This window comes from Heptranchias perlo, unplaced genomic scaffold, assembly GCF_035084215.1.
Source record: "Heptranchias perlo isolate sHepPer1 unplaced genomic scaffold, sHepPer1.hap1 HAP1_SCAFFOLD_64, whole genome shotgun sequence".
Taxonomy (NCBI): Eukaryota; Metazoa; Chordata; class Chondrichthyes; order Hexanchiformes; family Hexanchidae; genus Heptranchias; species Heptranchias perlo.
Genome location: NW_027139666.1, coordinates 730498 through 791445, shown reverse-complemented (window position 1 = coordinate 791445; position 60948 = coordinate 730498). Strand labels below are relative to the sequence as shown.

Genomic DNA, 60948 nt, shown 5'->3' with positions numbered 1-60948 from the left:
TATCTTGTTATGATCACTGCTTCCCAAGGGATCGTTTACTTTGGGATCATTAATTATTCCTGTTTCGTTACCGATTACCAGATCCAAAGTAGCCTGTTCCCTGGTTGGTTCCCTGACGTATTGGTCTAAGAAACAGTCCCTAATACACTCTATGTACTCTTCCACAGAGCTGTTTTTGCCAATTTGATTTGTCCAATCTATGTGAAAGTTAAATCGCCCATGATTATTGCATTACCTTTTTTACAAGCCCCACTTATTTCCTGATTAATATTTAGCCCTACATTTAGGTAGCTACTGTTGGGGGACCTATATACTACTCCCACCATTGATTTCCATCCCTCCACCCAAATTGATTCGACATCTTGATCTTCTGAGTGAAGATCATTTCTCACTATTATACCAATTTCATCCTTCATTAATAGAGTTACCACACCAGCTTTAACTTTTTTCCTATCCTTCCGAAATGTTAAATAACTCTGAATATTTAGCTCCCAACCTTGGTCACCTTGCAACCATGTCTCCGTGATGGCCACGAGATCATACCCATTTGTTTCTATTTGTGCCGTCAATTCATCTACCTCATCACGAATGCTGCACGCATTCAGATAAAGAACCTTTAATTTTATCTTTTTACCATTCTTTCCTACCCCAGCTCCATTTGCTTGTGCACCCTTACGTTTGTACGCTCTGTCCCTTCCTGGTGCCCTCGTTCCCAGTAAGCCAAATATTTTCTCTCATCCGGGACCCTTGTACGGGCCTCATCTCCACTCCCGTAAGTCCAAGGGACACAGACTTGAACGTTTATGACCGACAACTGGTTGAGTCATTCATCACCAGACCTGTCTGAGCTGCATAAAACACAACCTTGACTCATCTAAACTTGTATAATAACACCCCATCTCCAACCTCCCGTTCCTCTCCAAAGTCCTTGAACGTGTTGTCACATTCCGAATCTGTGCCTATCTTTCCCGCGACTCCATTTTTGAACTATTCCAATCAGGTGACCGCTCCTGCCGCAGCACTGAAACGCCCCTAATTGAAGTCAGAAATTGCATCCTCGATGAATGTGACCGTGGTAAACTATCCCTCCTCATCCTTCTCAACCAGCCTGCAGCCATTTACACGGTTGACCACACCATCCTCCTCCAACAAAATAGAAAAAAATGGCTTAAGATAAATACACAAAATGCTGCAAATACTCAGCAAGTGTGGCAGCATCTGGAGAAAAAAATCGGAGAATGCTCGAATCATAGAAAGGTTACAGTGCGGAAGGAGGCCATTCGGCCCATCGAGTCTGCGCCGGCTCTTTTTACAGAACAATCCAGCTCGTCCCACTCCCCCGCCACAACCACGTAGCACTGCATTTTCTTTCCTTTCAAGTATTATCCTGTTCCCTTTTTGAAGGCCATGAGTGAATCTGCCTCCACCACCCCTTCGGGCACTGCATTCCAGATCCTAACCACTTGCTGTGTAAACAAGTTTTTTCTCTGGTCATCTTTGGTTGTTTTGCCAATCACCTTACATCTATGTCCTCTGGTTCTTGACGCTTCCGCCAAAGGGAACAGTTTCTCTCTATCTACTAGGTCTCGACCCTTCATGATTTCACCTCTATCAATTCTTCTGGCATTTGTCTATGTTCCATGGAGAACAACCCCAGCTTCTCCAATCTATCCACTTAACTGAAGTGTCCCATCCCTGGAATCATTCCAGTAAATCTCTAAGGCCTTCACTTCCTTCCTAAAGTATGGTGCCCAGAACACAACACAATGCATCAGTTGTGGCCGAATCATTGTTTTATAAAGGTTCATCATGCCTTCCCTACTTTTGTACTCTATGTCTCTATTTATAAAGCCCAGGATCCCGTATGCTTTTTTAACCGCTTTCTCAACCTACCCTGCCATCTTCAAAGATTTGTGCACATTTACCCCCACATCTCTCTGTTCCTCTACCCCTTTTAGAGTTGTGCCCTCTAGTTCATATTGCCTCTTCTCGTTCTTCCTACCGAAATGTATCACTTCGCATTTTTATGTATTAAATTTAATCTGCCATGTGTCCGCCCATGCCACCAGCCTGTCTATGTCCTCTTGACGTCCATCACTATCCTCCTCACTGTTTACTACCCTTCCAAGTTTTGTGTCATCTGCAAATTTTGAAATTGTGCCCTGTACATCGAAGTCCAAGTCATTAATATATATCAAGAAAAGCAATAGCCCCAGCACCGACCCCTGGCGAACACAATTGTACACCTCCCTCCAGTCCGAAAAATAAACGTTCACCACTATGCTCTGTGTCATGTCAATTAGCCAATTCTGTATCCATGTTGTTACTGCCGCTCTTATTCCATGAGCCGCAATCATGATGACAAGCCTACCATGAAATGGAGATACAGAAGTCGAGGAAGGGAGGGGAAGAGTCGGAGATGGACCATGCGAAGGCGAGGGATGGGTGGAAATTGGAAGCAAAGTTGATGAAATTTTACAGTTCGGGGCGAGAACAGGAAATGGCACCGATACAGTCATCAATATACCGGAAAAAGAGGTGAGGAAGGGGACCTGAGTAGAACAGGAATAAGGAATGTTCCACGTATCCCACAAAAAGACACGCATATCTAGAATCCATACTGGTTCCCATAGCGACACATTTTATTTGCAGGAAGTGAGTGAAGTCAAAGGAGAAGTTGTTCAACGAAAGAACAAGTTCCACCCCACCAGCCTCCACATTCAATCATATCATCCCCCGCCACTCTCCCCTTAATCTCATGAGCTTTAATTCTGCTAACAAGTCTATTATGTGGCACTTTATTAAATACCTTTGGAAAGTCCATATGCACAACATCAAACGCACTACCCTCATCAAGCCTCTGTATTAATTTATCAAATAACTCAATCAAGTTATCAAGCAGGATTTACCTTGAACAAATCAATGTTATCTTTTATTTAGCCCAGACCTTGCCAAATGCCATTTAATTTTATCCCGGATTATTGTCTCTAAAAGATTCCCACACCAACGTTGGCTGGCCTGTAATTTCCGGATACATCACTCTCTCCATCTTTGAACACAGGTGTAACATTTGCAATCCTTCAGTCTTCTGGCACCATCCCCGTATCGAAGGAGGAATGGAAGATTGAGGCCAGGGCCACCATCATTTCCACCTTTACTTCCCTCAGTAACATATGATGCATCCCATCTGGACCAAATGACTTGTCTACTTTGAGAACTGCCAATCTATTAAGTATCTCCTCTTTATCGATTTAATCATATCCTACATCGCTACTTCTTCCTCCTTTACTGCTACAATGGCAGCATCTACTTCTCCAGTGAAGACGGATGCAAAATATTCATTTCGCCTGCCAGCCATGCCCCCTGCCTCCACACAAAGATCTCCTCTTTTCTCTAATCGGTCCCACCCTTCCTTTGATTACTCATTTCCGATTTAAATGTTTCTGAAAGACTTTTATGTTCCCTTTTATAATAGTCGCTCAGGTATCCGCATGGTCTTTACTTGCCTCTCTTATTTCCATTTTTAGATCTTCTCTGTACTTTCTGCATTCAGCTTGGTTGCCAACTGTATTATGAACTGTACATTTGTCATAAGTCTCCATTTTCTGTTGCATTTTATTCTCTATATCTTCAGTCATCTAGGGAGCTCTAAGTTTGGATGTACTTCGTTTCCCCCCCTTGGAAATGTTTCTACACTGTACCCGAACCATCTCTTCCTGGAAGGCCTGCCATTGTTCAGTTGTCCACCTAATATTCTTTCCATTCATCTTACCAAGGTCCACTATATCTTGTACAATCGACTGGGATGTAATTAGAAGGAGAAACGGTCACCATAACCTGCACCGGGACCGGAAAATATCGCTGTCATATCTACTTTTATAGAGATAATGAACTGCTAACGTCTCGTCAACTCTTCACAAAAGACAACGTGGAAACTTTCAACGGTACTGGTACAAACCAAGGAGAGTGGTACCAATGTAAGTATGGAACCTACACCAAAACAAGATGGTTAGAATCTCAGCGCAGCGAGGCTGTGACGTTAACTACAGGTGGTGAGTGAAGGGGAATAGAGATTGTTATATCTGTGAAAGCTCTTGGTATTTTGAAAATCCACGCTTTGTTCACTGTAACAATATGAAACATTTAATATTAGGAAGGAGGAATATAACCGAATACTTTTGGTCTAATTGAACAACTTTTGACAGGATCCCTGTATCAATGGGTTCTAAATTCACCCGCTGTGCATCCACTGTCTGCAAGAGCATTAATAGAGAAAACGGTGTGAAAATCATCTTGATCAGTAACGGAAAACGAGAGATAGCAAATCGGCCGCACGTTTTACACCTCGCACGATTTTCGTATCCATTGAAATCATATAAATATATATTTGTGATATAGGAAGGAAAGGAATTACATTCTGAAAATGCATTTTACTTTCTCGGGATGTGCTGAAATATTCAACAACCAATGACTGAATTTAGAAATGTAACTTCTGTTGTTGTGTAGGCAAAGGTGGGAACCAGTTTGTATAAAGAGCAACCAAGAAATGACCATTTCATCTACTCTTGATGGGGCTCTTTGAAAGTATTGGGGGAAAGTGCAGGATCCTTCACGGCCATGTACCAGAGCAGGCAGTGCCTTGGTTTAGCGTCTCATCCCAAGCTACAGCATTCGCTCCCAGCTGAAGTGTTAACAGAGCATATGGTCTCAAATCTTGGAGTGAGGCTTGAACCCACGGTCTTAGAACTGAGTGGTGGAAGAGCTGCCAATGACCCCCTCACTCCGACTAATAATGAACTTGTTAATGACGAGACCAATGCATGTCCCGACAGCAGGTCGTATCCGGGCACTTTGGTTACTTCTCATAAATCAATGTCCTGGCTGAGCACCTCGAACGCTGTTGGGGGACAATATTTGTCATCCGTAGCATTTCTAACAGTCAACGAGTGACTGCAACCTGTCAGCGTGATGGCATTGAACTGGCTATCAGGTGAGATGTATAACAGGCGGTAAATGCGAATTCCCACCCCACGGTGTGAGTTCAATGGTTTCATGGATCTCCGTTATTCCCGCTGATTTATATTCATGTTTACTTCGGGTGCAGACCAAATTTGGTACGAAACTTGAGCGTAATTCAACTGGCAGAATGGGTGCAGCAATGCACTGAATTTCCGTGTCACTTTCGGGTTATGCCCCCGCAGGAAATTCCAGGTGGTATATGATAATTCCAAGGTGGTGTATGATAATTCCAGGTGATGTATAATTCCAGGTGGTGTATAATAATTGCAGGTGGTGTCTGATAATTGCAGGTGGAGTATGATAATTGCAGGTAGAGTATGATAATTGCAGGTGGAGTATGATAATTGCAGGTGGTGTGTGATAATTCCAGGTGTTGTTTGACAATTCCATGTGGTGTATGATAATTGCAGGTGGTGTATGATAATTGCAGGTGGTGTATGATAATTCCCGGTGATGTATAATTCCAGGTGGTGTATGATAATTCCGAGGTGAGTGGAACAAGTAATCTCAACACTGAGAAAGCAAGAATTTCAAACTGCCATCAACAGTAGGAGATATTGGACCATCTTTTTCTTTCTATAATCTCCACACACAAATTAACCAGTGAATGAAAGTTTTCTTTTTGACAATCGTCCAATCTCCAAACCCACTACTCCCCGTTATTGGTCGACTGAATAATGTCTGAGATGACTGCCTGGTTGCTCAGATCCTGAATATGAGCAAACCCAAGTGCTTAAAAGTTGGTTAAACTCATCCATTAATTGTTCCCTTGCAGCAATGAACAGAATTCGGTGGTATTGGTCGGGACAGTTGAACTCAGTGTGTTACAGTTTCGCTCACAAAAATAGGACTGTATGACGATCGTCAATTCTTGTTCCTTCTGAATTACAGGTCTGCCCAAACCAAATATATTAGTGGATTCTAGTCTTGCGTTGCAGGGTGAAAAAGTCCCCGTTAGATGTGCAACCCCAGGGATATTCCTGGCTTCAAGTTTTACTTATAAATTCATGGACTTACACGAATATCTAGCCTGCTGTTGCTCGGAACAATTCTGTCCCCTTCACCCACAAGAGTACAAATCACGCCAATAAAGGAAATTCCATCAATCTGACCAAAGCGAATGTGAGTGTCGGGGTGGGGGTGGTAACGTCCGCTCAGAGTGACTCAGGTCTACTGTTAATGGAGCTGTTCATCCAGATCAACACCAGGAGTACGGTAAACGGGACTGTTTTCCAGCTCAACGCCTGGGCTATTCTTAATGAGGCGGTTCATCCAGATCAACATCAGACGTACTGGACATGAGGTTGTTCACCCAGATCAACACCAGGATTACTTTAAATGCGGCGGTTCGCCCACTTGAAAACCAGAGTTATAGTAAATGAAGCTGTTAATCCAGATCAACACCAGGGTTTCGATAAATGAAACTGTTAATCCAGATCAACACCAAGGTTTCTATAAATGAGGCTGTTCATCCAGATCAACACCAGGGTTTCTATAAATGAAACTGTTCATCCAGATCAACACCATGGTTTCGATAAATGAAACTGTTCATCCAGATCAACACCAGGGTTTCTATAAATGAAACTGTTCATCCAGATCAACACCAGAGTTTCTATAAATGAAACTGTTCATCCAGATCAACACCAGGGTTTCTATAAATGAAACTGTTCATCCAGATCAACACCAGAGTTTCTATAAATGAAACTGTTCATCCAGATCAACACCAGAGTTTCTATAAACTAGACTGTTCATCCAGATCAACACCAGGGTTTCTATAAATCAGACTGTTCATCCAGATCAACACCAGGGTTTCTATAAATGAGACCGTTCATCCAGATCAACACCAGGGTTTCTATAAATGAGACCGTTCATCCAGATCAACACCAGGGTTTCTATAAATGAGACCGTTCATCCAGATCAACACCAGGGTTTCTATAAATGAGGCTGTTCATCCAGATCAACACCAGAGTTTCTATAAATGAGACTGTTCATCCAGATAAACACCAGGGTTTCTATAAACTAGACTGTTCATCCAGATAAACACCATGGTTTCGATAAATGATGCTGTTCATCCAGATCAACACCAGGGTTTCAATAAATGAGGCTGTTCATCCAGATCAACACCAGGGTTTCTATAAATGAGGCTGTTTATCCAGGTCAACACCAGGGTTTCTATAAACCAAACTGTTCATCCAGATCAACACCAGGATTTCTATAAACGAGACTGTTCATCCAGATCAACACCAGGGTTTCTCTAAATGAGACTGTTCACCCAGATCAACACCAGGGCTTCTCTAAACTAGACCATTCGTCCAGATCAACAGCAGGGTTTCTGTAAATGCGACTGTTCATCCATATCAACACCAGGTTTTCTATAAACGAGATTGTTGACCCAGATCAACACCATGGTTTCTATAAATGAGGCTGTTCATCCAGATCAACACTAGGGCATCTATAAACGAGACTGTCCGTCCAGATCAACGCCAGGATTTCTATAAATGAGACTGTTGATCCAAATCAACACCAGGGCATCTATAAATGAGACTGTTCATCCAGATCAACACCAGAGTTTCTATAAATGAGGCTGTTCATCCAGACCAACACCAGGGTTTCTATAAATGAGGCTGTTCATCCAGATCAATACCAGGGTTTCTATAAATGAAACTGTTCACCCAGATCAACACCAGGGTTTCTGTAAATGAGTCTGTTCATCCAGATCAACACCAGGTTTACTATAAATTAGTCTGTTTATCCAGATCAACAACAGGGCGTCTATAAATGAGATTCCTCACCCAGATCAACACCAGGGTTTCTATAAATGAGAAAGTTCTTCCAGATCAACACCAGGGTTTCTATAAATGAGGCTGTTCATCCAGATCAACACCAGGGTTTCTGTAAATGAGACTGTTCATCCAAATGAACGCCAGCGTTACTGTAAATGAGACTGTTCGTCCAGATCAACACCAGGGTTTCTATAAATGAAACTGTTCACCCAGATCAACACCAGGGTTTCTGTCAATGAGACTGTTCACCCAGATCAACACCAGGGTTTCTGTCAATGAGACTGTTCACCCAGATCAACACCAGGGTTTCTATAAATGAAACTGTTCACCCAGATCAACAACAGGGTTTCTGTCAATGAGACTGTTCACCCAGATCAACACCAGGGTTTCTATAAATGAAACTGTTCATCCAGATCAACACCAGGGTTTCTATAAATGAAACTCTTCATCCAGATCAACACCGGGGTTTCTATAAATGAAACTGTTCATCCAGATCAACACCAGGGTTTCTATAAATGAAACTGTTCATCCAGATCAACACCAGGGTTTCTATAAATGAAACTGTTCATCCAGATCAACACCAGGGTTTCTATAAATGAAACTCTTCATCCAGATCAACACCAGAGTTACTGAAAATGAGGCTGTTCATCCAGATCAACACCACGGTTTCTAAAAATGAGACCGTTCATCCAGATCAACAACAGGGTTTCTATAAATGAAACTGTTCATCCAGATCAACACCAGAGTTTCTATAAATGAAACTGTTCATCCAGATCAACACCAGAGTTACTGAAAATGAGGCTGTTCATCCAGATCAACACCACGGTTTCTATAAATGAGGCTGTTCATCCAGATCAACACCAGGGTTATTGTAAATGAGGCTGTTCATCCAGATCAACACCAGAGTTTCTATAAATTAGACTGTTTATCCAGATCAACACCAGGGTTACTGTAAATGAGGCTGTTCATCCAGATCAACACCAGAGTTTCTATAAATTAGACTGTTTATCCAGATCAACACCAGGGCGTCTATAAATGAGATTCCTCACCCAGATCAACACAAGGGTTTCTATGAAAGATACTGTTCATCCAGATCAACACCAGGGTTTCTATACATGAGACTGTTCATGTCGATCAACACCAGGGTTTCTATAAATGAGACTGTTCATCCAGATCAACACAAGGGTTTCAATAAATGAGACTGTTCATCCAGATCAACACAAGGGTTTCTCTAAATGAAACTGTTCATCCAGATCAACACCAGGGTTTCTAGAAACGCGACTGTTCATCCAGATCAACATCAGGGTTACTGTAAATTAGACTGTCCATCCAGATTAACACCAGGGCTTTTATAAATGAGACTGTTCGTCCAGATCAACACTGTGGTTAGAAAAGATAAGAGCAGTAAGGGCGGGAGAACATCTGGGCAATAACGATTATAGCATAATAAGGTTTAAGATAAATATTGAGAAAGTCATAAGTAATTCAAAGACCAAAGCAATAAATTTGGATAAAGTTGATTTTCAGGGGATAAGAATGGAACCAGAGAAAATAAACTGGAAATAATTAGTGACAAACAAAGAAATAGAACAGCAGTGGGAATCATTTAAAACGATGATCAATAGAATCCAGGAGATATATATCCCACTGAAAAACAAGAACAAAGTATCCAGCAATGACACATCATGGATGAATAAAGAAATAATGGCAAAATTGAAACGATAGAAAAGGGAATATATTAAGCACGTAGCCAACAAAGGAGAGGATGGCAAAAGGGAATATGAAAAGGTTAGGAAAGAATTTTAAAAAAACATTTTGAGGGCAAAAAGAAACCACGAAATTAAATTATCCAGGAATATTATAAAAAATAGTAAAGTATTCTACAGACACATAAATAACAAAAGAAATGTCTTGATAGGGTTCGGGCCACTAAACGATACACACGATAAAATAACAGGTAATGACAGGAAAATGGCAGCAATATTAAATAATGACTTTGCTTCAACATTTACCATTTAACATGGTGGGCATGACATTAGAAGAAGAGATTTAAAAAGATGTAAAGGTATTTAAGATAGAAAAGGGAGAGTTAATTGATAAACTAATCAAACTTAGAGAGGATAAAACCCAAGACTGGACAGATTGCATCCGAGCACACTAAAAGAAGTTCGGGAAGAGATAGCAGAGGCACTATTACATATGTATGTAAATTCATTGGAAGAGGGAACAGTGCCAGAGGACTGGGGGACAGCGAATGTGATCCCTATATTTGAAAAGGGAGATAGAACAAATCCAGGGAACTGTCGACCAAATAGTTTAACGTCGGTAGTAGGAAGGATAATGGAATCCTTACTCAAAGACATAATAGAGAAAAATCTGGAAACCGAAAATATAATAAATAATAGTCAGCGCGGATTTCAAAAGGGAAGGTCATGCTTGACCAACTTTATTGAATTCCTCGAATACGTAACAGAAAGTGTAACAAGGGTAATGTAGTAGATGTAATATATTTGGATTTTCAAAAGGCCTTCCATAAGGTACGGTGTCGTAGATTCATGACCAAGATCAGAGCATGTGGAGTCAGGGGACAGGCAGCAGAACGGCTACCAAACAGAAAACAGAGAGTCGGTGTTAAAGGTAATTAGTCAAACTGGCAAAAGGTGGGAAGTGGTGTTCCACAAGGATTGGCGGTGGGACCACTGTTGTTCACCATATGCATAAATGATTTAGACTCGGGAATCGGAAGTACTACTTCAGAATTTGCACAAGACACCAAATTGTGGGTGGGGGGTGGTTGTATAGTTAATACTGAGGAGGACTGCGACAAAGTGCGGGAAGACATTAATAAACTTGCATAATGAGCGGGTAAATGGCAAATGAATTTAACTATAGATAAGTGTGAGGTAATATATTTTGTAGGGATAATAGGGAACAATACACTCCTTGGAAAATAAGAGTGTAAACGGGGTAGACGGGCAGAGGGATTTAATGGTACAGATACGCACATACTAAAAGCAGCGATGCAGGTTAATAAGACCATAAAAAAGCAAACTTAGCACTGGGGTTCATTTCTAGGCAAATAAAATTGAAAAGCAGGGAAGTTATGCTGAACTTGTACAGAACATTGGTGAGAACAAACTTGAAGTGTTGCGAACAGTTCTGGTCTTCCCACACTATAAAACGTAGATAGAGGCGCGGGAGAAGGTGCAAAATCGATTTCCTGGGATTAAACCAGAAATGAGAGGTTATGCCTATCAGGAAAAATTGAGCAGGTGGCGGCTCTTTTATCTCGAAAAGAGAAGACTGAGAGGTGACCTGATAGAGGTCTTTAAGATTATGAAAGGGTTTGATAGGGTAGATGTAGTGAAAATGTTTCCACTTGTTGGGGAGTCCAGAACTAAGGGCCATAAATATAAAATAGTCACTAATAAATCCAATAAGGATTTCCGGAGAAACTTCTTCACCCAGAGAGTGGTGAGAATGTGGGACACAGAAACACATGAAGAAGTTGAGGCGACTAACACAGATGTCTTTAAGGCGAAGTTAGATGAAAACATGAGGGAGAAAGGAATCATAGAATGGCTACAGTATAGAAGGAGGCCACTCGGCCCACCTTGCGCATGCCGGCTCTATGTAAGAGCAATCCAGTTAGTCCCACTCCCCCGCTCTTTCCCTGTAGCCCTGCAAATATTTTCCTTTCAAGTATTTATCCAATTCCTTTTTGAAAGCCAAGATTGAATCTGCATCTACCACCCTTCGGGCAGCGCATTCTGGATCATTAATATTCGCTGTGTAAAAACGTTTTTCCTTGTGCTGCCCTTGGTTCTTTTGCCAATCACCTTAAATCTGTGAACTCTGGTTCTCGGTTCTTCCTCCATTGGAAACAATTCCTCTTTATTTACTTCATCTAAACCCTTCATGATTTTGAACACTTCTATCAAATCACCCCTTAACCTTCTCTGTTCTAAGGAGATCAACCCCAGCTTCCCCAGTCTGTCCACGAAACTAAAGTCCCTCATCCCTGGAGCCATTCTAGTAAATCCTTTCACCGCCCTCCCAAAGGCCTTCATGTCCTTCCTAAAGTTTGGTGCCCAGGTTTGGACACAATATTCCAGCTGTGGGCGAGCCAGTGTTTTATAAACCTTCAACATAACTGCCTTGCTTTTGTACCCTATTCCTCTATTTATTCAGCCCAAGATCCCGTATGCTTTTTGAACCGCTTTCTCAACCTGTCCTGCCACATTCAAAATTGTGTGCACATATACTCCCAGGTCTCTCTGTTCCTGCACCCACTTTAGAATTGTACCACTCAGTTTATTTTGCCTCTTCTCGTTCTTCCTGCCAAAATGTATTACTTTGTACTTTTCTGCGTTAAATCCCATCTGCCATCGAGGGATATGTTGATAGGGTTGGATGAAGAAGGATGGAAGGAGGCTCACTTGGAGCATAAAAGCCGGCATCGACCTGTTCGGCCAAATGGCCTGTTTCTGTGCTGAACATTGTTTGCAAGTCTTTGTAAATGGGGCTGTTTATCTGTCTCAAAATCGGGGCTGCTACAAAGGAAAGTGTTCATCCATGTCTTCACCAGAGTTACTGTAAATGAAGCTGTTCATCCGGAACAACACCAGGTCTACTGTAAATGGGTCTTTTAAATAATCTCAACACTTGCGCTCGTGTAAATGAGACTGTTCATCCAGCTCAACAGTTGGATTATAGGAAACAAACTTTGCAATTCTCCATTTGAGGAAATTTCAAAGAAATATAAAAGTATTTTTTTATCATATCCTCTAAATCACAACCTATTACACAATCATCACTGGAGCAAAGGCGGTTCATTAAATCTGTTTGTTCAGTGTAATGTAACTAATATCCCTGATCACACTCCCCAGGTGACTGTCTCCAAGGAGGTTCCTCTCGCGTATAAATAAAGATTCATCTGAATATGTCTCTACATTCGCACAGTCAGAGCCCTGTGCTTGTCAGAACAGACATTGGTGCTTTACATATGAAATGGGATACGCAGTAATTTTCCTGATAGAGTTCATTTACTATCCGATTCTTGCAGCCGTCGCTGTTCCCGGTAAGACGATGAAACGAGACAGTAATTGTTGACAATCAATGTCTAACTGTTCATGTGAATCTTTGCCTGTTCATTGGCATCAGTTCAGTGTAACGTGATTGTCTTGTTTTCTTGATGTGATTTCTTAATTGAAATGATAACCTTTCTGGAATTTTCACCAAAGGCAACGTTGAAGCAATAAACCCCTTCGATGTTTCCAGTAGAAACTCCTCCCGAGAGGATGCACTGACATCAGATCAGCAATAAGTTTGTGGTTTTGCCTGATGTTGTTAAGTGGGTTAAGTGAGTAACGCGGGCATTTGTAACATCATTTACTGTTTACATTTGGCTTCACAGGGGAATCTCTCTTGTTTGGTTGGCCTTTAATCCAGCTCCGATTATAGTTGTGGTTAGTTTAAATGGAAGGGAGAATCTGGCGGTTTCTGTTACCGGCGTGTGATCCAACCCGCCAGAATTTCCTTTCTGCACTTTGCACAAGGGGTGTTTAACACCCAGGCGGTAAGGCCAAACCCTTCCCCATTGTTAACAAACCACGTATGCAGATGCAACGCTCACTACTCTGCGAAACGTTCGATTTAGTTGCATCTAATGACTGAATTATCAAGCGGAAATCTCCAGGTACCTTTGCCATCACCGGCCCTTTGTACACATGCCGTTGATGGAAAGATAGCGGGGTAAATTTCGACTTTATGCGATGGTGCGAACTCAATGACAATCCATAACTGGACAGGACGAGAGTGCGTAGTCCGTGTTATACGACCATAATCCGTGTTGCACAAAGAAACCAACAGGGCGAGAATACGCGAGAGTACGCACTCCGTGTTGGACAAATCATAAACCAGCAGGGCGAGAGTGCGCACTCCGTGTTGTGCAGAGAATAAAACAACAGTGTGAGAGTGCACACTCCGTGTTGTGCAGAGAATAAACCAGCAGGGCGAGAGTGCACACTCCGTGTTGTGCAGAGTATAAACCAACAGGGCGAGAGTGCACACTCCGTGTTGTGCAGAGAATAAACCAACAGGGCGAGAGTGCACACTCCGTGTTGTGCAGAGAATAAACCAACAGGACGAGAGTGCACACTCCGTATTGTGAAGAGAATAAACCAACAGTGTGAGAGTGCACACTCCGTGTTGTGCAGAGAATAAACCAACAGGACGAGAGTGCACACTCCGTATTGTGCAGAGAATAAACCAACAGGACGAGAGTGCACACTCCGTATTGTGCAGAGAATAAACCAACAGGACGAGAGTGCACACTCCGTATTGTGCAGAGAATAAACCAACAGTGTGAGAGTGCACACTCCGTGTTGTGCAGAGAATAAACCAACAGGGCGAGAGTGCACACTCCGTGTTGTGCAGAGAATAAACCAACAGGGCGAGAGTGCACACTCCGTGTTGTGCAGAGAATAAACCAACAGGGCGAGAGTGCACACTCCGTGTTGTGCAGAGAATAAACCAACAGGGCGAGAGTGCACACTCCGTGTTGTGCAGAGAATAAACCAACAGGACGAGAGTGCACACTCCGTATTGTGCAGAGAATAAACCAACAGTGTGAGAGTGCACACTCCGTGTTGTGCAGAGAATAAACCAACAGGACGAGAGTGCACACTCCGTATTGTGCAGAGAATAAACCAACAGGACGAGAGTGCACACTCCGTATTGTGCAGAGAATAAACCAACAGGACGAGAGTGCACACTCCGTATTGTGCAGAGAATAAACCAACAGTGTGAGAGTGCACACTCCGTGTTGTGCAGAGAATAAACCAACAGGGCGAGAGTGCACACTCCGTGTTGTGCAGAGAATAAACCAACAGGGCGAGAGTGCACACTCCGTGTTGTGCAGAGAATAAACCAACAGGACGAGAGTGCACACTCCGTATTGTGCAGAGAATAAACCAACAGTGTGAGAGTGCACACTCCGTGTTGTGCAGAGAATAAACCAACAGTGTGAGAGTGCACACTCCGTGTTGTGCAGAGAATAAACCAACAGTGTGAGAGTGCACACTCCGTGTTGTGCAGAGAATAAACCAACAGGTGGAAGCTGATTTGCAGGTAGTTTGATTTGATGACCATGGAACAAGGTAAACTGGCCTCTGTGTGCATCAGACACCCGCAGCCGTCAGAAATACGCCAGCCTTTTTTACCTCAGCACCTTAGTCTCTAACATATCCCAATAACTTTCTGTGAATTTTAATTCATGCTGTATCTTCGGTTCCTCCATCGGTCACAGATGTCCCTTTCCCTCCAATAAATAGCTCTTTAAATGACCAATTGCATTTCGTTTGGAACCAGGAAACTGATTTTTTTTAGTACTTTCTCAATTGACCTCTTTGTTAAAATATGTTTTGGGAGAGCCCTGAGCTAAATTCTACTTTTCCCATTTCTTACAGTTAATTTGGTGGCGATTGTGATCCTGTCCCGAGGAAAGTGCGGTCTCTCCAAATGTATCACTCGTTACCTGGTGGCCATGGCAGCGGCCGATCTAATGGTGGTGATCATCGATGTGTTATTACATCGGATTAATAGCATGTATTTTCTAGTTAGTTTCCTGCTTCTGACTCCGGTGTGTACTCTAAACCTTGTCGTGTACATTGTAGCTGTGGACTGTTCTGTCTGGTTTACTGTCGCCTTTACTTTTGATCGCTTTATAGTCATTTGCTGTCAGAAGTTAGAACCAAAATATTGCACCGAGAAAACAGCGACGGTGGTTATCGCCACCATGTTTGTGGTGAGCTGTGTGAGGAGCGTTCCCTTTTACTATTTAATGGAACCTTTATTTACAATTGACAACGTCCCATGGCATTGTATTCCGACAGCTGAATATTTCACCTCGCCCTTATGGAAAGCATACGAGTGGATCGACAGTTTTATAACACCTGTATTACCAATCCTTTTCATTTTGTTGTTCAATGCACTGACCGTCAGACATATTATATCGGCAAATAGAGTCCGCAGGGGCCTCCGGAGTAATAGTGAGAATCAGAATGATCCAGAAGTGAAGAATCGGAGAAAATCCATGATTTTGCTTTTCACGATTTCCGCCAATTTCGTACTATTGTGGATAACCTATCTGGTGCATTCGGTAAACTGGCCAGTGATAAACTTTTATTACACAGACAAATATTTAAGTAACCCGATATATATCACACAACAAGTTGGATTTATGCTGCAGCTTCTCAGCTCCTGCACCAACACGTGTATCTATGGACTGACACAGAGGAAATTCAGAGAGGAGCTGAAGACTGGGGTGAAATATCTGTTCACACTGAATGGGAAATTATGTCAAACACAAACAGTTGGTATGGATCTGGAGCGGGCTTTGTAGCTTTACAAATTACTTCCTTTTATATTCTTTAAACCTTTGTGGGCAGGTAAAGGACAAAAAGGAGATTAACAATCTTCAAAGATATTTTGGCCAATTGTGTATAATGGCCGAAATATTGAAGGAGCATTTTAATGTGGGTAAATTAAAAATAAAACATTTAGTAACAAATAGCTTGTGTATAACATGCAATTTTCTGATATTAATTTGGCTACTGGATTTGTGGAGTTGGAGCAACCGCACACTACCGTAATATATACAATTAACTCGCTATAAAGGAGTGACAACACCAAATATCATGTTCCCCACTCTCAGAATAACCTCGGGCGAGTGAATCACGATCTTCAATCCAATTTAGGGTTGGATCAGCCATGCAAACTATTGCTCTGCAGAAAAAAATCAAACAATTAAAAAGAAAGGTAAAATTGCAGAAAAAGAGTTTTCTCACTGCAGAGTCCAAAATGGAGACAACGTTTTGGGAAACTCCTGCTCACCGACGATACTTTACTCTCTCTCTCCCCGATGGAATCTCTATGTATGCTCCAGATTCGCTCCCTCAAGTCTAAAGGACGGATACTTGAGCACATCTTCCGCACAGTTGGTTCATTCATAGATCACCAGACCTTGCTGGAGCACATCAAGCGTTTCCAGGCCTCCCTTTCCTCTAACCGCCCACTTCTCCAGGGTCATCCTGGAGAGAAAGGATAACCACCGGCTTCGTTTCTCCACCATCGGCCTTTCCCTTAAACCACTCTCCCTTCGCCCTCCCCTCCAACACAATACGTGAGCACTAAGATTGAGACCATCAGTTCAGCTGTTTCTGCTGCTTCTCACCTTTCTCTTATCCGCCAATCCAAACCTACCCCAGACCCCCCTGGACTGGACCTGAATCGAAGTCTTGGACCAATTTCTCCAATTTCGCCTCATTCACCAGACGAACCTCCTGATCATATGACCTCATTTCCACTAGACTACTGACTACCCTTCCTGGCCCTCGTGATAGCTGATATTGGAAAGGTTGCCCTCTCCTCAGGTATTTTCCCGTCCCTTCCAAGCCCGTCCGTAGAAGCTCCTCCTTAAAATCTATCTTCAAATCCTCACCTGGAGCCTCCGTTTCCTCTCCAAAGCCCTTGAACATGTTGTTGCCTCCCAAATCCGTTCCCTTCTTTCTGACAACTCCATGTTTTGACAAGTCTCCAATCCCTGCGCGATACTGAAACAGTCCTAAACAAAGTCAAAAATGCAGCCTCTGTGACAGTGACCATGGTGCATTTTCCCTCCTCGTCCTCCTCAGTGTTTCTGCCGCCTTTAACACGGGTGACCACGCCATCGTCCTCCAATGCCTCTGTTCCGTTGTCCAACTCAATGGCACTGCCCTCGCTTCGTTCTACTCCCAACTGTCCAATAGTAGCCTTACCGTTTCCCCAGGCCCCCCTCCACCTTTTCTTTCTCATCGACATGCTTCCCCCTAAAGATAATATCAGAACACATGGGGCAGCTTCAACATGCCTGCTGACAACCATCAGCTCTACCTCTCCATCATCGCACTCCCGATACTGCCACAGTATCATAGTATCACAGCGAGCACAGAACAGAAGGAGGCCATTCTACCCATCGTCCTTGTGCCTGTTCTTTGAAAGTGCTATCCAATTAGTTCGGTCATCCAGTATTCGATGAGACCTAATTTCCTCCAGTCAGACATTGGGAAGTCCGAAGCCGCCGCCTTCAGTCTTTACCACTAACTCTGTGCACTTGCCACGAATTGCATTCCCCTCCCTAGCCTTTGTCTCAGGCTGACCCAGACTTTTCGCAACCTGGGCTTTCTGTTCAACACCAAGGTGAATTTCAGACCTCATACCATCCCCATCACAAAGACCAGCTACTTCCATAACACCAACGACCTTTGTTTGTGCCTCGTCCCACCTGCTGTTGAAAATCCTTATCCATGGATTTATCATCTCTAGATTCGACTATTCCAATGTTCTCCTGCACGACCTTCCATGCTCCCACCTTAATAAACTTCAGCTACGGTAAAACTCTGCTGCCCATATCCTATCCCTCCAAGTATCCCTGACACGTCACACGTGTTCTTGTTGAACGACATTGGGTCCCAGTCCTCCAACACCTCCAATTTAAAGTTCTCATCCTTGTGTTTAGATTCCTCCATAGGCTCACCTCTCAGTAACGTCACCTAGCCTTACAACGCCTTTCCCTGGGAACTCTCCTTTCCTCTAACTCTTTTCTGCCCATCCCCAACCCTTTGTCCCACCATTGGCGTCGGTACCTTCAGCCGCCGAGGTTCCGTGCTCTGTAGTTTCCCATTTGCGTTCTTCAAACTCTCCGCCTCCCTCTGCTCCTCTAAAACCTTCATTAATGGCCATGTCTGAACCAAGCTTCTTCTCCATTGGCTGAGGAAGCATTTATTTCTGATTTCGCCTCTCTTTCTACGTGAGAGGCGCTATACAAATGCATGCTGTTGTTGTTGTGCTCGTTGTAACACCTATGTCCAAAAAGGAAGACGTGGAAATCTCTCGAACTGGAGACCACTCACCCGAACATTGGGAGTGGGCAATCTGTTGTGGATACGCTCCAGGGAATATAATACGGGATAAAATTAATACTCATCAGGCAGTACATGACTCAGTTACAGGAAACCATGGATAATTTATAAACGGCAAGCGATGTTGCTCAAATTAGACACTTCTTTAAAAAAATAACAGACTCTACTGTGAAGGAAAATACAGTCGGTGTTGTGCATGTTGATTTTCTAAAGGTTTTTTGATAAGGAGCGAGAACGGGTCACATAAAGCTGGAAGCTTGAAAACGAATTTGGTTAAGGATAGGCCACATAAAAAATAATTAATACCTAGTTTTCAGACTGGAATGACAGATATCAGAGGGCGCACGAAGTCACAGTGGGTCGCAGTGGGGCCACAGTGGGTAACAGTGGGGTCACGGTGTCCGGTGCTGCTCCCAAAACACAAATGAGCTGGAGTTTTATATCGGACACGTTGTCAGAATTGACACGTGATAACAATGGACTGTCGCTAACTGTGAGCCAGAGTGTAAGAGACTTCAGGAGGTTACAGATATTTTAGTAGATTGGGCAGATAGAAAAGGGAGAAAATGCATTGCGGAAAAAAATGAAAGGGATTGAGCAGCTGAAAGACTTGGACGTTCAGATATATAAAAAGTGGGTGGAAGAGAGAAAGAGTTTTTTTTTATTCATTCATGGGATGTGGGCGTCGCTGGCGAGGCCGGCATTTATTGCCCATCCCTAATTGCCCCTTGAGAAGGTGGTGGTGAGCCGCCTTCTTGAACCGCTGCATTCCGTGTGGTGAAGGTTCTCCCACAGTGCTGTTAGGAAGGGAGTTAGATAGAGAAACTTCCATTTATACAGCACTTCACGTCTTCAGAAGCTGCCGAAGCTCCTCACAGCCAATGAACTACTTTTAAACTCTCGTCACTATTGTTTATGGAGGCAAGAATGGAGAGTCAATTTATGCACAACGAGGTCCCACAAACTGCAATGAGATGAACGGCCAGTTAAACTGGAGCTGTTCATGGGGCATAAATGTTGGTCACTTTAAGCTGATACAAAGGTTAAAAAGGCTTTAGTTATGAACACAGCCTGGAGAACCTGGAACTCTTGAGTTCAGATTCCAAGAAGTTTCAGGGCAAATCTAACTGATGTATTAAAATGATGAAGGCTTTTGATAAAATAACTCGGCAAAAATATTGGCACGGGTTGGTGAACTGATAACTCGAGTCCACACGCCTAATATCATTGCTGAAAGAATGAAGATGCGGTGAAACCTGACCCCCAAACCCTTTAATGCGACATTTTACCGAAAGTCTGATGTAATTTAACGTATTTCTTCTCGGGTAAAGTCCAGAACATTCACAATTCGAATTAATTTCCTCTTCAGGATTCCACTTGGAAATTCCTATACTCGTTTGTTCGTTCTACTGTTGAAATACATAGAAGTTACAACACAGAAACAGAGTATTTGGCCCAATCAGGCCGTGCTGGCGTTCATCCCCACCAGAGCAAATATTTCTAATCACACTTCCCCATGCTAGTCCCATATCCCTTCAAATAAATTTCCTTCATCCACATATCAAATCTGATCTTGAATGTTGACCTTGTTTCGTCTTCAAACATTGTGAATGTAATTAATCTTACTTATCCACTGTGTAACCTTAAATAAACTAGTCCAGCCCACTGAACTGGAAAGAGCTAATTTTATTCACCAGTTAAAACTCAAATGCACTACTAATTAAGGGAAATGATATAAGGCAATCGCAATGCCTAAGCATAAAAATTACTACAATTACTAGTAATAATATAACACAACAATAGATTTAGAACAATGCAACATTAAGGGCTGTGGTAGAAGAAGCTGATCAGCCTTCCTCCTGTCAGCACCCACATCACGGATTGTCTTGAGAATTCTGTCTAACTGGGATCTACGGCTGTTCTGATATTGGGTTCGTGTTCCAATCTCTAACCCCTTCGACTCCTATAGTGAACTTGCACGGCACCATTATATTGTTCCCAATTCTTATCTTGTACATGTACTGAGTCTGGAGATATAATTCTTATAGCAGACCGTGACGCTGATAACACCCCTTTTCCCATGAAAGCAACAATTCTGCAGTTTTGCAAACTTTGTTTAGTTTAGTTGATAGTATAATAAATCGAGGCATAGCAGGGCAGCTCAGACGCATCGAACACATGGCCTGTGCCATTTGGGAACTCCAGGACGCTTCCCGTGTCCTGGACAACCAAAGGTGCAAGAAGTGTCGTCAGCCCGAGGAGCTCGAGCTCCGGGTTTCGGAGCTTAAGCAGCAGCTGGCGTCACTGCAGTGTATCCGTGAGGCTGAGAGTTAACATGTTTCAGGAGGTGGTCACCCCACAACTTAAGAGAGTGCAGATAGAGAGGGACTGGGTGACCGCCAGACAGATAAAGAGGACTAGGCAGGTAGTGCAGGAGTCCCCTGAGGGCATCTCGCTATCTAACTAGTATTCAGTTCTGAATACTAGTGAGATGGAGGGTTCCTCTGGGGAGTGCAGCCAGAGTCAATTCCACAGCACCATGTGCGGCTCAGCTGTACGGGTGTGCAGAAAGGTCAGGAGAGCGAGAGTGATAGAGGATTCTCTAGATAGGGGAGCAGACAGGCGTTTCTGCGGCCACAGTCGAAATTCCAGGATGGTATGTTGACTCTTGGTGCCAGGGTCATGGATGTCACTGAGCAGCCGCAGATCATTCTGGAGGGGGAGGGTAAACATCCAGAGGTCGTGGTCCATATCAGTACCAGCGACATAGGTAGAAAGAGGGATGAGGTCCTGCTGGCAGAGTTTAAGGAGTTAAGAAACAGATTAAGAAGCAGGTCCTCAAAGGTGGTAATCTCCGAATTACTCCCGGTGCCACGTGTTAGTGAATATAGAAATAGAAGGAAAGAGCAGACGAATGCGTGGCTGGAAAAATGGTACAGGACGGAGGGCTTTAGATTGCTGAGGCATTTAAGCCGGTTGTGGGGAGGTGGGACCTGTACAAGCCGGACAGGTTGCGCCAAAACATGGCCAGGACCAATATCCTCGTGAGGAGGTTTGCTAGTGCTGTTGGGAAGGGTCTAATCTAGCTTGGCAGATGGATGGGAACCTGAGCATGGGTTCAGGAGGGAGAGAAGCGGAGCTGGAAATGGAAGGCTGAAAATTAGTAAGTGAGTTTGGAAGGCAGAGGAAACAAAGGTTAGAAACTAGACAACAAAACGTTTGGCAGTGCTTAATGATATATACCTCAATGCATGGAGTGCAGTGAATAAGGCAGATGAGCTGAGGACACAGGTGGACACGTGGAAGTACGATATATTAGCTATTATTGAAACATGGCTTTAGCAGGGGCAGGAATGGCAGCTCAACATTCCTGGTTACAGGGCTTTCCGACGAGATAGAGAGCGGGATAAAAAGGAGGGGGCAATATTGCTTAAAGTAACAATTACGGCTGTGAGGAGGAGTGATATGTTAGAAGGATCATCAAATGAAGCCATATTGGGTTGTGCTAAAGAACGAAAAATGGGCAGTCACGCTTATGGGAGTGTATTATAGACCTCCAAACAGTCAGAGGGAGATAGAAGACCAAATATTTAGGCGAATTTCTGAGAAATGTAAAAACAATTGGGCAGTAATTGCAGGGGATTTCAACTACCCGAATATTAACTGGGATACAATCAGTGCAATAGGTTGAGGGGGCGCAGAATTCTTAAATTGCATTCAGGAGATCTTTCATAGTCAGGACATTGCAAGCCCAACAAGGGAGGGGGCAGTTCTGGATTTAGTTTTAGGGAATGAAGCTGGGGAGGTGGAAGGAGCATCAGTGGGAGGGCACATTGGTGGTAGTGATCATAACTCAGTTAGATTTAGCATAGTTATGGAAAAGAACGAAGATGGAGCAGGAGTTAAAGTTCTCAATTAGGGAAAGGCCAATTTTACTAAGCTGAGAAGTGATTTAGCAAAAGTGGACTGGAAACAGTTACTTGAAGGTAAATCAGTGTCAGAGCAGTGGGAGACATTCAAGGGGGAGATTCAAGGGATTCAGAGTAAACATGTTCCCACAAAGTAAAAGGGTGGCACTCCCAAATCTAGAGGCCCCTGGATGTGAAGGAGCATACAGGGTAAGATAAGGCAAAAAAGCGAAACTTATGTAAAACTCCGAGAACTCAATACTGCCGAAAGCCTAGAGGAATACAGAAAGTGCAGGGGTGAAAATAAAAAGGAAATTAGGAAAGCAACGAGAGAGCATGAAAAAATACCGGCGAGTAAAATTAAGGAAAACCCAAAAATGTTTTATAAATACGTAAGGAAGAAGAGGATAACTAAGGAAAGAGTAGGGCCTATTTGAGACCAAAAAGATCACCCATGTGTGGAGGCGGAAGATGTGGGTATGGTTCTTAATGAATAATTTGCGTCTGTCTTCAGAAAAGAGGGGGACGATGCAGAGATTGTAGTTAAGGAGGAGTAGTGTGAAATACTGAATGGGATAAACATAGTGAGAGAGGCAGTATTAAGGGGTTTAGCATCTTTGAAAAGTAGATAAATCGGCAGTCCCAGATGAAATGTATCCCAGGCTGTTAAGAGAAGCAAGGGAGGACATAGTGGAGGCTCTGACCATCATTTTCCAATCCTTCCTGGCTACAGGCGTGGTGCCGGAGGATTGGAGGACTGCTAATGTTGTACCATTGTTTAAAAATGGAGCGAGGGATAGACCGAGTAATTATCGGCCAGTCAGTCTAACCTCGGGGGTGGGCAATTTATTGAAATCAATTCTGAGGGAGAGCATTAATCGCCATTTAGAAAGACACGGGTCAACCAAGGACACTCAGCATGGATTTGTTAAGGGAAAGTCGTGACTGACTAACTTGGTTGAATTTATTGAGGAGGTAACAAGGAGTGTCGATTAGGGTAACCCGTTTGATGTGGTGTACATGCATTTTAGCAAGGCTTTTGACGAGGTCCCACATGGCAGATTGTTCAAAAAAGAATAAGCCCATGGGATCCAAGGGAAAGTGACTGGCTGGATTCACAATAGGGTCAGTGGCAGGAAGCAAAGAGTAATGGTTAACGGGTATTTTTGTTACTGGAAGGCTGTTTCCAGGGCGTTCCACAAGGCTCAATGCTAGTGATGAACTGGATTCTTTTACCCCTCAGTCTGGTTCAGCAAACACTGAGTCGAATACACCTTTAAAGTTCAACACTGTTTTATTAGCTGCAGCGGACTTATTCTATAGTATCGATTTGAACTCTTCACAGAGTCTGGTCGATACTCAGGGAAAGGCCAAATTTCATACAAAAATTCATGCAGTTATACCTTTACAGAGAAGGGAGGGACATGATTAACAAGGGGTTAAAACCAATCATAAGCAAAGCCTGGGCATACCATGCTATGTGACAGAATGGCCGACCACTCACAGGTGGTACATGTACGTGCGTACACCGATGTTTCAACACAGAAAAAGGAGGCATCTTATCTTAGCTTGGTATGTTTTTGGCCTTGTCTAGCATAGAGTGACTATTCATTATGCAGCTCCATAAGGACCCTTACACCAGACTCCCACACCTAATCAGGGTTACTCCCTTGGTTAACACAAAGCAGGCTTTAGTATAAAGAACCAATCATGCAGACAGTTGGCCTGAAGAGAGGCCCATTGTTAATTCTAAAAGCAAGCAGGCTTCTAATTAACCCTAGCTTAACTATACTGTTACTTTGCTATGGAGGTATTTCGCTATTCTACGGAAAGCTTACGACGTAGGCATTTTCATTAGAGGGGGCACCACGTAGGCATTCTCATCTCCCCCCCCCCCTTTTATCATTCCATGATAACCAATCTCTGCTTATCCAGCGGTTCTGCCTGGGGAGAGCCTCATGCTCGGTCACATTCATTTTATTCAATCTATTAAATTCTTCATCCACATCATACTTTGCTACATCGTCTGTCTCCTTTTTGTCACATACTTTAGTCTGTCTTACAACTATCATCCTTGGGGCATCCTGACCCATATTGGACATCATAGCACAGCAACATTTAAGTAAGCAATAACCTATAAGAATTATAACAACAATTATGACTAGTCCCTGAACTAGCGAAGGCCCAATAGAACTCAGACATGTTTCATCAATACACGTTTGTACTCTTATCTCTTCTCAGGAACAGACTCCTTCTAAACATTTCTCAAGTAAGCTGCGAATGTCCTTGGTCAGCTAAACCTATTCATGTTAGTTTGAAAATGGCTAACATAGTCAAATATCCCATGGTGCTTTATATTTTGTTTCCAGCCTAACTGGACTGAATGGTACCTTTCAGTGACTTGGGGCCCTCCCCTTTATATCCCTTAATTCAAATGTTATCCCTACAATATCCTCTTAGATGCTGTACCTCATCTTAACCAGATTCCCTTCGTGTTGGCCACCAGTCCGGGTGGAAGACAGGCAGAGCATCTGATAATCCTATCAAACTATGATTGTCTTCCCTTTTACATGCACCTTACCCCAGCGGGTGCTGCTCCCGGTACCATTAGGATGTTTTCTTAGTTGTAACCACAGAGACAATGGGGACATTCTCACCCAGGCTCTGTTTTATAACCTTTGCCAAACCCTTCATCCTCTGCTTACATTATTACATGCAATGAAAATCAAGAAGCACATTACAACAAATTGCACTACGACTAATACATATGAAATTAATCTAATCCAAAAATGGATCTGTATATTCAGTCCCAAATTCCAGAGGTCACCTCACCAAGTGGTGACTTTAATTTGGTCAATGTCATGCTTAATGTTTTTATTGTCCTGTTGTAGGTTATAATAAACCTTCTGGGAGAGGCGTATCTCCATTCACAATGCTTTCAAGTATTTAGGCAACAGGGGTGTCAGATACCCAAATGTGACCTGATATTCTTTTAAGTCCTTTTTGACATTCTCAGAAACTTGTAAGGTGGTGAGGTTATGCCGGTGTATCTCTACCAGTTCCTCGGGTCCAATCCGAACCGGGACTTCAGAAATGGAGTAGAATTCTGGACATAAAATTTCACAAGTTAGATTGGCATATTTAAATGTTTTCAAATTAGTTGTAACACAGTATTCGGCCTCTCCGGCATATGCCACTTGGTTTTAGATCCGGCTCTAGGGCCTCCTTGGTACAGTTAATATCCCGATTGGTACCAGTATTGTTAAACCCACACTGTGCTTCTGGGCTGTGTCCAAAACTATGTGGACATACAGTGACCGCATGTCTTGTAACACATCCCTTTAATTTTGTTCCAGCCAATCAGCTTGAATATATGTCCTCCAGTTCTTGAACCCTCTGCTAGGGGAAACAGGTACTTCCTGTCTACTTTATCTGGGCCCCTCATAATTTTGTAATTTTGTATCCATCGTGCGGATATCTTCTAAATATTGTTTCTCTCAATTTCCCTGTTAACTGATGGGAACCTAACCCTGAATTTTGGAAATCCAAATTACTATTTCCCTCTTTACTTTAATTTCAGTCCTTCTGATTGGTACCAGTGTTTCCTGACTGTTTCATTAATTAGTCGGTTTCTCTATGGACCATGTGTCAGTGCCTTGTTTAAAAGGATTTCTCACTCGCCTAGACCACATTACCCATTTCATGTTGTGCTGTTGTCAAGTAACTGAGCCTGTCTGAGACTCATTCTTCAGTGTATCTTCTTCATGTATTTCCGCTTACTAGCAGCATATCATAGGAATGAGCTTAGTGTTCTTGGATATTAACTTTCTGCTGGCCAGTCTCTTCTTCCCTCATGGTATTTCCGAACGTGTTTTCCATGGCACACATCATATGTCCTGTAGGATTCAGTCCTGTAAAAGCAACTGGTTTGTTTAAAGAGTGGTTGCACAAGCTCACCAGGCCATAGGCCTTTGTAATCATGTTCTTCATCCTGGTCTCCGTTTCAGATGATGGCACCATACATTTGTATCTTTTATGTCCACTGTAGCCATTCTTAGGTTTTCAGGTCATCTTATCAAAAAGATCAGGGGTGTCTAGAGTGCTTATCTCCCCCTGCATGGTCCCGATGTCAGGGTAGTGGCCAGGCTATTGAGTGTAGCTTTCTCATTGTTCATTATAGGCAAGGACACAAATATCTCCACGAGAAAGCTATCAATTTACTATCCTCAACTACACTTTCCTGACTTCCACTAGATTGTACATTTATGCCAGATTGATATTTTATCATGCCCAATTCAATGACTTTAGAGAAATTCCCATTTGGTGTAATTTTTCTGTTTCTTTACTTTAATTCTCAATCACTTCCTCTCATCCAATTTTACATAACCCGTTATATTATCTATCATGAGCCCTGGAGGAACGTTACTGTCCGGTATAATATTTACAGTCCGGTCCAATATCCCAAAAGTTATTTATTTTACGTAATTTCTTGTTGAACCGCTTTTCATTTCCCAAAATATCCCACTACATTGTGCCCGAGTCCCTTCTATCATTTCACAATTATCCCAACTTGAGAGCAGTATTGTTGGACTGACAGGACTTGTCAATGTAAAATCTTCTTCCCTCTCGAAAAGAATTCTTCCTTGATACACAGCATTCAATAGGAACCATTTAGACTGGACTTCTTTTATTTTAAAATATAATTTGATTATCCCCTTAAATTACAAGTAAAACTTTTCCTTTCTCGAGGGCTTGAATAGCAACACGTATAAATTTTTCTTATCAATTCCAATTTCAGAAACAAATTATGTCCAGGCTTTGTGGTTTTATAGTAGAGATGAAGAGCTCGTAATTACTTTTGGATGTAACTCCCATATCTCCCCACCTCGAGCACTCTGTCTCGGAAGACAATAAATGGGTTAAAACAAAACAGATCAAATGTTTTCAAAAGAAGAGAATCAGGTTGATATCACCACGCTGTGACATTTGGGATCTGCTGATGGCTGCAGCTAAAGTCTTAAATCTTTAACACCACTGGATCGTTTCCTGCACCAAATTTCTCCAGCAAAGCTTGCACCGTAACTTTGTAACTACTCTGGGTAATCCTGCACCATCAACACTCACGTGGTCTCAAAACAACCCAGGGTCACCTGTTTTAAAAGAAACACAGAAAATCCATTGCGGCTCTTCATGAGAGCCCAATGGGTTAATTTAGTGAATGTCAAATTATCATCTATTATTTATTTTGACCAAAGGAATAATCCAGAAAATAAAACAGGAGAGAGAAATTGCCTAGTCCCTCTTTCTCTCTCTCTCTCTGTGGAGCACGCAGCCTGTCTGAAATAAACACTGTCTCTCCCACATACAGATGTACTTAAGACTGCGGACTGGAATTCCCAACTCCAAATCCTAATCTCTGTGCTTTCAAGATGTCGGAATCAATGGTGTTAACAACTGAGGCATCCGTATTAAAGGCAGTTGCTATATCATTTATCACAGATCTTTACGTCGCCATATTTGTCTATCTCTTTTACAATGTCCACTCCATTCCATGTCTCGCTTTGTTTTAACACTTGAGTTAGGAGGTGTTGATATAATTGTTGAATTTTCTTAGCATTCTCAATGCGAGTTATATAACTTGTCAGGGAAGGTCTCCCCTCTATGGTCAGATTTTGAATTGGAGCTACTATTAGTTTCAAATAAAATTGAATAGCCCCAGAACTTGTCGAACTTCCTTATCATACTGTGGCGGGGTAAAACTGATAGGCGTTTAGTACCCTGTGTCAGTACATAGCTCAAGTAATGGACTTCCAATTGTCCAACCTATGCTTTCTTTTCATACGATTTGTTTTACATTCCTTTCTTATCAATTTTTTCTCACTGTAGCATTGTCTGTGTGGAAACTTATATCTCAGTGAATTGTAGCCTTTGGCATTTCCGAGTAGTTGGGTCAATTTTAATAATATAACCTATACCAATTGTTACCCCATGTTCACCTGTGTTCGAGGCAAGCCTCAGACAGTTCTCAACCGACGGGGTCATTTCTATCTGTTTGAACTGCTCTTGGCATGACAGTCTGGCTTCTTGGGATGGAAGGGGTTAACATTAACTGGCTCTCTCGTGTAACAGTAATTCGATACATCTCCCTCTGAGATCAAGTCTCCAAATCCCACCTTCAAATTTTCTGTTCACACAGGTTTGACTGATTTTTTTTCACATTTGTGGATTGCTTCACACCATATTTTTGTGCACTATTTTTGAGATTTATTTTAATCACAGTGTTTAATCAATCTCAATGGCACAAAATGCTTCGAAGGTCAGTTTAATTTATAACTAGAGATCATCCTGCATCTGTAACTTGTAATTCTTTAAATCTGCACTTTGTCTTTTCTTTTACCATTAAACCTCATTTTGTCTTGGTGAATTGAAAACAGATGTCGATGTCCTTGGAAGGGGTTAAACTCTTTTAACAAACCGACGGAGTCAGATATCAGATTCACGCAGCGTTCTCAGCATATGTCAACGTAATTTTCACATAATTTTTTTTTTTTTAAATTCATACCGGGAAATAACATCTCCCATCGTACATTTTATTTTATAGTTAGTCTACGTAAATTTTATAATTTGCTGTCCAATTCACTTTTTTTTTCACATACTTTTAGTGGGTTTGATTATAATCAACTCTCCAAGCTGTTCCAGCTTTCCGACTTTTCCTATCACGGTGATACCAGATAGCTTTTTTTATCTGTCCCGTTAATTTTTCAAACCTCTTTTTAAACCACAGCCAATCACAAGATAAAAATTCAAAATGCCAATTTTTTGTTGAAGATCCCATGTCTGGAATTTAACATGCTCACATTTTATAAGAACCAGAATTTAATAGGTCACTTAACCTCAATAACTCCAATTTTAATTCAGCAGTATTAGAAATAAACACAAGACAAAACAGATACATTACACAAAAGAAGAAAACACGTAAGACGCAGTAAGAAGGGGGCATGGCCCACCACACCGACAAAAAAAACACTGATCAGGACAGGCTTTTTAAAGGATCAGTACACTGAAATAACAGAACCTTTCTTTTTTGGGTCTCTCTCTTTTAAACATTTTTCTAGTCACTTAATTCTATCCATATTAAATGTACCGTCTTTGGGAAAGGGATATTTCTTAGTTTTGGTCAATTTTGGACCAAACTATCAACTCGTCAGTTGTTTCTTTCCCAAAGTTTCTATACATGTAAGCAGCAGGTGTTCCCTTTGGAGGGATTTTGCTAGCGTTGGCGCCCATGGCTTATAGTTTATGCAATCCTCCACACTGTAATTACACAACAATCAAGGCCTATCTTAACCATCACAATTCTATACTTGATAATTCAGCTGATTGGACAAGACATCATGTGATCTCTACACCCACTTTAACCAGCTCAGGCTAGGTGTGTGAGAGAACCGTCTGCACTTAGTTGAATCAGCTGACTTACGCAAGATTTTTTTTGACAGTACTCTCTCCATGAAGCAATTAGTTCTTTGGCTGTGGTGCCTCTGTTATTTTCCAAATTAATTCCTGAGCCTTTTTGGAGGCATCTAAGTTTTTAGTTCCTCCCAATGGCCATTGACCATTCCCCAGTCTTTTTATTCAGTCCCCCTGACAATTGTCTAAAGTGTTTTGCCTTGTCCGGATATTTTTCACACAAAGTCTGTAAGGCATTACCCGGTTCCGCAGTGATATCCAGACAATTACCCATTTTATTTCCCTTTTCCTTATTCTTAGTCAACTAGTTAACACAAGCGTATTATCGCCACTCAGTCGCTTTCTGGATTTATGAGGGTCCTGACACCTTGTGCTTCACAATCCTAAGTGCCTTTGGTGCCTCTACGCCCACTTCAGGGTCCTGACCTTCGCGTGGGGGATCTCCCCTCTTAACAACCGGTCTAAGGCTGCGCGTTTGAGACAGGCACTTCCTTCTGTAGTCGATCAGCACAAGCAATCAGTTCCTGTTTATACCCACTCACCAAGGATTCGAAGTTCAGGTTTATACCCAATCACCAGGGACTCGAACCCTAACTCTCAGTGATATTTGATCACTGACCGATTCGGAGTTCCTGTTTATACTCAATCACCAGGGACTCGAACCCTAACTCACAGTGATATTTGATCACTGACCGACCGTATTCGAAGATTCCTGTTTATATTCAATCACCAGGAACTTGAACCCTGACCCTCAGAAATATAACAGGGACTCGAACCCCGACTTCTACTGCAGGGACTCGAACCCCGACTTCTAATGCAGGGACTCGAACCAGGAGTTCTCCTCCTCAGTACGCCGACTGAGCCTCAGTGATCCAATCACTGACCTAACTTTAATTACTCGCTCAGCACGTACGCTGACCCTCAGTGATGTATAATCACTGACCTACTTCTGTGCATTCGCCAGACTGACCTGAATCTCGTAAGGCCATCACTCGAGTATTAACGATTGGACGACTCGTCGTCAGACTGACGGATTGGAGGAAAACCGACGTAGTAAATTAAGACTACTTACATCGGGGCGCCATTTCCTTCCGTGTCTGAGACAATCCGCCTCTTACTTCGTGAACCCTCGGTGACTGACCGTTGAGATCCCGGACGAGCCCCCAAATGATGAACTGGATTCTTTTACCCCTCAGTCAGGTTCAGCAAACACTGAGTCGAATACACCTTTAAAGTTCAACACTATTTTATTAGCTGCAGCGGACTTATTCTATAGTATCGATTTGAACTCTTCACAGAGTTTGGTCGACACTCAGAGCAAGGCCAAATTTCATACAAAAATTCATGCAGTTATACCTTTACAGAGAAGAGAGGGACATGATTAACAAGGGGTTAAAACCAATCATAAGCAAAGCCTGGGCATACCATGCTATGTGACAGAATGGCCGACCACTCACAGGTGGTATATGTACGTGCGTACACCGATGTTTCAACACAGAAAAAGGAGGCATCTTATCTTAGCTTGGTATGTTTTTGGCCTTGTCTAGCATAGAGTGACTATTCATTATGCAGCTGCATAAAGATCCTTACACCAGACTCCCACACCTTGTCAGGGTTATTCCCTTGGTTAACACAAAGCAGGCTTTAGCATAAAGAACTAATCTTGCAGACAGATGGCCTGAAGAGAGGCCCATTGTTAATTCTAAAAGCAAGCAGGCTTCTAATTAACCCTTGCTTAACTACACTGTTACTTTGCTATGGAGGCATTTCACTATTCTACTGAAAGCTTACCACGTAGGCATTTTCATTAGAGGGGGCACCACGTAGGCATTCTCACTCGGTCCCTTGTTTTTTCTGGTATATATTAATGATTTGGACTGGAATGTGGGACGCTTGATCAAGAAGTTGGCAGATGATACAAAAATGGGCCGTGTGGTTGATGGTGAGGAGGAAATCTGTAAACTGCAGGAAGATTTAAATACAGGACAAAATCCTGCTGTGTCTGTCCAGGGGCTGATGTTTGGGAACTATTTTAGTGTCTGTGAATCAAGTCGCAGTCACCCAAAACGAGTTGGCCAGTCCCCAACTCCACAGAAACAATCTATGCGTGTCTTGCAGTGAGCGATGGTAGGGTCGTGATGAGCAGAGCTCGCTTTCCCGCAGTTTATTTGGGCTCTATTCCCTACCATCGCGATATAATACCACTCCGAGTTTAAAATCGAATTTGATGCAGTCCGGAATCCGTTTTATGTCATAAACGGATATAATTGATAGTGAAATGTTTTCAACGTTTCTTTATTTTCCCTACAAAAGGAATAGAGGAAAAAATTACTGGAAATAGTGGGTAACCAATGGCCTAATGAGAATGAGGAAAACAAATGACATGTTAGCCTTTGTTGCAAGGAAGTTGGAGAATAAGAGTAAGGAGGTCTTGTTGCAATTGTATAGGGCTCTGGTGAGCGCACACCTGGAGTACTGTGTACAGTTTTGTTCTCCTTACCCAGGAAAGGATAGACTTGCCTTAGAGCAGGTGAAACGAAGGTTCACTAGATTGATTCCTGGGATGAGAGTGTTGTACTATGAGGAGAGATTGTGTAAAATTGGCCTATATTCGCTGGATCGTAGAAGAATGTGAGGTGATCGCGTTGAGACGTATAAAAATCTTAGACCGTTTGAAAGGGTAAACGCTAAGAGGCTGATTCCCCTGGCTGGAGAGTCAAGAACTGGAACTCATAGTCTCAAGATAAGGGGTCGGCCATTTAGGACCAATATGAGAAAAAAAATCTTCACTCAAAGGATTGTGAATCTTTTGAATTCTCTACCCCAGAGGGATGTGGATGCTCAGTCGTTGAGTATATTCGAGGCTGAGATCGATAGATTTTGGACTCTCGGGGAATCAAGGGATATTGGGATGGGGCGGGAAAGAGGGGTTGAGGTCGAAGATCATCCATGATCTGATTGAATGGCGGAACAGGCTCGAGGTGCCGTTTGGGCCACTCCTACTCCTATTTCCTATGTAAAGAACGTTATATCCCAGTGTGCTGATGACACCAAGTTAGTTGGCACAATGAATAGAGTAGATGGGAGCAGAAAGTTGCAAAGGGACATTGATAGATTCAGTGAGTGGGCAAAATTGTGGCAGATGGAGTTCAACGTGGGGAAGTGTGAGGTCATCGATTTTGGACCTTAAAAAGATAGATCAGGGCATTTTCTAAATGGCAAGAAGCTAGGAACTGCGGATGAGCAGAGAAATTTAGGGGGCCAAGTACAGAATTCACTAAAAGGTGCAAAAAAAGTTAAAATGGTAATGGTATTTTGATCTTTATCTCTAGGGATCTGGAATAAAAAGGAGCGGAAGTTATGTCACAGTTATACAGAGCTCATTTAGAGTACTAACAGCACTGTGGGAGAACCTTCACCACACGGACTGCAGCGGTTCAAGAAGGCGGCTCACCACCACCTTCTTAAGGGCAATTAGGGATGGGCAATAAATGCCGGCCTCGCCAGTGACGCCCACGTTCCATGAACGTAAAAAAATCACACTAATCTTACTTAACAGAGGCTGATGGCCGGCGCGGACACGATGGGCCGAAGGGCCTCTATCCGTGCTGTATAACTCTATGACTCTATGACTCTACTGTGTTCATTTCTGGGCACCGCATCTCTGGCAGGACAAGAACATAAGAAATAGGAGCAGTAGTAGGCCATACGGCCCCTTAAGCCTGCTCCGCCATTCAATAGATCATGGCTGATCTTGTACCTCAACTCCACTTTACCGCCCTATCCCCATATCCATTGATTGCCTTGTCCAGAAGACGATTAAACTCAATCTTGAATAAACTCAACGACTGAGTATCCACAGCCCTCTGGGGAAGAGAGAGCAGCAACCATGAAGATAAAGGGAATGAAATGAAATGTGTCATACAGTTACATCTCGCTGCTCTTTGTGACAAATTTAGTCGCTTTTCCCTGGAGGAGGGTTTGAAAATTTGGAGGAAAAGCGTTGGGTGAAATATCCTTTTGCTTTCGAAAATCCTGAATCAATAATGAATCTAAACTTGATGCCTGAGCAAGAAAACCAGCGGATGCGACTCACCTGTGAGCACACTGAAAACACGCCACGAGTCATTCAGTTTGTCATCTTTTTCGATCATTGCTTTCAAAGAATATCCTCTGTTAAGTAAGATTAGTGTGATTTTTTTACGTTCATGGAACGTGGGCGTCACTGGCGAGGCCGGCATGTATTGCCCATCCCTAATTGCCCTTGAGAAGGTGGTGGTGAGCCGCCTTCTTGAACCGCTGCAGTCCGTGTGGTGAAGGTTCTCCCACAGTGCTGTTCGGAAGGGAGTTCCAGGATTTTGACCCAGCGACGATGAAGGAACGGCGATATATTTCCAAGTCGGGATGGTGTGCGATTTGGAGGGGAACGTGCAGGTGGTGTTGTTCTCAATGTACCTGCTGCTCTTTTCCTTTTGGGGGTTGGGGTCGCGGGTTTGGGAGGTGCTGTCGAAGAAGCCTTGGCGAGTTGCTGCAGTGCATCCTGTGGATGGTACACACTGCAGCCACAGTGCGCCGGTGGTGAAGGGATTGAATGTTTCGGGTGGTGGATGGGGTGCCAATCAAGCGGGCTGCTTTGTCCTGGATGGTGTCGAGCTTCTTGAGTGTTGTTGGAGCTGCACTCATCCAGGCAAGTGGAGAGTATTCCATCACACTCCTGACTTGTGCCTTGTAGATGGTGGAAAGGCTTTGGGGAGTCAGGAGGTGAGTCACTCGCCGCAGAATACCCAGCCTCTGACCTGCTCTTGTAGCCACAGTATTTATATGGCTGGTCCAGTTAAGTTTCTGGTCAATGGTGACCCCCAGGATGTTGATGGTGGGGGATTCGGCGATGGTAATGCCTTTGAATGTCAAGGGGAGGTGGTTAGACTGTCTCTAGTTGGAGATGGTCATTGCCTGACACTTGTCTGGCGCGAATGTTACTTGCCACATATCAGCCCAAGCCTGGATGTTGTCCAGGTCTTGCTGCATGCGGGCTCGGACTGCTTCATTATCTGAGGGGTTGGGAATGGAACTGAACACTGTGCAGTCATCAGCGAACATCCCCATTTCTGACCTTATGATGGAGGGAAGTCATTTATGAAGCAGCTGAAGATGGTTGGGCCTAGGTCACTGCCCTGATGAACTCCCTCAGCATTGCACTGGGGCTGAGGTGATTGGCCTTCAAAAACTACTAACATCTTTCTTTGTGCTAGGTATGACTCCAACCAGTGGAGATGTTGCCCCCTGATTCTCATTGACTTCAATTTTACTTGGGCTCCTTGGTGCCACACTCGGTCAAATGCTGCCTTGATGTCAAGGGCAGTTAACTCTCACCTCACCTCTGAAATTCAACTCTTTTGTCCATGTTTGGACGAAGGCTGCACTGAGGTCTGGAGCCGAGTGGTCCTGGCGGAACCCAAACTGAGCATCGGTGAGCAGGTTATTGGTGAGTAAGTGCCGCTTGATAGCACTGTCGACGACACCTTCCATCACTTTGCTGATGATTGAGAGTAGACTAATGGGGCGGTAATTGGCCGGATTGGATTTGTCCTGCTTTTTGTTGACAGGACATTCCTGGGCATTTTTCCAATTTGCCGGATAGATGCCAGTGTTGCAGCTGTACTGGAACAGCTTGGCTGGAGGCGCAGCTAGTTCTGGAGCACAAGTCTTCAGCACTACAGCCGGGATGTTGTCGGGGCCCAAAGCCTTTGCTGTATCCAGTGCACTCAGCCGTTTCTTGATATCACGTGGAGTGAATCGAATTGGCCGAAGACTGGCTTCTGAGATGGTGGGGATATCAGGAGGAGGCCGAGATGGATCATCCACTCGGCATTTCTTGCTGAAGATTGTTGCCAACGCTTCAGCCTTTTCTTTTGCACTCACTTGCTCGACTCCGCCATCATTGAGGATGGGGATGTTTACAGATCATCCTCCTCCCCTTAGCTGTTTAATTGTCCACCACCATTCATGACTGGATGTGGCAGGAATGCAGAGCTTTGATCTGATGCTTGGTTGGGGAATCGCTTAGCTGCGGCTCATTTTTAGTTACGCCTGTTGCTGCTCCTGGCATGCTCTTCTACACTCCTCATTGAACCAGGGTTGATCCCGTGGCTTGTTGGTAATGGTAGAGTGAGGAATATGCCAGGCCATGAGGTTACAGATTGTCCTGGAATACAATTCTGCTGCTGCTGATGGCCCACAACGCCTTATGGATGCCCAGTTTGAGCTGCTCGATCTGTTCTGAATCTATCCCATTTAGGTCGGTGATAGTGCCACACAACACGTTGGATGGTGTCCTCAGTTTGAAGAAGGGACTTCGTCTCCACATGGAGTTTGCGGTGGTCCCTCCTACAATACTGTCATGGACAGATGCATTTGCGACAGATAGATTGGTGAGGACGAGGTCAAGTAAGTTTTTCCCTCGTGTTGGTTCGCTCACCACCTGCCGCAGGCCCAGTCTAGCAGCTATGTCTTTCAGGACTTGGCCAGCTCGGTCAGTAGTGTTGCTCACGAGCCACTCTTGATGATGGACATTGAAGTCCCCCACCCAGAGTACATTTTGTGCCCTTGCTACCCTCAGTGCTTCCTCCAAGTCGTGCTCAACATGTTGGGGGATTGATTCATCAGCCCAGGGAGGGCGGTAGGTGGTAATCAGCAGGAGGTTTCCTTGCCCATGTTTGACCTGATGCCATGAGATTTCATGGGGTCCAGAGTCAATGTTGAGGACTCCCAGGGCCACTCCCTCCTGACTGTATATCACTGTACCGCCACCTCTGGTGGGTCTGTCCTGCCGGTGGGACAGGACATACCCAGGGTTAGTGATGGAAGAGTCTGGGACGTTGGCTGAAAGATATGATTCTGTGAGTATGGCTATGTCAGGCTGTTGCTTGACTAGTCTGTGGGACAGCTCTCCCAATTTTGTCACAGGTCCCCAGATGTTAGTGAGGAGGACTTTGCAGGGTCGACTGGTCTTGGTTTGCCTTCGTCGTGTCCGGTGCCTAGTGGTCCGACACCGGCTGCTCCGTCCAGTTTCATTCTTATTATGAATTTTTGTAGCGAGATTGTACTGAGTGGCTTGCTGGGCCATTTCAGAGGGCGATTAAGAATGAACCACATCTGCTGACACAGACTGTACAATACACAGTGGGTAAAAGGGAATGATTCACTCCCGTCTGGTACTGTACGGCTCGTGTATGTCTCAGTGGCAGCTCCGGTACATGTACAGTGCACAGAAAGTAAATGGGAATGAATCATTCGCGTCTGATAATGTACGGTCCATCTGTGTCTCAGTGGCAGCTCCGGTACATGTACGATATACATTAGGTAAAAGGGAACGATTGACCCAGTCTGTCATTGTACGGCCCGTGTGCATTTACTGGTGTGGTTACAAAGGCATGTCTGAGAGTGTCAGTAGTAGATTACAGGGCAGGAAGGGACGGCCATTATTATGGACACGGGAGTAGACGATCTTTGCGATGGAGAAGATAGGGAGTCAGAAGCTCAGCTCAGTGTTGAATAGGTCGTTGAAGTTAAGGACAGTCTGGATTAGACTTACACAAAAGCTCGGGATGGGAATGCAATCAGCGGCAAGGATGTAAACTTTGTGGGACCAAAGATCATAACTTCGCAACGTTTAACTGGAGGAAATTGTGGCTCACCTAAAACAGGATGTGAGTCTGACAACACGAAGACATTGGAAGGGGAAAGAGAGGCCGTGGTTTTGTCAGTGCACATCTGAAAGCTGGTCCATGTCTCCGGACAATGTCACCAAAGGGCAGCGTGTAGATGTGGAAGAGGAGGGAGCCAAGGAGTGAACCTTTAGAGATATCAGATATAACGGTGATAGGGAGGGAAGAGAAGCTTCTCCTGGCTATGATCAGATTGGTGAGTGGAACAAAGTGAGGGTAGTCCCACCAAAAGCGGCCAGGGTCAGATGAATAAGGAGGTCACGTGTGGGTTTGCGGTAGGTGTATGGGGAAATCTGCAGGGCAATCGGGCAAGAGCTGGGTATTGCAGCTAATTGGATAGTTCTTTAAAAGAGCCAGCAGATGAGTCGAATGGCTATAAGAGTCTATAATTTTATGTGTATAGCGCGGTGGGGGGAAAGGATGGGCCGTGATGGGATTTGAACCCAAGAATGATAATTTTAAATGGAAGGCGATGGGGAACTGAGAGTCAGTGAGGCCCAGCAGGACATGGCGCGGATCGGAAGGTCGAGGTTGAGTGGCCAGCCAGGGGTGAACTGGAGGAATGGAGTCTGGAGAGGACAGAGGCATGGATGAGGATTTCACTGGCAATGGGCTGAGGAAGGAATGAAGGCGGGTGAGGGAAGCACGGGGGTCAAATGGGGTCATGAGCTCAGCTCAGTTACACGGGCTCAATTTTACTGGAGCCATGAACCAAACGGAGAATAAACGGGGAAACACCTGGAGTAAAACAACGGAGAGAGGAAAGGCAATGAAGTGCGTTCAGTGTCCGATCACTAATATCACCCACAGTCATTTCTCGGCTACAATCCTGAACCTGCCCTTTAACTGACCTTCTATCTGAGACTCAAACTTCATATTTTAACTGGGAAACTGTAGGAACAGAGTGAAACGGGTCTATTTGTGTCCCTGGATTCAGTATACAGTGCGGAGAAATCGATACAGGTTATAAATGAATCGCCAGGAGTGAAAATGGTCAATACAATTATATGAAAATTGCAAATGAAGCCGCTCATTGTTGTTGTGTGAGTTCTGATTTTAACTTTGTTCCTGAGAGAGGTCCGATTAAGATAGTGTCCTGGGCTTTGTGGTGTTTGTTTTATATCCACGTCATTATTTTACATTGGGGTCAAAGCTGCTGATGTAATGTGTTTGTTCAAGTTACTGTAAATAATAGAAATGTCCAGGGGTATAACCGTGTCAGTGGAGACTTATCCCGTGTATAAATCAGGGCTCGTTGGAATGAATCAGCTCACAGTGCCTGCAGCAGCTGTGATTTTCAGGCCAACGGAAGTCAGTGTTTCCCACAGAAATGGATTATTCAGTAATCGATCAGATACAACGCATTTATTATCCTGTTCTTGCAGCTGTTGGAGTATCTGGTAAGCCGTTATCTCAGCTGTTAATGTTGTAAATCGGTATTAATTGTGCTGCTGCACTTGCCATTTTATTTCTCCCCTTATGTTTTACACAGCCTCCTGTTCCGGTTCTATCAGTTGATGGCATCTCCAAAGTCTCTGTTCTTTTGGTCTTGTAGCAGCTGCGTTATATCTGTAATAAACTTTGTCTATCCAACCCCGTCATTGTTATTGGATGATTCTGTGCACTGAGTGGATTGTTGAATAATGGTATGTCCTTAACTTCTAAACGTTTGGTCTTGTAGGAGCTGCTTTATATCTGTGATGACCTTTGTAATCCAACGGTGATATTGTTGATGGATTATTCGTAGCACTGAATGTGTTGTTAAATTATGGATTATCGTTAACTTCTAAAGTTTTGGTATTGCAGCAGATTCTTGATATATGTAATTTTTTTTGTATGTCCAGTTCTGGCATTGTTACTGGATTATTCTCTGTACTGAATATATTGGAATCAGATGTTTGGGCGAAGAGCTGGTATCAGACCATCAGCACTTGAAATGCCATAGCATACAAGGCTACGGACCAAATGCTGGAATATGGGATTAGAGTAGACAGGGCTGATGGCCGGCGCGGACACGATGGGCCGAAGGGCCTCTATCCGTGCTGTATGACTCTATGACTCTATGTTAAGAGTTTCATGTTGTGGAACTAACCTGTCCTGGAATATTGTTGCATCAATGTGTTTTCAGTGATTGATAATGAGACAGCTCACGGTCTCAGTGTTACAAGGAGGCAGCGCAATGTCCGCTCCCTCTCCCTCCCAAATAACATGCATTAATATAACTGGGATTTCAATGTGTTTATTGGAGATCACTGTTATGAAAAATTATTTCACTGTGTGTGTACCTGAGGCCGCTTCAGGTGTCTGGCTGTTGAATTGAGTTTGCTGTTGATTCTTTCACATCTCATTCTCTGCTTCACTGTGGATGAATTCACTGTAAAATGCAATGTTTTGAGGTCATGTTGTATCAGTTTTCACTTTCTCTGTGGGAATCATGAGCCTTTCTATTTATCCGTAGATTAGAAGCAGCAGCGGTGATTTTGGCGTTTTGTTTATTGTGGAATGCCGCCATCTAACGCTGTACTTTATAATTACAGGAGAAGGAATTTCAATTATTGTGAGGTCTGTCTCGAAGAGGCATTGTATTCAGTTTATTTCATGCATTGTAGATGAAGTGAACAGTGCAGGTGAAAAGATGGAGATTTGCATGATCTGTAGAAACATTAAACTATTCTCAGCGGCTTCACCATTTAATAAACTGACACTGAGAATAGGATCGTTGGAACACGGGGCTGGTGCAGAGAAAGCAGGCGCAGGATGTTGGGATTGAATCGGATATGAGACGGGGCATTGAGAAATAGAATTGAGAGGGCGATAGAAATAGGAATGGAGAGATAGAGAGGAGCGATAGGAAAAGAGGCTAAGAAGGAAAACAAGAAGGAGAGAGAGCGAACACGATAAGAAAGAGTGGGAGCGAGAGAGACACAGCGAGAGGGAGCTACAGAGAGAGAAAGCGAAAGGAAGAAGGTAAGACAGGCACCGAGAGAGAGACAGATAGAGAAACAGAAAGAGAGAGACAGAGAGTGACAGACAGACGGAGATGTGGAAAGACAGGAAGAGACAGAGATTCAAGGAGAGAGGCAGAGAGAGAGAGAGAGAGAGAGGCGCAGAGAGAGAGAGAGAGGCAGATAGAAAGCAGCAGCGGCGTGAACATTTGATCGAAATGAACTGCTGAAACTTCCAGTACAAATATTCGGAGGAAATGTAACTAGAATGTGTTATTAGGATGTTGTCAGATTGTGCGAGTTTTATTGTACTCTCGCCCGGTGTGTTTATCACTATCAGGTCCTCAATCTGTTTAGATGAACGTTCCTTTTCCTTGTTTACTGAATGAATAAATTAATATAATTGAAATGTATTTAAAGAATAGACTCAGTCATTTCTTGACCGTTATGAATTATTAGGATTTTGTATTCAAAAAGCTATGTGTCAGCTTAATTCAATAAAGAACGAGGCTGAATTAATTAATGAATTTTAATTTAATATTAATTGAATGTGCAAAGTAAATTCAACACACTTTATATCCAACGAGCAGTTAATTGACACCAATAACCACAGAAATCAATGGTTGAATTTATTAATTGGATTGTGTTACTGGGACCTTTCGATTAGATTTCCTCTAACCCTCTGCTGCAGTCTCTCCCTGTGAATCCCAGCCTCTCCTCCCACACCATTGAAACCTCTGTCTACTCACCCGTTACTTCAGTTTATCCGCTTTCCCACACCATCTGCTCCTGACTCTCCTCCAGCTCCGACATGTCCCTTTCCTTGTCTCTCTCCCAGTCTCACTCACCGGCTCGGTCTCCAGTTGCCTTTCACGCTTAGTGCCAGCCCTTGTCGGCTCTCTTGACCCAGAGCAACAATCCAGCTGCACCTCCCCCTGTCCTCTCACCTTCCCAACACTTCGCACCTCTATCCGTCCCCTTGCAGCCCAAATCCGGATTCAATCCGCTGGATTCCCGCTCAGTAAAACCCCTTCTCCATCCCCACCGGCACTGCGCCGACACTGAACCCTTCCAATTGATCCGGTGCTCACTTTATCCAATTTCTGTATTGATTTCCCAATTCATTATTGATCATTGTGTTTAAAAACATCTCTCTGCCCAAACGCGATGTCCAGGTCAATGAATCACTTTCCACCCTTCGATGCAGCAACAAAGCTGGAAGTTTCACCCCAGATTCTCTCAAACGGCTGCTTTGGCTCCAGGTCTGATCAGTAATTTCTCTGCTTCCTTTTCTCTCTCTTACAGTTAACTTGGTGGCGATTGTGATCCTGTCCCGAGGAAAGTGCGGACTCTCCAAATGTATCACTCGCTACCTGGTGGGAATGGCAGTGGCCGATCTCCTGGTCGTTATCACTGATCCGATATTAAGGTGGATGACTGCGTATTATTTCCCAGGCTCATTCCTGAACGTTACTCCCGTGTGTAGTCTCGTTGCTTTCCTGGTTTTTGCAACCACGGAGGTTTCCGTCTGGCTCACAGTCGCTTTCACCTTTGATCGATTTGTGGCCATTTGTTGTGAGAAGCTGAAAACAAAATATTGCACCGAGAAAACGGCGGCTGTGGTTCTGGGAACAGTGAGTGTGCTGAGCTGTTTAGAGAGTCTCCCCTGGTACTTCAGATATGAACCTTTCTTTGTAATTCAAAGTGTTCCCTGGTTTTGTGTGACTAAACCGAGTTTCAATACTTCCCCCATATGGGCCGCATTTGAGATGTTTCACCGTATTTTAACCCCTTGTGTCCCGTTCTTTCTGATTTTGCTGCTCAATGTTCTGACGGTCAGACGTATTTTAGTGTCCAGCCGAGTCCGCAGGGGACTCCGGGGCGGCAGCAATGGAGAGAATCACAAGGATCCAGAGATGGAGAACCGAAAGAAATCCATCATTTTACTCTTCAGTATATCGGGCAGTTTTATATTGTTATGGGTGACACAGGTTGCATTTTACATCTATCAGCGAATTACAAACCGTTTTTATAACTCCTACACTGACCCCCTTTATATCACAGAATACACAGCAGGAATGCTGCAGATTCTCAGTTCCTGCACAAACACGTGTATTTATGTCCTGACCCAGACTAAATTCAGAGAGGAGCTGCAGAACGCGCTGAAATACCCACTGATTTTAATTGTTAATTTAGTTAAATTATAGAAAGAGCTGAAGGGTTTCAAGCACTAGAACTAAATTCCATTTTATATTCTATCCCCTACACTCCCCACTGGACGGAAATACAATTGATATGGGACTTGGAGACCCTGATGCAGACGGGCTCAGGGGATTGGTGAGACAGATTGGGAGGGGGCGATCCCTGCGTTACGTTCTCGGACCAGTGCATCCTGAGACACATGGGAAACAGGGGGAGGGGGAGACAGGCTACGAAATGGACTCTTGAGTTACTTTATGGAATCAGTGGCACTGATACACACGGGGCACCGAGGAACAGGATGACAGGCTGCGAGCGTGACCCCTTGATTACGTTATGGGACCAGTGACACTGAGACACACACACAAACACAAACAGACTGTACAGTCAGGAGACACGTGTCCCTTTTACACGCATTGATGTCGAATTGAGCTGAGCTGTGCCACTGATGAATATGAGATTAAATATCAACTTCAAATCATTTCGCTCCACAGCTTCAGAATTTTGCTTCATTATACCTTGTCAGAAGTGGTTAGAGTAGGAGAGAGAGAGAATGAGAGAGTGAGAGAGGGTGAACGAGACAAAGGGACAGAGAGAGACAGAGATAGAATAAAAATGAGGCAGAGAGAATGAGAGCGAGGAGGAGAATGAGACAGAGAGAAAGAGAATGAAACAGAGAGATTCAAGCATAGAGAGAATAGAAGCGTAGAATCATCGACATATAGACAGATTACAGCACGGAAGGAGGCCATTCAGCCCATCGAGTCTGCACCGGCTCTATGTAAGAGCAATTCAGCTGGTCCTACTCCCCCGTCCTATCCTCATAGCCCTGCATTTTTTTTCCTTTCAAGTATTTATCCAGTTCCCTTTTGAAGGCCATGATTGAATCTGCCTCCACCACCTCCTCGGGCAGTGCATTCCAGATCACAACCACTCGCTGTGTAAAAACGTTTTTCCTCATATCACCTTTGCTTGCTTTGCCAATCACCTTAAATCTATGTCCTCTGGTCCTTACCCTTCTGCCAGTGGGAACAGTTTCTCTCTATCTACTCTGTCTGGACCCTTCATGATTTTGAATACCTCGATCAAATCTCCTCGCAACCATCTCTGTTCCAAGGAGAACAACCCCAGCTTCTCCAGTCTGTCCATGTAACTAAAATCCCTCATCCCTGGAATCATTCCAGTAAATCTCTTCTGCACCCTCTCTAAGGCCTTCACATCTTTCCTGAAGTGCGGTGCCCAGAACTGGACACAATACTCCAGTTTTGGTCGAACCAGTGTTTTATTAAGGTTCATCGTGACTTCCATGCTTTTGTACACTATGCCTCAATTTATAAAGCCCAGGATCTCGTATGCTTTTTTAACCGCTTTCTCAGCCTGCCCTGCCACCTTCAACGATTTGTTCACATATACCCCCAGATCTCTCTGTTCCTGTACCCCTTTTAGAGTTGGGCCCTCTAGAATGAAACAGATACAGACAGGGAGAGAGGTAGTGTGGGAGAGAGGGGTTGTTAGGGTAGATTAATAAGGAAAACGTAAAGTATAGGGTACGAGTTGGCGTTTGTTTCCGCCAGTAATATCAGTTCAATCCGGACGGAATCATCCGAATCATGGCAAAAGATCGGGAAAATTTTAAACGTCAGTGAGTTGCACCCGAAACCACTTAGGTTGGTATTTTCAGCCATCTTTTGTGCTGGTTGAAGATTCAATTTCGAGGATCAGGTCCCGCCCACAGAACTGACCAGTTCCCAAGGTTGACCTTACGAGAATCGAGCGATTGCGCTGGTTCGGGAAGCTCCTCAAATTGTTTTCCTCTTCTCAGGAAAACAAGCAATAGTGGGTACGGTTTAAAATGTACTTCCCATCAAAAAATATAAATTTACGAAGAAATTTACTGGTGTACATCAATTCAACAAGTAAATGCTTCAATATAATTGTTTAAATCATATTCAGTGATTATAAACCAGGTTACTCACAGGTGGAGGACTGGAAACTCTTATTAAAAATGCTTATTTTGGTGATAAACCCAATTTAAAGATGCATTAATAAAACTGCACCAGGTTAACAATCCTAAATACATCAAGCAATACTTTTCAATGGAAAGGAAATTTTAAAAAATGATTAGATTCCATTACGCCACCCGATTACGCTGGTTTATTGAAGATTATATGTTTGTGATTATGCAAATAATTTTTATCGGAAATTTGTAAGTGCCTGATCCCTGGTCTGTGCTGATTCACTGATAGTTTACTGGGTAAAGGCACTGATCCCTGGTCTGTGCTGATTCACTGATAGTTTACTGGGGAAAGGAACTGATCCCTGGTCTGTGCTGATTCACTGATAGTTTTCAGGGTAAAGGCCCTGATCCCTGGTCTGTGTTGATTCTCTGATAGTTTACTGGGTAAAGGCACTGATCCCTGGTCTGTGCTGATTCACTGATAGTTTACTGGGTAAAGGCCCTGATCCCTGGTCTGTGCTGATTCACTGATAGTTTACTGGGTAAAGGCCCTGATCCCTGGTCTGTGCTTATTCTCTGATCGTTTACTGGGTAAAGGCCCTGATCCCTGGTCTGTGCTTATTCTCTGATCGTTTACTGGGTAAATATTAACGAGTGTGTCAGTCTTCTATGTTAACATACATGTGGCTACTTGTAGTAAGCAGATTATGGTAGGCTTCTTCCAGTTAGAAGAAAGTCTCTCCTTTATTGATGGAACTTCATAAAACAGGGTACAATCAAAGGTAGTTATGGGTTATGTAATTCCAGCCTGCCTCTGGATACAGCACAGTAGAGACAGCTCCTTCAGTGTTGTATCAAAACTAACAACTAACAGCAAAACACGTGGTCTTTTGTAGATCAAAACATGGTTACACTCAATACATTCGGTACCCGAATGCTATGATAAAACGTGACAATATCTAACTTACCAACTGTTAGCCCACAGGTGCAGAAATTCATTAGATCAACAATCTCACCAAATGTTAAAGCACATCTCATAGGAAGATCCACGAACCCAACACACTTTGTCCCTTTTTAAGTGAACCTTTCTCTGTGGATTCAATGTTACGCTGGTAGAATTAGGAGGTCCTGGTGAAGGAGTGGATATGATATGTCTCTCTGTCTTTCTCTCTCTATCTCTTCCTGTCCCTCTTTCTGTGTCTTTATCACTCTCTCTGTCTCTGTCGGTCTCTCTCTCTCTCTCTGTCCCCCTGTCTCTGTCTGTCTGTCTTTCTCTGTCTCTCCCTCTCTCTCTGTCTCTCTCTGGTTTCTGCTTCTCTCTGTCTCTCTCTCCCTTTCTATGTCTCTCTTTCACTCGCACACTGTCTCTCTCTCTCGTTCATTCTAACATGCCTCTGTCTCTGTCTTTCTCTGTATATCTCTCTGTCTCTATCTCTCGGTCTGTTTCATTGTCTCTCTCTCTCTGTCTCTGTCTCTCTCAGCCTCTATTTCTGTCCCTCTCTTTCATCTAATTCTTGGGTTCCCAGCCCTATGGAACTGTTCCGGAGGTTCTAGACATGAAAGATTAATCTCGTGGACACTGCTACGAACAAAAAACCCAGAGAAAAATCATAGGAACGTTAAAAACAATATCTTTTTAAAAAATTACTTTGAACACGTGTTCATTAGTGATAAAAATATTGGAGAGAAAAAACGTCTGTTTGACTGGGTGATGGGTGAACGGGACTTGGTGCAAATTAGGATACGGGCAGCAGGAGTTTTGGATGAGCTGTAGTCTATGGAGGGTGAAAGATGGGAGGCCGGCCAGGAGAGCGTTGGTATAGTCGATTCTGGAGGTAGAAAAGACTTGAATGAGGGTTTGAGCAGCAGATGAGCTGAGGCAGGAGCGGAGACGAAGGTTATGGAGGGGGAAGTAGGCGGTCTTGGCGATGGAGCGGATATGACTGTTTGTCTGTCTGTCCGTCTGTATCTGTTTCGCTGTCTGTCTCTCTCAGTACAGTACTGAGGCAGTGTTGCACTGTCAGTGATGTCATCCTTCAGATGAGTCGTTAAACTAAGGCCTCGTCTGCCTTCTCAGGTGGACGTAAAAGATCCCATGGCACTATTTCAAAGAAGAACAGGACAGTTCTCCTCGCTTTCCTGGCGATAATTATCCCTCAACCAACATTTAGTGATTATCTCCACAGATTATCGGGTCACCATTCTTACATTTCAACAGTGACTACGCATCAAAAATGCTTAATTATCTTTAAAAAGCTTTGGAATTTCCTGTGGTCATGAAAGGCGGATATAAATGCGAGTCTTTCTTTCCTAATTTACACTCGCCACAAGTCAAAATCAGGACAGACGTTAACTGGGGACCAAGAGACTCAATTTTTTAAAAAATCGATGAAATGGATATTTAGATTTCCGGCTGTGAAGGTCACTTTATGAAGCTTGGACCTCGGTTACAATTTCTGAATGGTTCCACAAGTTCATCTGAAGGTCATGTTCTCTCCATATTTAAGCCACAAATAGTTTGAAACACTTAGTTTTATTTTTGAAAAAATGCACTTGCAACGAACTAAGGGAGGAATTTGGGCATGAGCAGATTATGATTTTCTGGCATTATTGAGGTTGGTGGAGATGACCGATTGGGCCCACAGCATTCCTGCCCTCCCCACCATCTTCTTTAACTTATATTTTAGTATTGCTGGAAACAGCATGTAAAGGGTTAACTCCTAACACCACGCAAAGTTTGCTTCAAACAAGACCATTTGGAATCGCGAATCTGAATTACACTTCTCAAAATTTGTGAGTGGCACCAAATTGGGAGGTGTGGTTAATACTGAGGAGGGCTGCGATAAAATGCAGGAAGGCGTTAATAAACTTGCAGAATGGGCATGTCAGTGGCAAATGAATTTCAATATAGATAAGTGTGAGGCGGTCCTTTTTGGTGGAAGGAATGTGGAGGCTACTTGGAAAATAAGAGTCTATATTGGGAAGAGGAGCAATGGGATCTCGGGGTACAAATAGACAATTCATTAAAAGCAGCAACGCAAGTTAACACATTCATTTTAAAAAAACAAAAAAAGTCCTGGGTTCATTTCTAAGGGGATGGAATTGAAAAACGGCGAAATTATGTTAACATTATATAGAATCTTGGTTAAACCACACTTGGAGTACTGTGAACGGTTCTGGTCTCCATGTTATAAAAAGGATATAGAAGCTCTGGAGAAGGTTCAAAAAAAAGATTTACAAGGATGATACCAAAGGTTGCACTTCTCACATCCCACAGACTATTTTTTTGCAGTTTTGAAACATTGCCTCTCTCTTAAATCCTTGTGGGGAATATTACTGCAGTTTGAAATGGTTATAAACACTGATCTCACTTTCCTCACTGCCCCGGAAACAACTCACACAAGGCCCTTTCACAGGGCTCGGGGACAAAGAACAGACCCCAGTGAAGGAGATCGATTCCAGACACAGCTCACCCACAACACCCACACACAGGGGCAGGAAGGAACAAAGTTTGGACAAGGGACACACTCCTTCCACACACGCAGATTGTACAATCAGGAGTCACGTCTCTGTATATGTAAAGGGAAAAATTCACTCCGGACTGGTACTGTACGGCCCGTGTGTGTCTCAGTGTCAGCTCCTGTACATGTACAGCACACAGTGGGTACATAAGAACATAAGAACATAAGAAATTGGAGCAGGAGTAGGCCAATCGGCCCCTCGAGCCTGCTCCGCCATTTAATAAGATCATGGCTGATCTGATCCCAACCACAAATCTAAAGAACACAAGAAGTCGGAGCAGGACCCGGCCACATAGCCCCTGGGCCCTCTCCGCCACCCACAGGGCATTGACCGATCCGAACTCAGCTTCATGTCCAATTTCCTGCCCGCTCCCCATAACCCCTAATTCCCTTTACTTCGAGGAAACTGTCTATTTCTGTTTTAAATTTATCTAATGATGTAGCTTCCACAGCTTCCTGGGGCAGCATATTCCACAGACCTACCACCCTCTGAGTGAAGAAGTTTCTCCTCATCTCAGTTTTGAAAGAGCAGCCCCTTATTCTAAGATTATGCCCCCTAGTTCTAGTTTCACCCATCTTTGGGAACATCCTTACTGCATCCACCCGATCAAGACCCCTCACAATCTTATATGTTTCAATAAGATCGCCTCTCATTCTTCTGAACTCCAATGAGTAGAGTCCCAATCTACTCAACCTCTCCTCATATGTGCGCCCCCTCATCCCCGGGATTAACCGAGTGAACCTTCTTTGTACTGCCTCGAGAGCAAGTATGTCTTTTCTTAAGTATGGAGACCAAAACTGTATGCAGTATTCCAGGTGCGGTCTCACCAATACCTTATATAACTGCAGCAATACCTCCCTGTTTTTATATTCTATCCCCCTAGCAATAAAAGCCAACATTCCGTTGGCTTTCTTGATCACCTGCTGCACCTGCATACCAACTTTTTGATTTTCTTGCACTAGGACCCCCAGATCCCTTTGTACTGCAGTACTTTCCAGTCTCTCGCCATTAAGAAAATAACTTGCTCTCTGATTTTTCCTGCCAAAGTGCATAACCTCACATTTTCCAATATTATATTGCATCTGCCAAATCTCCGCCCACTCACCCAGCCTGTCTATATCCCCTTGCAGGTTTTTTATGTCCTCCTCACTCTCTACTTTCCCTCCCATCTTTGTATCATCTGCAAATTTTGATATGTTGCACTCGGTCCCCTCCTCCAAATCGTTAATATAGATTGTAAAGAGTTGGGGACCCAGCACCGACCCCTGTATGGAACAATTGACTGCGAGATTGCTATGTTCAATGTAACGCTTATTTGAGGGGTTCAGTCTCTAAACCGATTGTGTTTTGACAGACACTTTTTACAGTAAAGTTGAGTTTAATTTAGGGAGGTGTGTACAATCCATGTCTGGGACATACTTGCCCTGTGAAATACTGAATTTTAATCATAGAAAAGTGCGTTTGCATTAATAGGGGATAAGGTATAACTACACTGGGCTGGATTGATTTTTTAAATCATTCATTACCTCTCTCTGTAATCTGTCTTTGACCGTTGATATATATTCGTCCCCGATCATTCCCCACTCTCTCACTGTCCCAGTTTAAATATTGACTGATATATGTCGATGGAGATATGTTTATATTCATCCCTGATTATTCACCTCTCTCTGTCCCAGTCTATATATTCATAGATAATTGTGTATTCATGTATTTAGATTTATATTAATGCCTGATTATTCCCGCTCTCTCTCTCTGTCCCCATCTATATACTCATAGATATATTCATGTGTATATATATTGATATTAATCCCTGATTATTCTCCTCTCTCTCATTGTCCCAGTTTTTATATTGACTGATATATATTGATGGAAATACATTTATATTAATGCCTGATTATTCCCGCTCTCTCTCCCTCTGTCCCAATCTATATACTCATAGATATATTCAGATATATATATATATATATATTGATATTAATCCCTGATTATTCACTCCCTCACTGTCCCAGTTTATATATTTATAGTCACATATATACATTTATATTAATCCCTGAATATTCCCCTCTCTTTGTCCTAGTTTATATATTTATATTTACAGATATATTCATGTGTATATATATTTACATTAATCTCTGATTATTCCCCACTCTCTCTCACTGCCCCAGTTTATATGTTGATGGAGATACATTGATTTTGATGTCTGATGGTTTAAGTTGATTTCTATTGCCTGTTCCCATTCTCTTCCCACCTCCTTCACTCCCCTTGCAATAAATTGCGGTCAGAGGCAAATCATTCACCTCCACTCCAAAAATGGCACTTCCGGGTTCAGCCTCCGACCGGAAGCTGCTAGCTTGAAGATTAAAGTGGCTGGAGACCCGCTGCTCCTGGGGCGTCTGCTTTAAGTGTCCGGCGTGTAAACGCCTCATCGCCTCTGTAGTTCCGTTTCCTCCCCCTCCCCCGACATTGATTAGCTGAGATTGGAGTTAGCAGATGCGAAGTATGGATTTTAATTCCCACATTTCTCTTTCATTTGATACCTTGTTTTTGCTTTAATTTGTTCAATGTTTCCAAATGGATTCCTGTTAGCGTTTTTTAATTTTAATTGTTATTTCAACGAACAGCACCAAAAAAAGGTGATCTGAACATTTATTACTGTTTGTGGGATCTTGCTGTGCACAATTTGGCTGCTGCATTTCCCTTCACTAAAACAGTGACTGCACTTCAAAAGCACTTCATTGGCTGTAAAGCATGTTGGGATGTCCTGAGGTCATGAAAGGCACGATATCAATAGGAGCTTTTTTTTTCTTCTTTATTTCTCTTTCTGTCTTTCCATGGTGATGATCTACCCCCTTTTAACATTTGCTTATTGACTGATTTACTAGGATGATACCAGAACAGAGAGATTATGCCTATCACGAAAGATTGAACAATCTGAGGTTTTTTTCTCCAGAAGACAGAAGACAGAAGGCAGCGAGACAGAGGGCAGCGTCAATGAGATAGAGAGACAGACCGAGTGAGAGAGATATAGATGAAGAGAGACAGACAGAGAGACGGATAGAGAGTGACAAAGACAAAGAGGAATGGAGAGAGACAGAGGTAGAGAGTCAAAGTGAGAGAGAGAGAGAGAGAGACAGAGAGAAAGGGAGCTAGATACACAAACCAAGAGAGATAGATATATATATAGAGAGAGACAGGCAGGGAGATAGACAGAGAGACTGAGTCAGAGAGACAGAGACATATCATATCCGCTCCATACCAAGACCGCCTACATCCACCTCCTTAACATCGCCCGTCACCGCCCTTGCCTCAATTCATCAGCTGCTGAAACCGTCATCCATGCCATTTTCACCTCCAGACTCCACCATTCCAAAGCTCTCCTCTCCGGCCTCCCGTCTTCCACAATCCATAAACTCCAGCTGATCCAAAACTCCTGCTGCCCGTATCCTAACTCGCACCAAGTCCTGTTCACCCATCACCCGGTCAAACAGCTTTTTTTATCAATATTTTTATCACTAATAAACGAAAGTGTTCAAAGTAATTTTAAAAAAATATTCCTATGATTTTTCTCCAGGATTTTTGCTCACAGCAGTGTCCAGGAGATTAATCCATCATTCCAAGAGCAGCCAAGACAGTCCTGGAGAGACAGAGAGGGAGAGTAACAGAGGGAGAGAGACCAGTGAGAGCGATAGAAGTCGAGAATTTGAATTTATTTCCGACAGCTTTTGGACTTATTCCCAGCAGTGAGAACAGAATATTCATTGGTAAACATATGTGTTGACCAGCAAACAGCTTCATATCGTGATCTTCACAACTGGAAATCTAAATATCCATTTGATCCAATCGAAAAAGTTTGGGTCATTTTGTCCCCAGTTAACATTTGTCCTGATTTTGAATTGGGGTGAGTGTAAAGAAAGAAAGACTCGCATGTATGCAGCATCGTTCACGACCTCAGGATATCCCAAACGTTCTACAGGCAACGAAGTGCTTTGGAAGTGTAGTCAACTGTTGTAACCGCGGAAAGGCGACTGCCAAATTGCGCACAGCAAGATCCCGCGAACAGCAACACGATGATGCCCAGATCATCTGCATTTTAATAAGGTTGGTTGTGGGCAATATATGGGCCAGGACATCAAGGAGAACACCTCTGCTCTTCTTTGAAATAGTGCCATGGGATCTTTTACATCCACCTGAGAGAGGAGATAGGGCATCGGTTTAACATCTCATCTGAAGGATGGCTCCTCCGACAGTGCAGTTCTCCCTCAGTACTATACTGAGAGTGTCAGCGTAGATTTTGTGCTCAAGTCTCTGGAGTGGGAGTTGAATCCACAACTTTCTAATACAAAAGAAGGGAGTGCTACCTCCTGAGTCACGGCTGAAAAGCAAACATGTTTAGTGTCTTAATTTAAATTAAATGCACTTGCAGGGAGCGCCATGCAGCACCCACTTTGCCCAAATGTGAAAATGGCGTTAAAATGTTTTCTTAGTTTTATTTTTTAAAAGGTACACTTACAACTCAGAAAGAAATAGCTGTTAGTTCAGAAGCCATTTTCGGCCCTCACGTGAAATTGTATTGTAATGAAACCACACAGACACATGGAGAATGTCTGGAGCAAACTGGTTTGAATTTGATATTTTAATTGCATGTTCATTTGTGACACAGCTCAGCTCAATTCAACCCCAATGTCTGTACAAAGGGCACGTGTCTCCTGACTATACAGCCTGTGTGTGTGTGACACTGGTCCCATAACGTAACTCAGGGTCTCCTGACACATTCCACACTGCATGGCGACTACATTTAAAGAACTGAATTAAAACAGAACTTTCCACAAAAACACAACAGATCCAGATCTTGAATGTGTGTTGATTTCCTCCTTCTCCTTGTTCTCTGGAACATGGGGGCGGGGCTCATTTCAAGCCCAGGTTTTTGTATATTCCCCATGTCTGAAGTGTTTGTCTCTTTGAACAGTTTGTCAGAGAGAATTCACCGCCTCACGGTGTTTGACAGAGACACAGAGAGAGAGAGAGCTCCCATTCTGGTCTAAAGGATCCATTCAATGACTGGTTTAAAAAAACAATTTAGCACAGTGTAGCTAAACCTTGTCCCCTATTAATCCAAATGTACCATATTATCACCGAAATTCAATATTTCACAGGGCGAGTGTGTCCCGGAAACGGATTGTACCCACCTCCCTCAACGAAACTCAAACACTGTAAACAGTGTCTGTCAAAGCACAACCGGTTTAGTGACTGAACCCCTCAAATAACTGTTACACTGAACATTGCAATCTCTCAGTGAATCGTTCCCTTTTACCCACTGTGTGCTGTACAGGAGCTGATACTGAGTCACACATGGAGCCGTACAGTGCCAGACGGGAGTGAATCGCTCCCTTTTACATAAAGGACACGTGTCTCCTGATTGCACAGTCTGTGTGTGTGTGTGTGTGTGGAACGAGTGTGTCCCATGTTCACACTGTGAGGGTGTTGGGGGTGAGCTGTGTCTGGAATCGATCTCTTTCACTGGGGCCTGTTCTTTGTCCCCGAGCCCTGTGAGTTGTTTCCGGGGCAGTGGGGAAAGTGGGATCAATGTTTATAACTGTTTCAAACTGCAGTAATACTCCCCGCAAGGATTTAATAGGGTGGAACAGTTGCAAAGCAGCATAAACAGTACTTGGAATGTGCGAGGTGCAACCTTTCAGTTCTGGCATCATCGATGTAAATCTATTTTGCACCTTCTGCAGAGCTTCTATATCCTCTTTATAATATAGAGACCAGAACCGTTCACAGTACTCCAAGTGTGGTATACCAAGGTTCTAAATGAGTTTAACATAATTTCCACGCTTTGCAATACAATTCCTTAATCTTCTATACTCGAGGGAATACATGCCCAGTCTATGGAACCTGTCCTCATAATTTAACCTTTAAGACGTGGTATCATTCTGGTGAAACTGATCTGCACCCCCTCCAAGGCCAATATATCCTTCCTGAGGTGCGGTGCCCAGAACTGGACGCAGTGCTCCAGATGTGATATAAATAAACTTTGATTTGTGATACTATCAAAAAAAGGCTGGAGGATTTGATTGAGTAGATCGAGAGAAACTGTTTGCTCGGGGTGTGGCTGGTCGTCTTTTAATGATTCGGCCTGGGCTGGGCACCGCCACCATTTTACAATCCTCATCCGCCTGTTCAAATCCCTCCATGGTCCCCTCCCTATTTCTGTAACCCCTCCAGCCCCTACAATCCTCCTCATCTTGCTCAGATCGCTCAATGGCCCTCGCCGCCTCACTATCTCTGTAACCACTGCCAGCCCTACAATCCCCATCCTCCTGTTCAAATCCCTCCATTTTCCTCGCCCCCTGCCGATCTCTGTAACCTCGTACACCTAAGAACATCCGCGATCTCTGCGATCCTACAATTCTGGCTCCAAGATTTTAATTGCTCCACCATTGGCGGCTGTGTCTTCAGCTGCCTAGGCCCTAAGCTCTGGAATCCGTTCCCTGAACCTCTCCGCCTCTCTCTCTCTCCTCCTTTAAGATACTCCTGATAACCTACATCTTTGAACAAGCTTTTGCTCAGCTGTCCTAATATCTCCTTATGTGGCTCGTTGTTAAATTTGGTTTGATAATCGTTCCTGTGAAGCGCCTTGGGATGTTTTACTACGTTAAAGACGCTATATAAATGTAAGTTGTTCTGACCACAGATGGCCTTGAACGGAAGCTATTCTATCAGGGGAGGATCATTGCGAGCAATAGTTCACAAATGTATATATATAAATACATTGATATAAATATATAAATTGGGAAAGTGAGTGAGAGATGGGAATAATCGGATTAATACAAATGTATTTCCTTGGATATATCTATCAATCAATATATAAACTGGGACAGTGAGAAAGAGGGGAATGATCAGGATTTAATATCAATGTTTATACATGAATATATCTTTTCCTATGAATATATAAACTGGAACAGTGACTGGGAGAACAATCAGAGATTAATGGAAATGTACATACGTGAATATATCTATATAAATATATAAACTGGGACAGTGAGAATAATAATGAGGATTTAACAAATTTATATCCATGAATATATCTAAATCTATAAATACATAAACTGGTGCATTGAGTGAGAGAGGGGAATAATTAGGGATTAATATAAATAGGTACACATGAATCTATCTATATATAAATATATAAACTGGCACAGTGAGAGAGAGGGCGTTAGTATAAATGCATATACACGAATATATCTAGATCTATAAATACATAAACTGGGACAGTGAGAGAGAGGAATAGTAAGGGATTAACATTAATAGATATAGATGAATATATCAATAATATCTAATTATACAATTATATAACAATATAATTATCTATAATTATATGAACTGGGACTGATTGAGGGAGGGGTATAACCAGAGATTAATATAAATGTATATACATGAATATATCTATATCAATATAGTCATGATGTGGAGATGCCGGTGATGGACTGGGGTTGACAATTGTAAACAATTTTACAACACCAAGTTATAGTCCAGCAATTTTATTTTAAATTCACAAGCTTTCGGAGACTTCCTCCTTCCTCAGGTAAATGTTTACCTGAGGAAGGAGGAAGTCTCCGAAAGCTTGTGAATTTAAAATAAAATTGCTGGACTATAACTTGGTGTTGTAAAATTGTTTACAATATATCAATATACAGGGAGATACCAACAGAGGGAGATAAATAAAGGAGAGACTGAGCACAGTGATGTAGTGAGACACGAACAGAGGGAGACAGATAAAGGAGAGACTGATTACATTGATATATTGTAAACAATTTTACAACACCAAGTTATAGTCCAGCAATTTTATTTTAAATATAGGGAGACATCAAGAGGGGGAGGTCGTTGAGACTGAGTACAGTGAGAGATACAGAGATACACCAACAGAGGGAGATAGATAAAGATGTGTATTGGAAGGAACACAGACACAGACAGGGATCACTCTCACACTGGTTGCACTGAGCAATCTCCCTCTTGTAATGATGTGATTTTGTGCAGTGAGTTAAAGGGATCTGTCCTGTTCTGTGCAAAACAAATGGACAAGGAAGGATTCAATAAAAGCAGCCGGATAGATAATGATTCCTCACTAAGCAGCGAGTCAGACAGACACTGATCGAAGCTCAATGTATAAAGCCCGGGAGATGGACACACACAAATAGCAGAATATACAGTGTGAGCAGGGCAAATGTGGGGAATTTCAGGGTAAAAGGGGCGAATGAGGGAGAGAGAGGGAAAACAGAAGGCGGGGGAAACTACAGGAACAGAAAGTGAGCCGAGAAAAATCAATCGAAGGAGTGGTGAGAACTGAAGAGGTATCAGAGAAACAAGTGGCAGGGTGAATCCAGACAGACACAGTGATGGGACAGGACAATATACCTGTACAGGTGAGTGAAGCTCCCCTCGTGCATCAGTCCAGGGTCTGCCTTCACGTTACGGTTAAAGGGACCTGGCAGGGAAGCAGCCCTTTGACCTGGACCCCAGTGAGAGGCCTCACACAGGCCTCAGGAAGGAAGCATTTGGTACACTGGCACATCGCAAGAAGCCCATCCCCCCTCGGGTCACAGAGAGACTCACCTTCGACTCTCCCACACCTTGCGGGGCAGGGTTAAGACGGGGAAAAGCAGATCCATGATAGGTGTGGGGCTTTGGACTGGGAGGAGGGGACTTTTGACTGACAAGCCTCGGCCATATCAGGGGAGGGGTATTGGCCCACACACTCTCTTGCTCCTGGGATGTGTAAGACCACGGTGATTTTATTGTACAGCATGTAATACAAGATATATAGAGTCATAGAGATATACAGCACGGATAGAGGCCCTTCGGCCCATCGTGTCCGCGCCGGCCATCAGCCCTGTCTACTCTAATCCCATATTCCAGCATTTGGTCCGTAGCCTTGTATGCTATGGCATTTCAAGTGCTCATCCAAATGCTTCTTGAATGTTGTGAGGGGTCCTGCCTCCACAACCCTTTCAGGCAGTGAGTTCCAGACTCCAACCACCCTCTGGGTGAAAAAGTTCCCTCTCAAATCCCCTCTAAACCTCCCGCCTTTTACCTTGAATCTATGTCCCCTTGTTATAGAACCCTCAACGAAAGGAAAAAGCTCCTTAGTATCCATCCTATCTGTGCCCCTCATAATTTTGTACACCTCAATCATGTCCCCCCTCAGCCTCCTCTGCTCCAAGGAAAACAAACCCAATCTTCCCAGTCTCTCTTCATAGCTGAAGCGCTCCAGCCCTGGTAACATCCTGGTGAATCTCCTCTGCACCCTCTCCAAAGCGATCACATCCTTCCTGTAGTGTGGCGACCAGAACTGCACACAGTACTCCAGCTGTGGCCTAACCAGTGTTCTGAATTGTAATAGTGGGCTCGTAATTTGCACGATCTGTATTGTATTGCTTTAAATTGTAATTGTGATGTTTACATTAAAAAGTGTGTATCCTTAAATTTTATGAATAAAGTATATTTTGAAATAAAATTAGAATGCCTCCATGTTGAAATTCTCTGTCTCAATCTACACGTATTTAACGTGTATTGTAGGACAGTGTGTGAGTGTCTCTGCACCTTTAAACTCTCTCACTGTACACGTATTTAAAGTGCATTGTAGGACGGTGTGAGTGTGACGTGGGTCTGTGAGTTGATGTGTCACCGAGTGGGAGCAGTGCCTGTGTACGGGATCAGTATGGCACTCTTTATTTTCTCTCTCCCTGCTTTCTTTATTTCTCCCCTTTCTCTCCTTCCTTTCACGCTCTTTTCATTCATCTTGTATTTTTCTTTTTCTTTCTGCCTCAAGCTCCTTCGTCTGTCTCCTGTTTCAGTGCCTTTCACTCCCCCTGTCCGATTTCCCTTGCCTTGCCCGTTTCTCTCTCTCTTTCTCCTTTTTCATCTTTCTCTTTTACACTTACTCACTTTATCTTGCCTTTTGCCCTCTTCTCTTTCATTCTTCCCTTGCCTTTCTCCACTTCTCTTTCCCCTCTTTCTCTCTTCACCGTCCCTTTTTGTGGGGAGAAGCAGTGAGGGACAGAACCCTCCCCCGTCCACCACCCTCTAAACCGCCCCACCCTCGTTGTAATCCCCACCTAAAGATTGTACCGCCCCCACAGTGTAATTACCCCCTGTGAAACGTCCCCTGGTGTAATTATCCACCCTCTGCAATCTTCCCCCCCACCGACCCGGATCTTCTGGCTGTGGATTCATCTCACCACAAATTTTTCTAGACATGAATTGGACCAAATGGAACAAAGCGGGAATTCAACAAAATGGATGCCTTGCGCCTAATACAAAATGGCCCCTTACACCTCACACAAAATGGATGCTCCTTGACTTATACTAAATGACTGGTTTAAAACTAAATTGAGCCTGAGAGAGAAGCCTGGAGATACAGCAGGAGCGTAGGTTACAGCGAGAGAGCAAAAGATATGAGGACAATCAAAATTGACAAATTGAGAGGCAGACTCAGAGCAAGAGATATGTATTGAGGCCGAAATAAAGAGATGCACCTTTACATAAAGGAGCATCCCAGCCCCAGACATATCCCTCACTGCAGAAAGAAGTTCCTCCAAACACTACAGGGAATCACAAACCCAAAATTGTTGTCCCTTCCATTAAGAGAAAGATAAGAGAAGAGAGAGGAGGGCAGAAAGACACAAATATGGGTGTTGTTGGAACAGGTGGAGGCCATTCAGTCCCTCGAGCCTGTTATGCCAATCAATTAGATCATGGCTGACTTGTACCTCAACTCACGAACAAAAGGGAGAGATACAGAGAGAGAGAGGCTGAGACAGTAAGGGGAGTGGGTATTTAGAGAGAGGAATAAACACGAGGGTAGATTTGGACTTTATGTGACAGTGTAAAACGGGTGATAGCGAGATTTTACGTCTCTCCCCATGTTTACATCAATGGGAAGAAAAATAGGGAGAGAGATAAAACCGGCTCCCGATTCGCTGTCACCCGCTTTACACAATCGCACAAAATCAACATCTACCCCCAGTGAGAAGGATTGAGAAACAGAAAAAAGAAGAACAGAAAGGCAGAGATACACAAAGAATAGCAGCGAGGGAGATCGCCAGAGAGAGAGAAACTGAGACTAGAGGAAGAGATATACACAAAGAGGGAGAGAGATGTGTAGATAGAAAGAGATATAAAAGAAGGACAGAAATAGATACCTAGATGTACAAAGCGAAACGGTGCAGAGAGTAAAAATGCAGAGAGATGTAGAGGGAAGATATAGAGAAGATATAGAGAAATCAAGAGAGAGATACAGACAGAGAGAGAGGTACACATAAATAGATAGGAAGAGAGATATAAAGAGAGAGAGATGAACAGAGAGGTACATAGAAAGAGAGGGGTAAAAAGAAAGGCATAGAATCTTAAAATCATAGACTCATTATAGCACAGAAGGAGTACCATGTCGTTTATTTTGCCTCTCCTCGTTTTCCCTGCCAAAATATATCACTTCGCACTTCTCTGCATTAAATTTCATCTGCCATGTGTCCGTCCATTCCACCAGCCTCTCTATGTCCTCTTGAAGTCCATCACTATCCTCCTCACTGTTCACTACACTTCCAAGTTTGTGTCATCCGCAAATTTTGAAATTGTGCCCTGTACACCCAAGTCCGAGGCATTACTATATATCAAAAATGCAGCAGTCCTTGTAAAGAACCCTAGGGAACACCACTGTATACCTGCCTCCAGTCTGAAAAAACAACGTTCACCACTACTCTCGGTTTCCTGTCACGTAGCCAATTTTGTATCCATACTGCCACTGCCCGTTTTATTCCATGGGCATCAATTTTGCTGACAAGCCTATTAGGTGCAACTTTATCAAACTCTTTTGAAAGTCCGTATCAACAACATCAACCGTATTGCCCTCATCAACCCTCTGTTACCTCATCAAAAACTCAATCAAGTTAGTTAAACACGATTTGCCTTTAAGAAATCCGTGCTGGCTTTCCTTTATTATGCAACTCCTACCCACGTGACTGTTAATTTTGTCCTGGGTTCTCGTTTCGAAAAGCTTCCCCACCACCGAGGTTAAACTAACTGGCCTGTGGTTACCGGCTTTATTCTTACACCCTTTTTTGAACAAAGGTGTAATATTTGCAATTCTCCAGTCACCTGGCACCACACCTGTATCTAAGGAGGATTGGAAGATTATGGTCAGTACCTCTGCAATATCCACCGTTACTTCCCTCAGCAATCCAGGATGCATCCCATGCGAACCGGGTGACTTATCTACGTTAAGCATGGCCAGTCTTTCAAGTATCTCAGTATCTCAGCGACTTCCCCTTTTACTGAGACTCTGGCCACATCATCTTCCTTGGTAAAGACAGATGCAATGTATTCAATTAGTACCTTAGCCATGCCCTCTGCCTCCATGAGTAGATCTCCTTTTTGGTCCCTAATTGGCCCCACGCCCCCT

At 43.4% G+C, this 60948-nt stretch overlaps 1 protein-coding gene across 1 annotated transcript; it reads left to right on the top strand.

Moving 5' to 3' along the window:
• The first annotated feature begins 12812 nt into the window (after positions 1 to 12812).
• LOC137317955 (probable G-protein coupled receptor 139) lies at positions 12813 to 16206 on the top strand. The gene is made up of 2 exons (XM_067980951.1): positions 12813 to 12882; positions 15272 to 16206. Exons 1-2 carry the CDS (start codon positions 12813 to 12815, stop codon positions 16204 to 16206), a joined length of 1005 nt encoding a protein of 334 aa, XP_067837052.1.
• The last annotated feature ends 44742 nt before the right edge of the window (positions 16207 to 60948 follow it).

Bases quoted from the DNA above. Each gene is read 5' to 3' on its own strand.
- LOC137317955 (XM_067980951.1), top strand. From the start codon at position 12,813: ATGGGATACGCAGTAATTTTCCTGATAGAGTTCATTTACTATCCGATT. The intron at 12,883-15,271 runs GTAAGACGATGA...CATTTCTTACAG, and splicing joins TGCAGCCGTCGCTGTTCCCG to TTAATTTGGTGGCGATTGTG.